The 72,089-nt window shown below is 33.5% G+C and overlaps 5 protein-coding genes and 1 long non-coding RNA gene across 6 annotated transcripts; 2 read left to right on the top strand and 4 right to left on the bottom strand.

Moving 5' to 3' along the window:
- The first annotated feature begins 5,048 nt into the window (after window positions 1-5,048).
- LOC118045923 (cell division cycle protein 48 homolog) lies at window positions 5,049-9,968 on the top strand. The gene is made up of 9 exons (XM_035054674.2): window positions 5,049-5,208; window positions 5,328-5,493; window positions 6,097-6,325; window positions 7,253-8,019; window positions 8,103-8,324; window positions 8,399-8,470; window positions 8,560-8,841; window positions 9,023-9,382; window positions 9,475-9,968. The coding sequence occupies exons 1-9, from the start codon at window positions 5,180-5,182 to the stop codon at window positions 9,754-9,756; spliced, it is 2,409 nt and encodes an 802-aa protein (XP_034910565.1). The 5' UTR covers window positions 5,049-5,179; the 3' UTR covers window positions 9,757-9,968.
- Window positions 9,969-34,783: 24,815 nt separating this feature from the next.
- On the top strand, window positions 34,784-35,152 carry LOC118045946 (indole-3-acetic acid-induced protein ARG7). The gene has a single exon (XM_035054702.1). It carries the CDS (start codon window positions 34,784-34,786, stop codon window positions 35,150-35,152), a length of 369 nt encoding a protein of 122 aa, XP_034910593.1.
- Window positions 35,153-39,803: 4,651 nt separating this feature from the next.
- LOC118045922 (uncharacterized) lies at window positions 39,804-41,534 on the bottom strand. The gene has a single exon (XM_035054673.2). The coding sequence runs from the start codon at window positions 41,481-41,483 to the stop codon at window positions 40,113-40,115; it is 1,371 nt and encodes a 456-aa protein (XP_034910564.1). The 5' UTR covers window positions 41,484-41,534; the 3' UTR covers window positions 39,804-40,112.
- Window positions 41,535-43,693: 2,159 nt separating this feature from the next.
- Window positions 43,694-45,612, bottom strand: LOC118045921 (uncharacterized). Its single transcript, XR_004687064.2, has 4 exons — window positions 45,434-45,612; window positions 45,310-45,334; window positions 44,167-44,228; window positions 43,694-43,880 (listed from the first exon to the last, which is right to left on the bottom strand). It is a non-coding gene; the product is annotated as an uncharacterized lncRNA (long non-coding RNA).
- A 2,132-nt stretch (window positions 45,613-47,744) lies between these two features.
- Window positions 47,745-50,280, bottom strand: LOC118045920 (isocitrate dehydrogenase [NAD] catalytic subunit 5, mitochondrial). Its single transcript, XM_035054671.2, has 7 exons — window positions 50,038-50,280; window positions 49,289-49,609; window positions 49,036-49,197; window positions 48,873-48,947; window positions 48,538-48,647; window positions 48,393-48,465; window positions 47,745-48,192 (listed from the first exon to the last, which is right to left on the bottom strand). The coding sequence occupies exons 1-7, from the start codon at window positions 50,194-50,196 to the stop codon at window positions 48,001-48,003; spliced, it is 1,092 nt and encodes a 363-aa protein (XP_034910562.1). The 5' UTR covers window positions 50,197-50,280; the 3' UTR covers window positions 47,745-48,000.
- Window positions 50,281-55,061: 4,781 nt separating this feature from the next.
- LOC118045919 (phenylalanine ammonia-lyase) lies at window positions 55,062-58,269 on the bottom strand. Its single transcript, XM_035054670.2, has 2 exons — window positions 57,741-58,269; window positions 55,062-56,981 (listed from the first exon to the last, which is right to left on the bottom strand). The coding sequence occupies exons 1-2, from the start codon at window positions 58,136-58,138 to the stop codon at window positions 55,232-55,234; spliced, it is 2,148 nt and encodes a 715-aa protein (XP_034910561.1). The 5' UTR covers window positions 58,139-58,269; the 3' UTR covers window positions 55,062-55,231.
- Window positions 58,270-72,089: the final 13,820 nt, after the last annotated feature.

Raw genomic sequence — 72,089 nt, 5'->3', positions numbered from 1 at the left:
TATTAAAAAAAAATATAGTATAAACTCTTTTTATTACTCAACTGGAAACCACACACAAAGAAGGTTCCAATTGGATGATTTATCCTTAGTAGTTCATTATAAATTTTTAACATATCATAATAATTATCTTATTTTAGTAACATCATACTTTTAAATATTGTCAGGAATTTATGATACTAACTTATGTTAACAACAAATCAATTTCTTCTCATGATAACGATGTCGACCGAAGACTATGAAGGATTAAACATTTATTGTATCAAGTGTTATACAACACTAATCTAAATTAATCATTTAAAAAATAAGATATTAAGAATTAGTAAGATAAAAAGATAAGATATTTTAATAACAAACTTTCTTAGATATAAACATTAAATTCATGTTGAATTTATATTATACATATTCTAACACCATTAGTGAAACCTTTTTACCTTGACAAATTAAACTTAGCTACAAAAGATATTTCTTATTAATAATAGTAGTGACAATGATTTTAATCATTATTTTTTGAATTTTTATGTTTTAAAAGTTCTTTGTATGATTATAATTTTTTTATTCAATTTTATCCTTTAATATTTAATTTTTTAAGAACTGGACTTCATGATTTTTTTAAATTGGATGTTTCAAGTTTAATAACTTAAGTCATAAATTTAAAAAATCAACACGTTTTAAAAGGCTTTATATATTTTTTAATCTAGTTATTTCAATCATATAATTTAAACCACATATTTGACGAAATATTCTATGTTGACTTCGCACTATTTAGTGTTTCTATATATTTTTTATAAACAGTTATTTATATTTTTTTTATTGATTTTTAGTACTTAAATATTATTTTTGTTTAAAAAAATAATTTAGTCCCATGGTGAAACGCGTACACGGTATATATATAAAAGCAGAGTGTAATAAAATTGTTCGGAGCTAGCCAAATAAAAGGTTGGTGAGTTTCCCTTTAGATACAAAGATAAAAAAATAAAAAAAATAAATAAAAAATAAATAAATTTATTGTATCTTTTTAGTTAGTATCCTAAATCTTTAGTCTAGAGTTATTAAATTTTTTCTCATCTCATTTTTTTTCAAGTTTATTTTATTTAGGTTCTGTTTATTTAAAAGTTGTTTTTGGAATACAAATTATATGGAAAAAATTTCTAGAGACATGGAATAGGTATTTATCATAATTTATTGTGTCATAAAAATAAATATAATGTTTAATTGTAATATAAAAAATAATCTGAAAAACATTAATGTTTCATTCACTAGTTCTCTTAAATTTTCCAAAGGATTGCATAGTTTGGAAAATATTTTTCTACAAACAAAACAGAATATTAATAGCGTATATATATAAAAATGGGACAAGTAAAAAGAAAAGGTGACGCATAGACATGAGTCACATGAAAATCTTTTCGACGACTCATTAGTTTTCTACGGATAATCAGGTTAATATTTGAACGGTCGGTAAAGCACGTGGAACATTCTAGATTATCAAGACCACCCCACATTCTAAGCTTGCACGTACCTCCCGTCAAAAGTATTGGTCCCCCTCTTTATAATCAGTAATTTTTCGCCTATTTTTGCTACTATAATTGAAGAGTTTTAAATTGTAAATTACGTTGTCGCTCAAAAAATTGAGTAACTATAAATAAATTATAATACATAAATACACGCGCACTTGAATTTCAGATTTTTCTGTAAGATATTTATTTGATATTATAATAACTTTTATGGTTTTAAAAAATAAATTTTAAAAAAATATTTTTAATTATAGTTTTTAAAAATATATATTTAGTTAAAATTGTGAAATGAATTTTTGCACGTAAAATAAATAAAAAACAAGCCTTTCATTAATAATAATAATAATAATAAATTATTTTAGTATCTATAAAACCAAAATTTGTAACATAATTACGGGTGGGGGCTATTGCAAAAAAAAAAAAAAAAAGCTATTTAGCTTACCTAGCTATTTTTTTACGTGGTTGAGTAGAAATCAGAAGTTACAAGAATACCAAATGGTTTTTTTTAAGTATGTGTGTATGTATAACATATAATAAAAGATTAATTTATTAATAAATAAAAAAATATTTACAAATTTTTAATTGAAGATAACTTAATATATTAAAACGTAAGGGTGTTTTGAACAGTGTCAAACATTGTCCAAGTACTCTGAACTAGAGTAGTGCTATTTTTATTTTTATTTTTACTTTGATCTGTTAACTTTTTTTATTGTGTCCTTTAATTACAAAATTAGCACCTAATTGCATCAATTTTATTAGCTAGGGATAAAATTGAAAGACAGATGACCAACTTAGAAAAGGCACAGAAAATGGGTAATGTGTTTAAAGTTGACAAAAAAAATATTTTAATCCTCTAATTTATAAAATTAGACCTTTTCGATCCCTTATGTTTTTTTTTTTAATTCAATTTTGACACACAACTTCATTTCTGTTGTTTTTAAGTCTTTGTTTTTTAAGAAAAGATAAATTTTCACCGGATTCTAGTTTAAAGATTTAGTCATCGTTTTCACATATTTCAAGCACTAAATTGATTGATATTGATGTCCACAAGTTCCGTTTGATGAAAGGAGTTGAATAATGATTGTTTCAATCCTTGATATTATCTAAAAAAGTAGATCAAGATCAAGAAAGAAAAATCTAACCCGGTTTGATTTCATGTTTTGAGGTTGTTTTTTGAAGTTTTATAGATTGATAAATTGATTTATAAGTGTTGTGAGGGTGTTTATAAGGTTTTTTTTGGTAAACATTGGTTGAAAAAAAAAGATTTTGGGCTAAAATATCTTTGTTCTGATTTTTCGGTCACCACATTGGTGATTGGATTATAGGCAAACGAGCATCAGGTCGTCTGCTACAATATATGACATGTCACCTTATTTATTTATTTATTTAATAAAGAACTCTTTAAAAAATTAAAAAAAAATATAAGGCACAGACGCGTGGGCTTGGGCTTTTTTTTTTTTTCATATGCCTAGACATTCTATGCTCTTAGGCTCCCACACCTGAGATTTTTTATGGGTGTTTTTTGCAATTATTTTTAGTCTTTATTTAGATGCAAAATAAATTTATTTAAAAAATTATCGGACCTATTTAAGCCCTTTCGGACACAACATGCAGGGTTGTTTTTTAATGCATTTCCTCTTGAATTTCAAAAAGAAAAAAAAATAATTTAGCCCTTTGTTATCATTGACATTTTTTTTAACTTAAAATAAAAAAAAAACAATTTCATCATTTTTTATCACCTAGCTTAAAAGAATTATGCCAAATTGAGATTATATTTTGACCTAGTTCTAAATTTTGTTTGTTAATCAAAGTTGACTAAGATCAATATGTTATGATATAATTTTAAAGTTCAACTTAAATTCTATCATAACTCTTTTATTTTCTTCTAGATTTAATCTGATTTATGGTTAATTAAGACCCAATGAATGTTCGATTGGGAAAAGAATGAAGGAAAAAAATAAAAATAAATTATCTAGTTGAGTTAACTTATTATAATCGTGTTCATTATGCAAATTATAAATTTCACGTGTTAACTCTGACTATTACAATTTATTTTTGTTTTCTCATTTCACCCTCTCAATTTTGTTTTTGGTTTAATGCTTTGGCAATTCTTTATATTTACTTTTAAGTTCGAGTTGCACAAGACTAAAATGACATAAGCTCTTTTAAAAAAAAAAAAAAAAAAACTATATCATCATTTGAGCTAGGTAGTCAATTTTTGTTATTTGTCCGTAGTCACACCAATTTGTTTTTCATTTATTAACACTTATAGTGGTCAATTAATTTATTCTAATATACTAGTTGAGTTTTTAATTATTGTTTCAAATATTTCATCGCATGCAGGCAAAAACAACACCATTTATATTTTTTTAATGTGGTTATATACTTTTTATATGATACGCATTGAAGCAGGAGCTCAAGACTAGTTTGTTTCTATAAATTGATTTCAAAATTTATATTTCTTGATTTAGAAAAAAAATTAAAATTATAATTATTTTGTGTGATTCAAGGGCCAACACTATTAAAAAAAACTTTGGATTACCAAATCATCCAAGATAATCTAGGTAATAAATTTTAAAAAATGGTTAATTTGAAAATTTTTGGATAATTTGATTAAAATAAAAAAAATCAAGTTACTTAAGTTATCCCAATTAATTTAATTTGGTATAGTAAAGCCTAATTTTATCTAGTTATTGAAATTTATTGAGGAATTTTAAAATAGATTAAAGGGGCAGTGAGTAAAATTTTTGGGTAATCCAGGTGAATTACCTAAAATATGATTTGAAGAATAAAATAATTACTCTAAATTCAAATATATGGAAAAGATTTTGAATAATTCAAGAAAATTATAAAAATGATAAATTTTTACTCAAATATACGATTAATAGCCCCTTGCAAAAACGAGCCTCTCAAAGTTAGAGATTTGTGGTTTATTTTAAAAAAACTCTAAAAATAAAACTTAAATCTAAAATGGAATATGTATTTACTGGTTCACGCATTTTTTTTAATCAATTTAGAAAGTAACAAATATGTTCAAGAAAATTTCTTGGTTGCCATACAAAAATTTTTTATTTTTTAATTCTTCAAAGTATAGTATACCAGGCTAATGTGGAAAGTATGCTTTTAAAATTATATCAGGAAAGTGTTTAATATCAATTAACATACAAACTGATTTAAATATATGCCTTATTATAAAATAAAAAAAAAATATTTTTTCTTTTTATACTACCAATCATCCCATTTTCTTATAATATCATTTTTTATCATTTTTTGATGGCTTTGTTTGAAAAAATAATATCACATAAGTTTCACTCGAATACTTAGTAATTTTATTAATTGAGAATTTCAATTGATAAATTAAGAATATAATTGGAAAAGAAAACACAGCAGACCTAGTTAAAATGACCGCAGTAAACTGGGACTATTTTTTTTTTTTTTTTTGCCTAATATCCAAATCCAAATTAGAAAAGTAAAATAGATTTTTGGAGTGGAGTAAAAGGTAAAATAGAATATAAACTTTTCTTTCTAAACAAGAAACGAAGTTAACCCCTCTATAAAAGACCAAACACCCAGCCCTGTAGAATTAGATCCCATTATTAATATTAATTTTCGAAAAGGAAAACAGATATTTTCTATCCCTCTGAGTTCTGCCTCTCTGTCTCTCGACCATGTCTAACCAAGCTGAATCCTCTGACTCGTAAGTACATCATTACTTGCACAGATCTACACTTCTTATCTTTTGTATCTTTCGATTTCGATTGTATTGTTAAAATCTTTAATTTATCTCCTTTTTCTTTCTTAATTTGTGTTTTGCAGTAAAGGAACAAAGAGGGATTTCAGTACCGCGATTTTGGAGAGAAAGAAGGCTCCGAATCGGCTTGTTGTTGATGAGGCTATTAATGATGATAACTCTGTCGTTTCCCTTCATCCTGAGACTATGGAGAAGCTCCAGCTCTTTCGGGGTGACACCATCTTAATCAAGGTTCGATTTTTCGATCCAGGATTAATCTTTGAGGGTTCTTTCTTGTTGGGGTTGGGTATTTTCTTGTTTATGTTTCTGATCTGTTTGGGATTGATTGAGGTTGAAATATGTTTTTCACTTGTATTTTTATACGGGTTTATGATGTTTTATGTTGGGTTTTAGGATCTGTGAATTGGGTGTCTTTGGCGTCGCTTATATCGATATTTTGTTAGGGTTGTTGCAGATGAAACTGTGTTTTAGTGAGTTGGGGGTTTATTAGTTTTCTAATAAGCGAATACTTTGTCAAATTTCGTTATTTTGGTTTGTTTTATTACTAAATCAGGGAGATTGAATGGAGGATGTATATGTATGTTGAATATGGAATTAGCTTTCTTTGGGGATTGCATATTGTTATGATTTCTTGTTCTTATTATTTTGAAGATTTCAAATTTAGTTTATAAGATGTATTAGGAGCACATTCACTTCTCTTTTCCTTGAGGAATGCTTGGGTATATTACTCTTGTTCTCTCTCTACTTGTATTTGTTATGTAATAACTTGATTTTGCTTGAATTTTTTATGACATTGTGGTAATGGTGTTCTTTGTTGCACGAGGGGGTGTTCAGGGAAAGAAAAGGAAAGATACTATTTGCATTGCCCTTGCTGATGACTCGTGTGATGAACCAAAGATCAGGATGAACAAGGTTGTGAGGTCAAACCTGAGGGTTAGGCTTGGAGACGTGGTATCTGTACACCAGTGTCCTGATGTCAAGTATGGAAAACGCGTGCACATCTTGCCCATTGATGACACAATTGAAGGGGTCACTGGAAATCTCTTTGATGCATACTTGAAGCGTAAGTTTATTCTTAAGCCTTTTATTTTCAGCCAATATCAGTAGTTAAACTGTGATACTACAACTAGTCCTTAATGATGGATTCTACTTGAAGGCTTATAAGTTCAACATTTGGAATTCATTAGGGAAAGTTTCCTCATGTTCACAAAACAATTTTTTTATCTTCTCAAGTTTGAGTTTGTCCTGAAAGTTGCTATCCTTTTGAACGTCTCCTATGATTACTTTAATTTGTCCTTGTTTAATTATAATCTTTTTTTGTCATCTGAACTTGATATGTTTTTGTGTTACTTGCACTCGCTCAAACCACTTTTCTTGTTGTAAAGGTTTTAATTTCTATGTGGGGTCCTGGTTTTGCACATGTTTTAAATTTGTGGTCTGCTCTTTCTACTAAAAATTGTCTTATTGACGACCTGTCTCTGGTTAATTTTTGCAATCCCCCTAACCATCCATGCTCAAAATCTCTTTTTGTGTGCCTGTGTGTAGATAGCTTTGTTATTTTGTTTTGCATGTATGAGATGATAGTTGTGATTTGTGAAAGAAATCGAGGGTACCTTCTTCATTCATTTTTTAATGAGAATTTTGCTGCTATCAGCAGTTTGTGAAGGAGTACTACTTAATATATGCATGTGGAAAACCCAATGGCTAATGATTTCTGTGGCTATCTCTTGCTGCACTTGATTGTTAATGTAAAACTTTTTTGAGATTGTTCAATCTATTAAATATTATTGCCCATTTTTCTTGTTAATACTTTATCCTCATAACATAATGTTTTCATTTTTTTTGGTATTTAAATTGTGATAAGAAAAGTTTACACTGCTAGTTCTTTTGTGGAAAAACATGGTTCTTGGTATTAGTCATTCTTTTGTTTTATAGTTATGATATCCTACATACAATTACGTGTTAAATTCTTTTTGTGCAAATGATGCAGCTTATTTCTTGGAGGCATATCGCCCAGTGAGGAAGGGTGACCTCTTCCTTGTAAGAGGGGGAATGAGAAGTGTGGAATTCAAAGTTATTGAAACTGACCCTCCGGAGTACTGTGTGGTTGCTCCAGACACTGAGATCTTCTGTGAGGGAGAGCCCGTGAGAAGAGAGGATGAGAATAGATTGGATGAAGTTGGTTATGATGATGTTGGTGGTGTTAGAAAGCAAATGGCTCAGATTCGGGAGTTAGTGGAGCTTCCTTTGAGACACCCACAGCTATTCAAATCAATTGGTGTTAAACCACCAAAAGGAATTCTTCTATATGGACCTCCTGGTTCTGGGAAGACTCTGATTGCCCGAGCTGTTGCAAATGAAACTGGTGCTTTTTTCTTCTGTATTAATGGACCTGAAATTATGTCAAAGTTGGCTGGAGAGAGTGAAAGCAATCTCAGAAAAGCATTTGAGGAAGCAGAGAAAAATGCACCTTCGATTATATTTATTGATGAAATAGATTCAATTGCCCCCAAGCGAGAGAAAACAAATGGAGAGGTTGAGAGGAGAATTGTTTCCCAACTTTTGACACTCATGGATGGACTAAAATCCCGTGCACATGTTATTGTCATGGGGGCTACAAATCGACCCAATAGCATTGACCCTGCTCTGAGAAGGTTTGGGAGATTTGATAGGGAAATTGATATTGGTGTTCCAGATGAAGTTGGGCGCCTTGAGGTTCTTCGTATTCATACTAAGAACATGAAGCTTGCTGAGGATGTAAGCAACAAACAAAATAACCTTCCATGCATTCCTTTTCTGTTTTTCTTTTTTTTTCACCGAAATTCTGGGTTTTTATGCAGGTTGATTTGGAAAGAATAGCCAAGGATACCCATGGTTATGTTGGTGCTGACTTAGCAGCTCTTTGCACCGAGGCTGCACTTCAATGCATCAGAGAAAAAATGGACGTGATTGACTTGGAAGATGAGACAATAGATGCTGAAATACTCAACTCCATGGCAGTGACTGACGAACACTTCAAGACTGCTCTTGGAACAAGCAACCCATCTGCATTGCGTGAAACAGTAAGTATTGACCTTGAATTGGTTGGTGTGGGTACTGATTGTTTTCTTGTCTCTGACTAAGAACTTTTGATCAGGTTGTTGAAGTTCCTAATGTTAGTTGGGAAGATATTGGTGGTCTTGAAAATGTTAAGAGGGAGCTCCAGGAGGTAATTGCTGTATTTCAACAGTGTGGAATTGTTATTGTTTTTGTTATAACTTTTATAACTAAATGTAACTATTGTGCTGTGTGATTTAGACTGTTCAATATCCAGTGGAGCACCCTGAGAAATTTGAGAAGTTTGGAATGTCACCATCAAAGGGAGTTCTGTTCTATGGCCCTCCAGGATGTGGGAAAACCCTTCTTGCTAAAGCTATTGCCAATGAATGCCAGGCAAACTTCATTAGTGTCAAGGGTCCTGAATTGCTTACAATGTGGTTTGGTGAGAGTGAGGCCAATGTACGAGAAATTTTTGACAAAGCTCGCCAATCTGCTCCTTGTGTCTTGTTCTTTGATGAACTTGACTCAATTGCAACTCAGGTATATTAATTTATCTAGAGTGCAGTCGAATGTGTTACCCTTTTCAAGATCATGGCGATCAACTGGCATTTGATAAGATTGTTATTCATTAAGCATGCATGTATGATTCTAGGGCTAATCTAGCAAGTCATGGAGATGTATTTCATTTTGCTTCTTTCTCACGCTGTTCCATACCACGCAGAGAGGAAGCAGTGTAGGAGATGCCGGGGGTGCTGCTGATAGAGTTTTGAACCAGCTTCTGACGGAGATGGATGGCATGACTGCAAAGAAAACTGTTTTCATAATTGGGGCCACAAACAGACCCGACATCATAGACCCTGCCCTATTGCGTCCTGGGCGTCTTGATCAGTTGATCTATATCCCCCTTCCTGATGAGGAGTCACGCTTTCAAATATTCAAATCTTGCTTGAGGAAATCACCAGTCTCCAAGGATGTTGACCTCAGAGCACTTGCCAAGTACACACAGGGTTTCAGTGGTGCTGATATTACAGAAATATGCCAGCGTGCTTGCAAATATGCCATAAGAGAGAACATTGAGAAAGTATGCTTCAGATTTGTTTAATGCTGCCATCTTTTAATGTTTTCCCTAGTTAGCTGTCTTGTTACACAGATACTTATTTTGGATCTGTATAGGATATTGAGAAGGAGAGGAGGCAAAAAGAGAACCCTGAGGCTATGGAGGAAGATGTTGAGGATGAGGTGGCAGAGATCAAGGCGGCACATTTTGAGGAATCCATGAAATATGCCCGTCGGAGTGTCAGTGATGCTGACATCCGGAAGTATCAGGCATTTGCTCAAACACTGCAACAGTCAAGAGGGTTTGGAACTGAATTCAGGTTTGCTGAAGCTAGTGCTGGGTCCGATCCTTTTGCGGCTTCTGCTGGCGGAGCTGATGAAGATGACCTTTACAGTTAAGTTATCGTAAAATGTCTAGGCTTATAGATTTGGGCCCTAATATGTGTATTTGGTTAAATCCATGCATGTTCACTGAAAGTTCCTTGGGATTTTATTATTGTGACCAAATTGGCCTTGCGTTTTTCAAAATTGAACGCTTCCTTTGACTCCTTTCAAGTCAAAATTGAACATGTTATCTTATTTTGAAAGATTATTACTGATACTATCTGAAACTAAGGTTCCTTCTAAATTGCCAATGACTTGCGAATTAATTACCATCAAAATAATCATGTGATTAGCTACATGGAAGTTGATAGAAACAGAACCGTTTTATGGACTCGTCATGCATTAAATTGCATGTTTCAGTCCTCTAATGGAGAAAATCGTCGATTGTACACTGCAAATCTCACTTTCCTGATCAAAATATCATGTAATTTCTTGGGTGAAGAATGGGATATGGACACAGAAAATCGAAAGGCGCCCTGATTGAATGAAGTGGCTGCTTGGTACACGCAACCACACTACCAGGTGTTTGGTTAGAGAAAGAAAAAATGTGGTTGCTGGTAGGGCCCATTAATTTTGATGGTTGGACCGCAGGTTGTGAGAATGCTGCTTCTCATGCTGACAAATTATTGTCAACAGTGGAGCGCACTGTTCACGTTTCCAGTTTTTTTTTTTTTTTGAAAAACCATGAAAATGAGTTTAATTTTTTTTTTTAAATTATAATGACGTAGTATTTGTGAAATTTGATCGCAATTCCAATTATGTTATTGCCGGGTCCGGCCCAGTTAAAAAAAATTCAGTTTTTATTTTTATTTTAATTGTGTTCTATTCAAAAAATTAAAAGAAAATCACTTGATGATGTAATAAAAGATTCAGTTTTTGTTGTTGCGCACTTAAAAAACCATGAAAAATATAGTCCTTGTTGGATAGATTTCGTATGTGATGACATTGCACATAGTGTAATATAATAATAAAAAATATTTGATATCAATATTATTTATTTCATGATGTAATAACAGTAGTTAAATTTACAATATTTAAATTAAAATCATTAATATTAATATATATATTTTTTAATTATTTTATAACCTCAATTTGAAAAGCATTTTTTTTTAACCAAACACATTAAACTACTTTTTCTTCGACCTCAATTTCAACCACAGTTTTAACCAAACACCTATTTTTTCAAACCAACCTCAACTAAAAGTATTTTTTATAAAACAATTTTTTTCAAACCACAACTATAAAAGCTACCGCAATACCAAACACACCCGAAATATCATGTGCTTATTTGGTCCTTGACGGTGTTGTGTCGTGTTTGAAGCCCCAATGAAGGGCTGATTGAATGATTTGTTGCCAAAATGGAGAAATTTTGTCTATCGATGTTTTGAATTCGCAACATGCAAATGTACGTATAGATCTATGTTTTACTTTAGAATGGATTGATTAACAACGGGGACAGTCAGAATCTGAAGAAGAAACTAAGACGCAAGAAGTCCTTCGATAAACTCAAGATATCCTGGTTTTCTATTATTTGAGATCTAAGCATCCGTCACTTCCACACAACTAAAAATCCTCGAAATGTTAATTAGCAGGTTTTAGAACCTGTTTGGTAACTAGGCTGACTGCATGATTGTTCAAATTTAATTTTTTATTTATTTTTAAATTGTTTTAATATGTTAATTTAAAAATTTATATCCAATAATATTTATTGCGCAGAAAATAGAATCTTATAAACTACATAATAAAATAATGGAATAAAACTTGTGTCAGCTCGGCTAGGAGAGTACAATTATTCAAAAAAATTTAGTCCTGTGTTTTAAAAAATATTTTTGAAAAAAATTAAAATTTTTTTATTTTTTTTGCTCTAAATTAATAATTTTTTAGTGTTTTTAAATAATTTAGATGCGCTGATATCAAAATGATTTTTTTAAAAAAAATATTATTTTGATATTTTTTTGAATGAAAAACATTTTGAAAAACAACCACAACCATGCTCCCATACAGACCTGTCTCATAACTCTCATGCGACTGTTGCTGATTTTTTCTTTTTTCTTTTTTTTTTTTTCGTTTCCTAACACACTTGGCCAAAGACTCTTAATTTTGGCAGCATAGAAAAGAAAAAATTAGAAAAAACGGTTGTGTGGAATAGACAGTAGCACAAATCTCATTTGTGTCTTTGATTAAAACATGTGAATCCAAAAAAAATTCAAGCTTAAATTTATCTCCAATATAAATTCTAAACTATCTTACCCTAAAATAACCTCAAATACAAATCTTAAATTTATAATTCCTAACCATTAACATTAACCATAATCTCAAAACTCTAAAATCTTAAATCCAAATTCTAAACCCATAATAATCCTTCTAAACTCTTAAATCCGAACCCATAATTCCTAATCAAAAACTCCAAACTTTTAAATCCATACCCCAAACCTATAACCCGTTACCATAACCTCAAACTTTTAAATCCAAATTCTAGACTTTTAATCCCTAACCTTAAACTCTAAACTCTTAAAATCCATATCCCAAACCATAAACCCCACTCTTAAATCCAAACCTCAAATTCTAAACACAAATCTTTAATCCCTAAATATTATTAACAATAAATTCAAACCCAAAAAATGCACCCTAAACCCAAAAACATATAACAAAAATAGGTGGATATTATTGGTAAGATATTATTAGGTTTAAAAAACACAAAAAATGAGATTAATTTTTTTTCTACATTGATGTAACATTTTAAAGTTTTTGTTTGGTTAATATAACTTTAGTTGATCTTTGCAATAATGCAACATAACAATGTAAATAGTCATTCACTTGTAAATGTCACTGTATTTATTAACTTGAAAATGCCTGCTTCGCAATTATAAATAATTTATTGTCATTAATCGCATGTTCACTTGTAAATTTATGACTTTAAATCCTACCTAGTTCTCCAAAATAAATTTGGATATTCATAATATAAAAGACAATATTAAAATCTCAACTTGACAATCCCAAAACATTTATAAAAGGATAATAAAATATACAAATTAAAAAATACAAATATATAACTAAAAATATAGCACAACATAATTCTACTATCTACATGTATCCTAGTCTATCTATGTCTACGATGATGAGTCAATGAGCTAGCTTCATCAATATCACATGTTTCTAATGTCTGAGTTGTCTCATCCTCCGCAACATCATCATCCAAACATAATGTCTCTCTAAACATTTCAAGTATAAAGCGACATGAGTTGAACCAATGAGATGCATAATAATGAGAAAGTGTATTATTTTTGATGTCACAAAGATCAACAACTTTTCAACCATCTCGTAATAAATTGTTAACTTAACTTTTAGCAAATACATTTATTAATCTATAAATAAAACGCATTTAACATCACATATTAACTACAAAATGTATGAAATATTACAACATTTTGAATTTGTTGTGCATATGGTTATAATCCATGTTTTCACATGGAAAAACTTGTGTTGGGTTTAGAGTAATTATATGTCATGTTATTTCCCTAATACCACTCCATGTATTCATCCTCTGAAATAATAGTTTATACATCTGTAAAGATCTCATCTCTTTATGCATCACAATGCGCTATGAAATGAAGATGTTGGTTCATCCAATTATGATAATCATGCCTACCCCTTTAACTAATGGGATGTAACAAGTCATTTGTATCTATATCAATCGGGATGTGCTACTGCCGGTCGAACTGTTGCATCACATGATCCAGACAATGCAACTTAAGAAGTATAAAAAAAATATGAATGAGACCTTTATTGTCCATAAGTCCATGTCTGGTTTGCTTATAGAAGGAGTAACTATAAAGTCATCTTTCAAATAATAATTCCACACAACCTATAACACCATCCATAATGCAATTAACTATACACATATTATACATTAAAACTAATTAAACCAATAATTTTATTTATGAATTATAGATGGACACACTTGATAAAGTTGTTTATCCGACTCGTTAAGATAAAAAGACAAAATACATGTTGGATTATTTTGATAGTTTCTAATCCCAAAACATCTGACATTTAAAATCAATAAACTAATTAAATATGTTAAATAAAATTATTTTAATTTAAATATATGACTACTAAAATGTTACCTATTTCCTAATAGAAGTTGTAGGTCTACTCACAAATATGAACAAACATATCAGGTTTTGGGTTAATATGAGGACGTCCTAAGTAAAGATGCTCTCATGATCATAGTTGTATGACAAAACAAAAAAATGCAAGCAATTAGTAACCAACTCAAAACCAACTACAAATGTTACATAAGAAAATAAAATATATAGAGTGGAACTTGTAACAATAGCAAACATCCCCTAACTTGTTTTGACCCTTTCATGCTTGCAATACACAAGTGCTTGTATAAATATGTGAGAATGCCTGAACCCAAATTATACCGTGGAATGGACTCGAAGTTCTTCAAAAGTTGAATATAAAACAATGGGACATGCGTTCTGCTAAGATATGTGAATAGTTTGTCGCCAAATGTATGAAATAAGTATGCTTTAACATACTTGTGCATAATGAGATTTTAAGATTCATAATTATGAATGCAATGCAATATATATAAATTATTCAATAATACAATTGATATACCATTAAAGGACCACGTCGTCATACTCATAAAGTAATACAAAGAAATTTTGCTAAAGCCATTCTTTCTTCAATAAGTTCCCCTCCATCCAGATGCACACTCATATAAAGCAACCTTATCATAAATCCTCGAGGCAGTAAGTGCTCGACCATCTATGAGCAAGTCAAGCAAAACTATAACATCCTCTCACCTAATAGAAGATGGAAGGTGCGAGTATTTCATCTTCATAGCTCAATAAGCACACCGAGTAAGCCATAATCAAGTTGAATATGTTGCAGACGGGTAATGTAATAAAAACATGTCTACATGATGAGCAAAATCATAGGATTTGGTAGCTTCATCAACTTACACACTTGACAATACATCTTACCATCATTATGCAAAAAAAAAAAAAAAAAGTAAAAAGATTATAACTTTTCAATATGGATTATATGCTGAGTGATTTTGAACTTATAATTTGCAATTTAATATAATATAAAAAAACTTACAATCCCATTCTATATGTCATCTAATTGGTGCATATCCTACAATAATAATACATAAAAGTCAATAAAACTAGGATATATGTACTGCAAAGCTCCATCAACATGTGTATGCACACCTTATGAACTAGATGCATCACTACCACGATTATATGGATGGCCTCTATATGCATATAAGCAGATCCCCTTGTACGTGGCATCTTACTCAATTATATGTATAACATGTGTTATATCAAATCAACATAATATAATATGAAATCTAACTTGAAACATAACAGCTTTATATGCAATAATAAATAACATATAATATGTTAACAATATGTAAGAATGTGTGAACAAGGCCGATAAAAACTTTTCCATTGACCTCATGTGCATATTCCTTTAGCTAATTTAATTGTTTGTTGATTTTTTTCTTGGACACCTGAAATTTGAGGGGTGAGTGATTAGTACTTAAAATTGCATGTTTATCAAGGTTTTATATCATCATTTTGCACTTGAAGTATCAATAACTCAACTAAAGCATGTTTTATAATAACATACCTAATAATATATGATACCTTTAATTTATGGTAAATGTTCATCTTAAATTAAGGCCTATCACATAAATGAAAGGATTGATTGACGAGTTTAAGTATTGAAATTGAAAGGATAAAGAGAGGGTCAAACTTAGAAAAGAGATGTTGGTGCAGTCCAAACTGGAACACTGTTCGGTAATTGGGTCATATCTCGAGTTCTAGATATCCAAATGATCTCAAATTTTTACACAGATTAGGTAAGATATAGGCCTATAAATTTTATGTGGAGGCCAAGATCTAAGAAGGCCATTTTAAGTCCAAATTATAGCAACACCGGAGAAGTCCGAATCTGTCCTGCAGCCCAGACACTGTTCAGTGTTCAGCCCATATCTCGAGTTCTAGAAGTCCAAATGACCTCAATTTTTTTTTCCTAGAAAGCTAAGAAAATTTCCTATAACTTTCATAAGTATAGGTAGATCCAGTTCTGATGCTAGCAATGACGTTTTATTCAGACAAGAAGATAAGGATTTTCACCAAGTCAACAGTTGGTCACCCACTCAACAATTAGTCATCAAATCAGTAGTTTCAAATTTTGGCCTATAAAAGGAGGCATTTGCCATGCATTTAGGCATCTTGGTTGTTCAGATCAAGATCATGCTCTTTATTTCTTTCTTTCTTTATTTTTTTTGTAATTCTTAAGTTTTGCTTTCATTAATATCTTGTTTATGCTTTTCATTTCCTTTCCTTTACTTAGTTAACTTGTATCTTATTTATGTTTTTGTTTTGTTTATTTATGTTTCTCTTTTTTATTATGTTTAGCTAAGTTTATTATGTCAAGGTGAAAAGGTTACACTAATGGTGTAAGAATAAGTATGGTGTAAACTCAACATGGACCTTAATGTTTAATATTAACATGTCTTATCTTTTTATCTTACTAATTCTTAATACCTTGCTTGTTAAATGGTTAATCTAGATTTGTGTTGTATAACACTTGGTACAACAAATGCTTGACACTCTCATAGCCCAACCGTATGGTATTACCTACACCTGTGCTATGAAAGGAACTTGATTTGTTATTAACATAAGTTAGCATCATGAATTCCTGACAATATTTAAAAGTTTGGTGTTACGTAAATAAGATAATTAATATGATCATGTTAACAAATTATAATGAGCTATTAATGACAAATCATCCGATTGGAACCTCCTTTGTGTGTGGTTTCTAGTTGAGTAATAAGAGTTTATATTATACTTGTTTGAAATACCATTAGTGGATCCTCTAACCTTGACATTTATTTTTATCATTGTTTAATCCTTACATTAATTAAACCCAAACAAACCTTGGACTATAGTTGAAATAATAAAAATAAAACCCATAATTTAATCCTCTATGCTACCTTGGGAAGAGAAAAAGAAAAGAAAACAATACAAATCTCATATACGACTTATATATATAGCCTACAATGTTGCTCAATGATCATAGAAACTAATCTGTCATTAAATATTATTAGCTCTTATTTTCTTGTGTAGTTAGGATGAATAAAAAATCCTTGTAAGAAAAGGATTTTGGAACATTAATGAATCCTTGCTACACTTGGAAATTATGTTGCAGCCCATTAAAGATCCTTATAGAATTAGAAAATTCTCAAAATGAGTTGTTATATCTTTGTAGGAAAATTATCCTTATCAAATAGGAAGTCCACAAGTCAAAAGGAAGTAAATAACAAAATTTGTATAGCTTGTTCCGACTTATATTGCAAGTTTTTCTCAAACTCTGATTCATCTGAATTTTTACTTTAACATAGAAAAATATATTTGAAATCTTCTGGTAAAGTTTTAGCTTGATCCAATGGTTTGATTTTGAATTATGCTCAGTAGCATAAAATTAAACGGTAAAATTTTTTACATTAAAATCCGAATTTGACCTTGCTTTGATCGTGTCGTAATGACACAAGAAAGACATATTTTTTGATGTAACTTAGTGATCAGATTTGCAATTGGATGAATTTATCAAGATGCCTGGCTATCCTTTTGACCTTGTTGGGAATCTTTGAGGAGCGTGTTGTTGAGGGCTGTCCGGGACAAGAATTTCTATTCTCTCTGGTCAGTTTATGGTAGGCCAAGAGACATTGTAGAATGACAGTTACCCATGAAATTTGAAAAGAACTGCTAGCAGGGCTTTTAAATATTCGAGAAACTCTTATTTAGTACTAGCCCAGCAGACCTTAATGAAAGGGAGGAAGTAAAGCTCGAAGAAACTATAAAATTTAACATGCTAGAAAACTATAATGTGTGTGACTAGAACTGAAGTGATAGGTATGACTGGCAGGTATATCTGTACTATGTAACTCTTAATTGTCAAATGAGTGATGAGCTCCTCTCATTTCAGAAAATCTAGCTTGGAAGATACTGATTTCTGGAAAATGGAAACGATTTCATACCTGATAAGAGCTAGTTGTATTGAACGTGCACTTACTTACATAGTCTCCCTTGCACCTTATTGAGACTTTTTACAATATATTGGTTGTTTTAGTTCTTTAAATTATATTATTGAGATGTAATTTTTGTGCAGATTGTGATACAAGTCATTCGCTCTTTTTTTTTTTTTTTTTTAATTTGCCAGAAGATAAGTAATTTCTATCGTTTTCCCTTCCAGTTCTTATGCTAGGGACTGAAGAAAGCAGTAGTACATCTTTGGAAATGAGAATTCAAACCTAGAATGGATGAGATTGATCAAGTAGCACATTTTCCAAAGAAGTTTACTAATGTGAAATGTCAAAGGGTGAGAAAAATACGGTTTAGCATTTCCTTCTACTGTCATAATAATGTTCACTGAAATGCTTGGAATCATGCTATGCATGAGGAATGTTTCCCCATCCTGTTTTGCTGGTTGCCATGTTGAAGGGAATGATTTACTTGATAATATGAACTAATTACAAAGACAGAGGAGGTTGGTTGCATGTCAGTCAAACCTACTGGATTTAGGTGGGGAAAAATGGTTAGCACTTTGGAGAAATTAAACATTTGTTAGGTTATTGTTTTTAATATTTCTTCAAAATTGGTGATGCAGGCATTTAGCTCTGCCATAAAATACGCTGATGTCTAAATCACATGATATGAAGTGTTTGTGGTTGGGAAAATCTATGTTCCTTTCTTTGCTGATCGTTTTGGATTTAGCGATTGTTGGACAAAGATTTTATATGTTATATGGGAGAAGTGATTTTTGTTGAGGCATTGTGTTATATTGTTTGTGTATTTGACCCCGATGGTTGATATTGCTTGTGTAAAGGTAATGCCTTAACGTTATGATGTGAGGAAATCTTTATTTATAGAATCTGTACAATCATAGAAATGAAAAGCACATATACAGAATATGAAAAGCAAATATACAGAGTAAATGAATAGCTATAATTATGGAGTATCACTTATATCTTGGTCATAATTAGAGGAATCGGATTTGTCTCTAAAATCCCCCCTCAATGTTGTCGTGGTGGAAAAAGGAAAAACACACAACTTGCCACAATCCAAGAAGAACTGTAATTTGGCCACCCCCTTTGTGAAGACATCAGCTAGCTGAAGATGTGAGGGGACAAAACAGAGACTAAGAGTTTTTCCTGCAACAAGTTCCCGAACAAAATGATAGTCAATATTAATATGTTTGGAGCGAGATTTGGTGACAGGATTGGAAGCAATGAAAATGGCATTGGTTTTGTCACATAGCAATCTTGGCAAAGAAGGGAGTGTGATATGTAGCTCACGAAGGAGTTGAAGCATCCAGGAAATTTCAGCAGCGACTGGCTAAAGCATGGTATTCTGCTTCAGCACTTGAGCGAGCAACAGTGGTTTGCTTCTTAGAACACCATGAGATGAGACTTTGGCCAAAGTAAACAACATAGCTTATGGTAAAGCGTCTGGTAACAGGACAACCAGCCCAGTCTGCATCGGAATAGCCAATCAAAGTGGAAGAAGAATGCTTTGAAAGCTGTAAGCCATAATGATATGTGCCTTTTACATAGCACAAAATACGCTTTAAAGCACGAAAGTGATCTGTTGTAGGAGCATGCATATATTGGCATATAGAATTAACGCTGTAGGACAAATCAGGCCGAGTAAGAGTGAAGTATTGCAAAGCTCCTGTAAGCGACCAAAATTCAGTAGCATCACAGTGAGGAGTGCTAAATTCTGTGAGATGAGACCCAACCACAAAAAGAGTGGAAATTGATTTGCAATCCACCATGTCAGCACGAGTCAAGAGATCAAGAGCATATTTTGCTTGACTCAGAAAAATTCCTTTGTCATTTCGAATGACCTCGATACCTAAAAAATAGTGTAAGTCACCAAGATCCTTCATGGAAAAATCTTGGGCTAGACGATTGATGAGTGTACGAAGCATAAGTTGATTACTACCGGTGATGATCATATCGTCTACATATAAGAGAAGATAAAGAACACCATGAGGACCATGATAAACAAATAATGAGGAATCAGCACGACTTGCAAGGAAACCAAGGCCCAGCAAAAAATGACTGAAACGCTGGAACCATGCTCGAGGAGCCTGTTTCAGACCATAAAGAGCCCGTTGTAAGCGACAAACATGAGAGGGAAACTCAGGATCAATATATCTAGGAGGTTGTTCTATGTAGACTTCCTCCTGAAGGAAACCATGCAAGAAAGCATTTTTAACATCAAGTTGATGAAGAGCCCAATTATGCATGGCACAAGTGTTAAGATAATTCTAACAGTGGCAGGACGAACAACAGGGCTGAATGTTACGTCAAAATCAATGCCATGTTTTTGGGAGAAACCCTGGGCCACAAGACGAGCTTTGTGACGTTCTACAGAACCATCTGCCTGAAGCTTCATCTTGAAAATCCATCAACAACCAACAACATTATGATTATGTGGACGAGGAACTAAACGTCATGTGTTATTCTGCCTGAGAGCAGCAATTTCATCATCCATAGCAGAAAGCCATTCAGGTTGCTTGATGGCTAACTTAAAGCCACGAGATTCCTTAATTGCAAGATGTGCCTGAAACCAAGATGGAGAAGACAAAGCAGATAACGAATGAATAGTGCGAGGCTTAACAATACCGTTCTTAGCACGAGTAACCATAGGGTGATTAATGGTTGGTGATGGAAGAGATGAAGAAGAAGCAAAGGGTATGATGTCTAAGGCTATCACCGAAGATGAGGGCGGTAAGAAATCTTCTGAAGGTGGTGAGGGAATGTGTAAATCAGCACAAGGCACACATGAGGTGGAGGCCAAGCGATGAGCTGGAATTACATTGGAAGTTGAAGTATCACTAGACAAAGATGGGTCAGAAGAATCATCAAAAGTAATATAATTAGTGCCACCTAAACAAGGAAGAGGGGAAGAAGCGGAAGCATAAGGAAAATAGTCTTCAAAAAATTGAACATTACAAGAAATGTATACCCGATTAGTTTTCTTATCCAAGCAACAAAAACCTTTGTGAAGGTGACTATAGCCTATGAAAACACAAGGTAGTGACCTAGGAGATAATTTATGAGGCATGTAATCACGAAGAAAAGGAAAACAGAGGCAACCAAAGGTACGAAGCATGGAATAAGAAGGAGGGTGAGAATATAAAGTTTCATAAGGAGACTTACCATCAAGAACTGGTGATGGGAGGCGATTGATGAGATAACAAGCTGTGGAAAATGAGTCAACCCATAAATGTAAAGGCATATTAGAATGAAACATAAGGGTAAGACCAGTTTCAGTAGTATGGCGATGCTTTCTTTCAGCAATGCCATTCTGATTCGGTGTATAAGGATAAGCAATTCATTGTATGATACCATTTGTATGAAGAAATGAGGTAAAACGATGATTTGTAAATTCAGTACCACCATCACATTGAAAAGATTTGATTTGAATGTCAAATTGAGTTTGGACATACTTATGAAAATGAACAAATATGTCATAGAAATCAGACTTAAGTTTTAATGGATAAAACCAACTAAAACGTGAAAATTCATCAATTAAGACACAGTAATACTTATGGCCAGATGGAGAAGTGATCGGGGATGGACCCCATAAATCACAATGTATCCGTTCAAATAAAAAATTACATCGTTGATCTAAGTTAGAGAATGGTAAACGATGACTTTTGCCTAGTTGACAACCAAAACAAGGTTTCGAATCAATGGATTGATTATCAGAAACTGAAATAGCACCATGTTTATTTAAAGAGGAAACAACACGAAAAGAGGGATTAGTCGTGCATGCCAAATAATGGATGAAGCATGAAGATTACATGTAGAAAGACTAGATAAAAAAGTTGCATGGCCACGATCAAGAGCATAAAGCCCGTTCTTACATCAACCTACTCCCATCACCTTTCTTGTTGTTAGGTCCTGTATGAAAAAACCAGAAGAAGAAAAAATGACTAAGCAATTTTTCTCACGAGTAAATTTGCTGATTGACAAAATATTTTTATTAATGCTAGGCACAAGGAGAACATCAGGTAAAGGTAAAGGATGAGAAGCAACAATCGAATTGATTTTGCCAATGCGAGAAATAGACATGGAATTACCATTACCACCATACACCCTTTGATTACCAGTATAAGGAACAAAATTGTCAAGTGCATTAACATCATTTGTCATATGCGAAGTAACGCCAGTATCAGTATACCATTCAGAAGTAATAGATGGATCAATGGAAGTAGCAGCAAAAGCCTCAATTAAGCCGTCTCCTTTGGCCTTTTTTAATAACCTGTTAAGTTTGTGACACTTCTTAGCAGTATGCCTCTCTTTATTACACCACTGACAGGTAACAATCGAAGATCTAGAAAAATTTCCAAAAACAGATGAAGAGATGGCAGATTTTGGGCGACCAGAAGCAGCACTAAAAGAAGAACCTCGGTGTACAACAAAAGCTGACGGAGAAGATAAATCACCATGAAGAGACCGAGAGAAAAGCTCATGGCTGAGAGCTTGTGGTATCAAGTTAGCAAAGGAAGGCATCGGCAACTGTGACAATATTGAAGTTGAAAAGATTTTGTAATCTGAACCAAGACCACAAAGAAACCAGTGTACCTTATCGGTGTCATCAACAGGTTAGCCAATAGCACTAAGTTGATCACAAAGAGAGCGAAATGAACGAGCATATTCAGTGACAATATGAGAACCTCGTTGCATCAGCTGGAGTTCATCTTTCAATTGAATTTCTCGGGTCTTAGAACTGTGTGAAAAAAAAGCTTCAAGAGCTAGCCAAGCATCACGAGAGGAAGAGCAATCCACTACTTCAGCCATACATTCCTCAGTGAGAGAGGCATAAAGAAGGCTGAGTATAAGCCGATCTTGTGTGTGCCATTTTTTGTAAGAAGGATTTGGTACCAGCTCAGTACCCTGACAAATCTAAGCTGAAGGTACTGGGAAAGACCCATCCAGATAACCCAGTAAATCTTGACTTTCAAGTAAGGGTATAAATTGGCGACGCCACAAGAGGTAATTTGTGGAGGTGAGTTTAATGATCACCATATGAACCATAGTATTGAGTGGAAGCTGGTTGGTAGAGAATTCAGCCATGACAAGAAAACAAATTTGCAAGAATTTCAAGTACAAATGGCATGTGTTTGCTTGCATCTATGACTTGCATTTGGCAGTTCACAAGTGTGCTTGTTAGTAGCACTTGAATTGAATGTGCATGTCATTCATGGACTTCTAATTTCTATTGCTTGTGTCTTCACTCCTGGCCTTGTATCCCAACTCAAGTCAGCTTTGCTAAGCTTGAGTCCTCACTATATTTCACCCAATATTTGGTTATTAAAAATCTCTATTTATCATGGAGTCTTTTTTCCCTTTTGACCATGAAGTTCACTGAGAAATGCTTTCTATTGATTAGAGTTTTGAATTTTTGTATTATTCTTTGCCTTTCCTGAACAGTTTCTTGAATCTGAAGATGACTGTGTTAAGAAAAGATGCAAGAAGAGCACTGACAGAAGGAAGCATCAAAGAATGTGGACTGCTCCTGAGGTGTTGAAGTTGATTGATGGTATTGCTCAATATGGAACTGGGAGGTGGACTGATATAACGAAGCTCATGTTCTCATCAACAGCTTACCGAACGCCTATAGATCTGAGGGTACCTCTAATCACTTTTTCCAATTAAAGAAGTCCACTTCGTTTCACGTTTCCAACTGTCTACTAACAGTTAACTTTGCAGGATAAATGCGAAATCTTTTAAGAGCTAGCAGGGCGCAGAAACGAAAATCGAACAAGAAAGAGGTTAGCTTTATTGTTTTCTTTCTGCTGCAGATGCTGTCTTTGAGTGGAGCTTCTGCTCTCCATTGATTAAAACTATTCTCCATTCATAAAATTCACATAATTTAAGAACACAATATATATTATCTTGCCAGACCGACACTTGTTCTATTTCTACATTATACATTTCCTCAATTACTTATTAACTAACACACTGTCCTAGTAATCGTAGGGACTAGTTTCCCTAATTTCTCATTAATCAAGGAATTGTCCCTGTTATCAGGGAACCAAAATCTTCATCTACAAGACACTAATCTTATTAATCAAATAATCAATATCTTCATCTACTCATTAATCAGTCCATTAACCAAGAAATCAATATCTTTATATGCATATTTATTATGGCACTAGTCTCATTAACAAGAGTAACTAGTTTCTTCAACAATTTATCGTTTATCAAATAAGATTACTATATATTTAAAGAAGAATTACAAACACAGTTAAGTAATGCTTAAATTTTAAGGTTTTAAGCACATACCTGATATTTAGGCGCGTGAATTAATATTTTCATATGTCCATTTACTAGAACACTAGTCTTATTAACCAAGGTAACTAGTTTCTTCAACAATTTATTATTTATCAAATAAGATTATTATACATTTAAATAACAAACACAATTAAGTAATACTTAAATTTTAAGGTGTCAAACACCTACTTGACGTTTAGGTGCGTAATAATCCCCTACTACTGAGTAAATCTTGTGGCCTCTCCTATAACAATAGAGAGGATGTCATTTAATCCTCGACTTATTTCAAAAGTTGACTCCTGGTGCGAATTTATTGATCACATGGTTAAGCAACCCACATGCAAATACATTAATTCCTAGAAAGCCAAGTAAGTTAGATTTGATAGGAATGTGATACAAAGATAACTCGTATCTAGAAACCAGCACTTTTAGAATCGATCTCCCACCTAACGAATATTGATTTGCATATGAGAAGTATAAAAAATGACACCACAAAGTCGGTTGTTTTTTGATAAGTCATTTTTAGTCCTTTAGAGAACTAAGAAAGAGAGAATATCTCACCAACACACAAAACAAAGTTTGCGGTGAAAATAAGTTTTTTTATTCCAAAATCTACCTCATACACGTCTGATAAGAAAGCTATAAATACTGAGACTTAAGCTTCTAAACATTAATGGACCCAAGTTGTGGATTTGTATAAGGCTCGCTTATAATCAAACCCAAACCCTTAATTAAACAAGCCTAAACATGAAAAATAAAATTAAAATAAAGGTTTAGAGATGTTGCCACAATTAAGAAAGAAAAATAATTGATAATATGTTTGATTTCCCTAGTTTATAAAGTGTTGTAGCCGATTAAGCCGTCCTTGCATGCTGAGGAAGAGTTGTCGACTTTAGAAATTCCAAATAAACTAGGAAAATTAATTCTAACTTGGAAATCTTTGTTAATGCCTCTAGATTTTCCTTGTAGAACTTGATTTCCTTGTTTTACCTGGACAAAAATAAGGATTATTTCCTCCTTAATTACTAAGTTAATTAGTTTGAGAATCATTAAATGATCCTCCCTAGCTTAAGAAACAACATTCTCCACCTATTAGTTTCCTTGGTGGACTAGGAAACTTCTTCTTTTGAATGATAAGGATCCTCTTCCATTAAAGATCAGATCTGGTTGAATTACCTTGCACAAATAAGAGAAGAATTGTTAACCTTTAGACCTTGTAACATTAAGACAAAAAAAAAAAAAAAGCTCAAAACAAGGTTGACTTTTAAGCCGAACACATTAGCCCCTATTATGACTTGGATTGGGTTGTCCTTGGTTTTGACTAAGATAAATTAGAGATTGTCCTACATGCTCCTTTGGCACCCCAAGCTCTTTTAAATCCATCTTGATCCATATATTATGAACAGGCTCATTCAATGTCTCTTTAAGTTTATTTGTCTTGGCTCTTGTAATTGACCTACTTGGCACCTTCAATAAGTCTTTGGCCTGATTAATATTGGTGTTAGACTGGTCCTTATAAACCCTATAGATAATCATTGTACTCATGACTTAAAATGACTTACTATGAGTCCATATCACTTAAGATGATCATCATTAGCTATTTAACCTGTATTAGCCATTTTATTCTTATAATTTCCATCATTTTAAATCTTACATTATGAGCAATTCTAAACATATTTTTTAAAGTTAGCTACTTCTAGCCAACTTAACCTCACTTACTTTCTCAAAACATCGATAAATATTTTAATCATATCTAAAGTTATAAAATTTGATTTCATGCATCATTTATTTCTTTTGAAAGATTAGATACTGGGCTACAACTTTATTGTAAGGGAAGAAAACTTAATTTATCATTTACACATCCTAATTAATCGTTAATGCAACAACTAAAAGATGTCAAGCAAAAATTTAATCTGACTTTCCCTCTGTTTCTAACTCGTATCTAGAATTTTAGAGCTTCGATTCTAGCGAGGTCATTTTCGTTGGAAATCTAACATCCTTAAATCCAACTTTTATAAAGAGGTTTATTCCAATTTTTCTCATTCTAAGGCCCTAAACCCAACTTAAAGTTGAGTGATGGAATTGTCTGGTTTTCTAATCTTTGTTTTTAATATACAACAAAGTATTTTCATTCATTTTTCCATCATTCAAAGTAGTTATTTCCCCTCCACATATTTTCATAACATTCCTTAATCAATAGTACTACAAGATTACATATGATTTCGTAATTCCTCATAACTCAAATGTTCATAATTCAAGCTTAACCAAGTCTTTCCATTACAATTAAACATAAGATTCTTATTTCTTTTCAACTCATTCTTCATATTTCAACACATGCTACAATAATTATGACTAGATAATATTCATGCATTGCTTTAAGACTTTTTTCATTTTTCTATCGTTATGGCTAGCACTAATTTCTTCACAACACTAGGATTTTTTCTTCAATTACACATTATTCTAAGTTGCTTTTATTCTTTTCCATCACAATTTCATCAAACAAGGCAAAATTCTAATTTCCCATATTTGTTCTCATAAACCCTAACCTAGAATTTACAATTTAGGCATCAATTTTGAATCGAATTTTATATAACTTACGTAATCGAGTTTAAAACCCCTTACATGGTGATAAAGTAAACTTCGATCCTTAACCAGTCAAAATTTTTCAGAACCCCTTCTTTTCCCCTCTTGGTCGGTTCTAACCCTTTTCAGTAAGGCTTTTCTTTGAAAGAAAGGGAAGGGAAGCTCTATTCATGTGAAAGACATGGTGGCTTTAGTGCATTGTACTTTTGGTTATAGTCATAAATTTTCTACCCTCAATGTTGTTTCTCTCACTACCTAAACTAATCTCACTCATACACCTCTTTTATTTTTATAGGATTTTCTCTTAAATTTTGTAATTAGACTAGAAAACTTCCTCTCCTCTTTTTTTTTTTTTTCACTATTGTTGTTAGTTTGGAGAGGAAGAACTTGAGTATTTATAGTCAAATATTTTAACATTTACATCAACCCCATTTACAATTCTTCTTTTCCAACAATAATGCCATACTTTTTTTTTATTTCTCTTAATTGCATCTTTGTTATTTAATTCTATATCCTCAATTTAATTTAACTCATTCTATCTCAGGATTAAAATTTAATATTTTAAAGAAAAAAATAACCAGAATTTTATAGATATGTCCACACACCTGGCCTAAAAGGAAAGAGCCGAGATGCACATTTTTTTTAAAAAAAAGAAAAAAGAATAAATGACATATTTTTTAAAAAATAAAATGGATGATGCATTATCCATCTGACAAAAGATATGTTATCTACTGAAAAATCAAGGTTTTGTTGTAAAACTTTCAAAACCCGAATCTCAACTTGTTTTTAACTAAAAACAGCATAGAAACCTTAATAGCCTCATTTCTAACTCCATAATATCCTTCAATAAATCTAAAAACTAAGAATCAAACCAAATAAGAAAAATTTATGGCCTTCGGTCTATTTTTTTCAGCAAGGTTATAGGAGAAAACCATATTTATTAAACTCTCTTTTCTAAGTCAAATCCATTAACACCAAGATCTTCCTTCTACTTTTTTTTTTTTGTTGAAATGTGAACTATCAAGATCTTTCTCTCTCCTCTCCTAACATCAATTGACTAGAATGTGAGGAAAATGAATTTTTAGAATCAAAATATAAACACTTAGAATTATTGGGACATAAAATATAAAAATATAAAACTTTAGGGATCAAAATGAACTTTTGTAAAAGATTTGAGGACCAAATTGGAATTTTTCAATGTACAGGGACTAAAATATAAGAAAATATAAAGTGTTAGAACCAAAGCATGAACACCTAAAATAACAGGATTCAAAAAATAAAAAAAAATAAAAAACTTTAAAGATTAAATTAATTTTTTTAACAAAAAAAAAAAAAAGACTTCAAAAACCAAACTAAGTTTTTATAGATTACAGTGTATAGTAACAACGCAATTCACCGTTGATTGTGTGTTAGTGTACAGTAACGAAACGACAGCAAAATAACAGGATATTTTTAGTTTTTATAGTATATAACAATACAGTGTGTGTGTGTGTGTGTGTTTCGGTTGCATTTTTTATGTGAAATGTGAGTTTATCTCACAGCTATAATTCTATTACAACATATATAGCATTATTCTACGAGGATTATCTGAGAGGACAATTGTTCCTCTTATTACTTATTATTCACGTAAGGTCATATGAGTTTCCAAGGCGAGTCAATTTGCTACACGCGTCTTTCCACTACTTTTTGGCCCCTCTTTCTCAAAGCACCAATCTCTGTCCGAGAAATCTTTTTTTTTTTTTTGTTCTTCAAGCTTTAATATCTACCATGATTCAATGGTGAGCTTCCACCTTGATCAGACCTGATTAATAGTCTAAAGTCGAATAATGTTAGAAATTCATTTGAAGCATGAGGGAGTAGCATGCTAGCTGTGCTGCTGTCTTTGGTCTAGCTAATGTCATCTCGGAATTAATCAAACAGAAATAAATTAATGGAAATGAAGAATCCGAGGCCATGGCTTCCTCCTGGGAGGCATGGGACTGAGAGAGCTCTTTCCCCTCCGATCACTTGCCTTGTCTATAAGTCTCCTTGACAACAGCTTCCTAAAGAGATTTAAAATACTTAGAACTTCACAGTGTAATTCTCAACATAATTGTATTGATACTCAGCCTATAATTATATATTGCAGTTACATATTCTTGTAAAGGAAAGATTGCAGTAATCAAAATATTTATGGACAGAATATTTATATTAATTCACAAGCATGATTTCAAGCTTGGATACTGCTGTAGATCATTGACAGATTTCCTCCACGCTATTATTGAAATTACTTGCAGATTTCATGCATCTGCAGGTTTGGTAGCATCTTCCTTAATATGCCCCGCAAAATTGAACTTCCATCGGCAAGTCAAATTTTGGCTCGTAAAAATTCAGTTCGTGTCCGAGACAGTGGCTTGGTTAATAAATTTGCAAGCTGGTCTTGAGTGTGAACATGGCGCACATGAAGAGTACCCTTCTGAACATGATCACACACAAAATGAAGATCAATTTGGATATGCTTCATTCTTGAGTGGTGAACCGGATTGAAAGGAAGGTGAGTTGCGCCAAGATTATCACATAGCAAAGAAGGTGGCACTGGTAATGGAAATCCAAGTTCATGAAGAAGTGCAAGAAGCCATAAAGTTTCTAAAGCGTTATTGGCAAGTGCACGATATTCAGCTTCCGTAGACGATCGAGCAACAACCCTCTATTTTTTCGAACTCCAAGAGATAGGATTACAGCCAAGAAACGTAATGTAAGCCATTGTGGACATGCAATCATCAATGTTGTCAGCCCAGTCAGCATCACTGTAAGTTGTTAAACATGGTGCAACAGCTTTTTTGATGTGAATACCATGAAAAATTGTTTGCTTGAGATAGCGAAGGAGCCTCTTGGTGGCAGCCCAATGAGTGACCGTGGGCTTGTGCATAAATTGAGAAAGCTTATTGACTGCAAAACAAATGTCCGGACGAGTTAGGGAAAGGTATTGCAGGCTACCAATGATGCGCCTATACTTGGTGCTATCCACTGATGTTGTTCCATCCAGCAGATGAAGAGATTGAGTGGTGGATAGAGGGGTGGAAATATCCTTGGCACTAGCCATGTTTTGAGTCTCCAAGATGTCCCGGATGTGCTGGTGTTGGGAGAGAAATAAACCGGCATGAGTGGGGATGACTTCAAGGAGAAGTGAAGTAAGCCCATATCCTTCAAGGAGAATCGAGTACCAAGAGTAGTAACAACATGACCTACAAACTGAGTATCACTACCTGTAATCACCAAATCATCAACATAAACAAGCACATAGCAGATAAGGGAGTCATGACGATAAATAAACAATGAGGAATCAGCCGTAGAATTCTGGAACCCAATTTGCAAAAGGGAAGATCGCAAAGCTGAATACCACGCCCTAGGAGCCTGTTTGAGACCATAGATAGCTTTCCTTAATTTGCATACATAATCATGTTTGGACAAATCTTTGAAACCCGAAGGCTACTGCATATACACAGTTTCGGACAACATGCCATGTAAGAAAGCATTATTGACATCCATTTGTCTCAAGGACCACCCATTCATAACAGCAATGTTCAACACAGTTCTAATGGTTGCAGGTTTAACAACGGGGCTAAAGGATTCTTTATAATCAATCCCAAGACGCTGATTATAACCCTTTGCAACAAGTCTAGCTTTGAATTTATCAACCGATCCATCTGCCTTTTATTTGATTCGAAAAACCCACTTACACCCTACGGGTTTGCAGTCTTTAGGAGGAGGGATTAAATCCCATGTACCATGGCTCAAAAGGGTAGTTAATTCACTAGACATGGTTGCACGCCATTCAGGGTGAGACACGGCTTGGCTCGCACAGGTTGGTTCCAGGGAGGGTGGAAGGAAATGCTTGGATACAGTGTTTAATTGCTTAGGTTTGAAGATATTATTCATCGATCGGGTGGTCATAGAGTGATTACGAGTTGGAATAGTGGCAATTTGTGCTGGGCATGGCAAAGGGGAAGGAGATGCAGAGGCAGTAGATGTAGGGAAAGCATGTGAATGTGAATGGAGATGCTCAAGATGTAGATTATCAATTGACTCAGAAATAGAAGGAGAGAGAGATGGGTTAATACCTGGAGATGACGCGGATGAGGCAGCAACAGTGTCCAAACTCGTTAATAGCTCCAATGGTGGGGTGGAAATCGATGAAGATGTCGTAGGAACGAGAGGAGCAAGGGAAGGAATTTTAGGACATGAAACGGGTTTTAGAAACAGATGGGTATATTCGGGTGGGCAGGTGTTTGATGGATGGCCGGGTGGGTTGATTTTTGAACCTAGACTTTGAGTTTCATCAAACAATATATGTTTAGACAAATAAATTCGAGCAGTTAAGGGTTCAATGCATTTGTAGGCATTTTGAGTTTGTGAATATCCTATAAAGACACAGGGAGTGGACTTAGGCTGCAACTTATGGGTGTTATACGGTTTAGTGAAAGGGTAGCATAAACATCCAAATTTCTGTAATTTAAGGTAATTTGGTTGTTGACGAAAAAGCACTTCAAATGGGGATTTATTTTGAAGGAGAGGGGTGGGTTGGCAATTTATGAGATAAGCAGCAGTTTGAAATGCATGAGGCCAATAAGAAAGAGATAATAAGGCATCATGAAGCAAGGTAAGACCTGTTTCGACAAGATGACGATGGTGTCTTTCAGCAACACCATTTTGTTGGGGAGTGTGGGGAGCAGTAGTGTAATGACTTATACCATGATTTGACAAGTAAGTTTTCAAACTTAGAAATTCGCCACCATTATCGGAGTACAAGGCTTTGATGGTGGACTGAAATCGTTTTTCCACCAATATTTTGAATTGGGGAAAGATGCTGAATACCTGAGATTTTACAAACATTGGATAAAACCACATATATTTGGTATAATGGTCCACAAAAAAAAGATAATATCATGCACCACAAATCCCAGTAATGTGAGCGGGACCCCAAACATTAGTGTATACAATGTCAAGTGGAGAGGGACTTTGAAAACTTGTAGAGCCAAAAGGTTGTTTATGCGCTTTATTTGTGGAACAAGAAGTACATAAAGATGAAATTTTTTTTGTGGAAACAGGAAGGGATAATTGATTGACAAGATGTTGAACAAGTTTGATTGAAGGGTGTCCAAGATGTTTGTGCCACCCATCAAGTAAAGTTTGTTCATGCACATAAGCAACATTTTTTAGAGTGGGAGAAGCCATCAAGGTGTTTGGAAACATGTACACCCATTCTCACATGCACCTCTTAGAAGTATTGCCCCCGTGGTTTTGTCCTTCACAAGAAAAAAAAAAATGGATGAAGTTCAAGAAAAACATTATTATGTTTGGTGAAGTGATGAACTGAAATGAGATTCTTGTGAATATGAGGAGCACATAAAGTATCATGTAAATGAAAAGTTTTTGTAGGTGTGGGTAAAGCTAAGGAACCAATATGTGTAACTGCCAAACCTGTACCATCACCAAGAAGGACCTCATCAGTGTCGTCATATTCAGAGTGAATAGATAAGTTTTGAAGATCACCCGTGATGTTATGAGAGGCTGCAGAATCAATTAACCATTTATTATCTTGAGTATCTGAGGATCCAACACAATTAACAGTCATTGGAGAGGATTGAAGTTTCGGGCAGATCTTGGCTATATGACCCAATTGATCATAATATTAGCATTTTGGCTGGAAGCGTCAGTTTGGATTAGAGCAACCCGAATTATTATTGTTACGCTGGCGGTCTCTGAATGAACCATTTAAGGGACGGTTTTGTCCTGGTTGGCGAAAGAAACCATTTCCTTTGTTGCCTCCTCTGTTTTGCTAAGATACAGAGGAGACGGTCTCCTTGTTGGCAAAGCGGTGGCTGGTAAAGTTTGCAGCAACCACGAGCTGTTGTGTAGCAGTCTCTATCCTGCTCAAGTAACTCTCATGCCCAACAAGCATATCATGAAGTTCTTCGAAGGCAAGGGATTTTTCTTGTGCTCGAATAGGAGCAGCAATCTCACAAAATTCTGGACCTAACCCATGGAGGGCATAGAGGGTTAGTCATCATCAGAGATAGGGTGATCAATAAGTGTAATTTCATTAGCCAAGCTTTTGACCGTACGAAGATACTTTGAAATCGGTCGATTTCCACGCTAAATCAAGGTAAGTTCTTCCTTGAGTTGCATTGCCCTTGTACGCGATTTGCTTGCATACAGTGTTGATGATTTTTTCCATGCCTCGTGTGAGGTTTTGGTTGTGGCAATAAGAGGTGTGATGGAGGGTGAAGTAGATGCAAGAATGGCGCTAAGAATCAATTTGTCTTGCCTTACCCATCGATTTTTTTTGCTGTAGACTGTGGAGTGCCATTTGAGAGAGGGCATTGAGATTCTCCATTAACATAGTCCAGGAGATCATAGCCGATTAGAAGAGCCTCAAACTGTGCTCGCCATTGAGGGAAGGATGAGGGTGTGAGTTTCTAATTGATTTGAATGGTGATGTTGAAAACAACAAGGGAAAGTTCAGGGGAGGAGATAGGCTGATTTGTGAAAGACATGGGGATCAAATTCTCGTTAGAGAGGAAATGCTCTGATACCATAAAGAGATTTGAAATACTTAGAACTTTACAGTGTAATTCTCAACATAATTGTATTGATGCTCAGCCTATAATTATATACTACGGTTACATATTCTTGTAAAGGAAAGATTGCAGTAATCAAAATATTTATGGACAGAATATTTGTATTAATTCACAAGCATGATTTCAGGCTTGGTTACTGCTGTAGATCATTGACAGATTTCCTCCACGTTATTACTGAAATTACTTGCAGATTTCATGCATCTACAGGTTTGGTAGCATCTTCCTTAATACTTCCCAAGCCAGAGACATCAAACCAGTTCTTCTCTTGTCTGCTTCACTTAAAAGACAGACACAAATATTCAACCTCAAAATGTTTGAATTAAGCCATAGATAGACATCCAATGTGGTGGCTTTCAATCGTCTCTCGCCGAACTACTACCTTCAACAACCACTCCAAAACTAGATACCACGCCCCCTTCCTCACTGCAATAAGAGCGATTTATTTTTATCAACCACATTAATTTCTAGTATCTCTATTTTTCAGTATGCATGGAGAGAATCCTTGGAGGCTTAGCTCGAATGTTGATTGAATGGATTCACTCTTCAATCTCCGCGTTATCATCTAGGGATTTGAGTCCTGGGATGGGATGGTGTGTATATATTGATCATAGATAAAATTCAGTGAAGTATGTCAAAAAAAAAAAAAAAACTTTAAGTTATCGAATGAAGCTGATTATGTAACTCAACTAAGAGAACCATCATGCTTGCTTAATGGAACTTGATTAATTATTTAAACCCCATTTTCTTGCAATAAAACCATTTATAGAGTAGTGATCTCTCACTCATTTGAACAAGTTTTGTATTCAGTTCTCTTAACATTTACATAACTGAGCTCGAAAAGTTATCTCTCTCTCTCTCATCATCAGAATTCAGAGCAAACTGATGTATATATCTTACTATATTCATTAGAACATTTATGTATTACAAAAAAATAAAGAAGTGGAATCGCACTTTGCCCAGGAAACCTATCCCATCCCTTTTTTCATATCTTATCTTTTCCGCTCTCTCAATTTATGGGGTCGTAACTTATCTTTGCTCTCTCTCTCTCTCTAATTTAATATATATGGACAATAATTTAATCGCTTTAAATCATAAGATGCATGTTCGTACACCTTCGTATCAAGATCCATTACTTTCTGAAAAACCAAAGAGGTACAGCACGGCAAAGTGCACCAGCAACTACAGTATATTATATGTATTTTTGTACCCAATACTAAGTAGTGTATAACTAAGTATATATACGCTTAAAATATTTCATTACTCATCCTCTTAGCTGCCCATCATGTCAACCGTTTAATGCTCCAAAAGAGTGGCTTCCTCTTCCCGATTCTACATTTATATATAAGCCTCTCTTTCACTGTCATACCTCCACCCCCACCTCTTCTGCTCTCTTTCATGTATACTTCAACAACACTTTCTCTCTCTTTTTCTTTCTCCATCTTTGTCGCGTCTAACAATTAATATGAAGAATACTAAGAGGAACTTTCTTGTGGCATCCCTTAACAAATGGAGAAAGACGGGAAGCATGCCTTGCTGTGAGTACCAATATTGGGGTTTGTGGCCTTCCATGCATGAAGGGAAGTCGATTCCAAGAGATGTCCCAAAGGGTCATTTAGTGGTCTATGTAGGCGACAACAATAAGCGGTTTGTCATCAAGATTACCTTACTCAAGCATCCACTCTTCAAGACACTGCTGGATCAAGCTCAGGATGAATATGATTTCACTGCTGGCTCCAAACTATGCATTCCTTGCGATGAGAACAGTTTCCTTGATGTTGTTCGCTGTGCTGGCTCCCCACGGGATCGAAAGATGTGCTTGTTGTGTCTTTAATAATTCATCTGTAGAGTTTTGAAAGAAAAAAAATTGATTGAGTCATGAGGGTTACACTAATGCTAATATGTAGACATGATATGCTGTACACTTTGTAGGATTGTAACATAAAGATTGTCTAGCTCATAATTGCAATTCAATTCAAATTAGGGTAATTCTGTTCTGGATTACCATCCTGCTTCCTAGGGAAAAAGGCTTAAGCAAGCTGAGTGAATATGGAACCTGCTACACCTACTAGATGAGATGAGGGTCAAGAGCTCTGTAGAGTACTAAAGTTACTAGCTGCATTATGACAGCTTTCAAGTGACGACAAATTTGGAGTTTGATAAGCAAAGAGCTTTCACAAGTCAGCAATTTGACCTCCAAAGCAAATTGGCCTAGTATGTTGTGCATAATAACTTGCAATCTTGCATAGCTAAACAGAACATGTACAAACAGAATATGTATCTCTTTTCGGTCTAAACTTGCTCCTTGCAAGTTGATGGCCAGGCTACGCAATAAAATTGAAAGAAATTAAGGTCAATGGATGCACTTCTTACAAGAAGAGGCATCATAAAGAATTTGAAGGCATCACCATGCATGGTGATTGGTGAAGCCAGAACTTTTAATATGATGGACAGATTATTAGACTTCATTTTATTGGATTTGAAACAAGTGTCTCCAGGTCAGCAAGGAAACAGTTGCATGGGATCATGTTCATCACCTGAGAATCGAAGAGAATTAGCTCCCACTCACCTTTCCACCGGAAGTTCAAAATGCGTTATAGCTCCAATTGAAACCTCTAGCAGAAGCATATGAAGACTTGGTGATGCAAAGAGAAATGATACAACAGGGAAAAGGGAATAAAGATAGGGAATTCTACCCTCCCCTGCCTCCAACCCCTTGAATTAACTCCTTTCTTACTCTATTTTCATATACAGCTGACTCTGCTCTGATGTCCAAATAAAACCATTTTGGAACAGAAAACATGCTGCCAAGCAAAGAATTCAGCAAAATGAAGACAACTGATACATTTGGCGAGTTGATACATCATATACTCCAGGAAAAAAAAAAAAAATCAAATGGAAACGTTTATTACCTTCTGGGATGTCTCATAGACTCTAGATTTATATGATTCAAGACTATCTTACACTTTGTCAAGCCATTCATTCTGTAAATTAATAATTGCATCTGGTAAGAGGAGAATTAAAGTTATTTTGCTGGACCATGCATGGTTGATAGGTCACTACAGGTATGGGTCCATACCAATAGGGGTGATCAAAACAACCAACTCACCGATTAAACCAAAGAAACAGAAAAAAAATTAACCAAAAAAACGGAACCAGGAGAAACAACCGAAGAAACCAATTTAAAAACCAGAAAAATCACTCGGTTCAGTTTGGTTTTTGTTTTAGAAAACTAAAACCGATTGAATCAAATTTAAATTGACTAATACAAAACAGGTATAAATAGAAAATTAAAAACATTTTGACCCTAAAGATTTTGTTTCAGCAGCCCCTCCCCCCTCTCGTTCTCTCCTGTGACTCGTTTTTCTGGTCTCTCTTTCCCTTTGTTCTGTTCATTCTCTTGCAAAGTTAAATACTGTACTTCTACATTACAGAGTCAAAAAAGATAGGTTTAATGATTTACCCTTTTTGTTTTAGTAACAAAACAAGTTAGAGCACGTCTTGAATCACCACCAAAAAAACGAGGCTGAATGATTTATATTTTAAGAACATGTATCTCCATTTTAAAATTTCAAAGTAAAAAACTATTTGATTGGTTTGTTGTTTTGTTCTTTTTCCTTTGAAAAAGTGATTTTGTTTCTAATGAATTAGTCTTGCTTGTGATTATTTAATATTTATTGTTGATTTTAAGAGTACATGGTTTGAGTTTTTGCTACTGTCAATAACAAGAACTTTAGTTAATCCAAAGTCTGATGTTAGTGTTTGTTCAATCTACTCTAGTTATTTGTAATTTTTCTTTTATTGTTAGCATCTTCTCCCTCTACATAGTTATCTTTTTCTTATACTGGTATAACTTTATGGGAGCTATCTGTTTTTCTGGTTTTCAAAAAAACAAAAAACCGAACCGAACCAGTTCAGTTTGAACCGGTTTTTGGTTAGGTCCAGGTCAAATTTTTCAGAAATCACAACTCCTAGTTCGGTTGAATTTTTTAACTCAAACCGAACCGAACAATGAACACCCCTACATACCAATGTCCAAGGAGTTTAGGGATGTCCAAGGAGTTTAGGAAAGTAACAAGCACAGGACATCAGGCTTCAGGAAAGTAAAACGTCAAATTTACCCTAAAATTGCCTCCTCGATCAAAGGAGAAACCAAAAATTGCCAAACTCGATCTAAATGATAAAAACTTGGCAATACATGTCTTTCAGTTTTCTCCTCCGGACTTCAATGCCTGAAATACTGCACACCCAATACACCAGCCTTCTCTAAATCTAAGGCACGAATTACAGCACTGATGACCCTGTTCTATACTTATTCCAACACCTTCATAACTCTTCCTAAAATTCTCAATGTTCTGAGATGAAATCAGAAAGAAACTGAGAATTTCTCAATTAGTATTCAAACTTCTCAACTTTCAACAAAAGTAAGCATCTCTTAAGAATAATAGCTAAAATTGAAAATCTTTGACAAATGAAATTGACAATATACTAGCTAGCACCCACTTCCCCCTATTTATGCACATAATAAATGATAGAGAAAGCAGAAGGTAAAATAACAAAAACAAGTAATCTCACCTTAATCTTCCCTTCATCATAGCTCTTTCACGGATGTCCTTGATTAGATCAAATCTTTTAGTTTTCCCTCTCAGAAGTCAACAGTAAGGAACGGCTGCTTTGCACCATCTTTTGGAATGCTAAACTCTCTTTTTTAAAATGTTAAACAAACCAATTAACAAGGGATTGATACAGTGACTCAGCATCAGCAAGCACTTGCTAGATAATTGAAGAGGATAATTTGTTTCTCATTCAGATAATTGATCCACTGTAAGAGGGACATAACCAAGATTGCTGATCGAAATAAAAAGCAAGGTTCATCAAAGGAAAGTACACATTACATGCAAAACTAAACTCAATTCTTTTGAAATGTCTAAGAGATTGGGTGAGAAAGAAGTTTATATAATCATAAAGTTAAAAAGGAGAGTGTACATTGGATTTCTTATTCACATCCAGGGGAATTGGAGAAAGCATATGGAATAGAAGCAAACAACATGACACAGTGCCTAAAAGTCAGTGTCATTTCGAGTCCAATAAAATTATAAAAAAAATTCAAGTATTTGAGGTCTATTGAAATATGCTGCAGGTAGCCCATTACCTGTTCAATGCAAATATTGAAAACAGATCTCCATGATTGAGTTTCTCAGTTGTCAAAGGAAAACTACAAAGAAATTTATCCCACCCCTGCAGGCAAAAAGGGGGTAGACTTGGAAATAACCATCAAAAGTGTTTTTTCTCACCAGAAGCTATATTCCTCAAAAGCTTTACACCTCATGCACCTTCTAATATCCTCACCATGTTAAGGTAATCTAAGAATCCATCACTGAACTTATTAAATTCTCTTATATTTTGCGAGCATCTCTTCAACATATTTGCTAAAATATAATAAAGAATACGTACTACTACCTCTTCAAACACATGAGCTCCAGGTCACTATCTGTGTATGCCACTCAAAACAGAGAAAGCATCTGAAGAACTGAAACAAGTAACCTCATTTATAGATCTCAAATGTCTAAATATTTGCACACCAACTACGCCAGCCTTTCTCAAACCAAAATCATTGTTCATAACAGTAATGCCACTATTCTAATAGACTTCATCAAACACTCAAGATAGATAACTCTTCCTAAGATCTCACAATTCTTCGGATGAAGTCACAAAGTAACAAGGAAACTAAGAGAATATCTCAATCAGTTCTCTTATCCCAGCATGGGCAATGAAGAATCCTTCACCACTAACTTCTTGACTTATAAACACACTTGACAAGGAGCATCTATGCAAAATAATTATGAGAACTGAAAATTTAAGACAGATGAAATCAAGTACACACTAACACCTCTTCTATCATATGTACTAACAATACATCGCCATCTATGTGTACTGGTAAAAAAAAAAGACTCGAACAAAGTGATCTCACTATAGCTTTTTGACAAAAGTTGTGGATAAATTTTATATATTTTAGATGAAATCTATTTACGTTTATGTTCTCTGTATTATTTCAACAACACAGGAATATGTAGATTTAAAGGTAGAGTTTGGATTGTGTCCGAGACAGAAGTTAAATGGGACAGCATCTGAATGCTACCAAGGGGTGACAACCTTTTGAAATACCTAAAGTTGTTCTTATGTCTACCAAAATTTAACAAGGAGATTAGTCAGCATCACAACAAACCCTTGTCACATCAGCCCTAACTGTTAGTGATAAAAGTTTCTATCAATTTGTTTCGGATTAAGATACTTAATTTATTGCAAGAATAACACAGCCAAGATTCTTTCTTTTAACAAGCAGCAAGGAGAATCAAGAAAAAGCCCACATGAAATGCACAACAGAACCAAACCCCGCTGTCTTGCTTAGATGAAAAAACAGAGAGCACAAGACAAAAAATCACAAACTTCTGAAGTTAAATTCACATAAGAAATACTCAGGGTGATGTAAGTAAATACCTTCATCCAAATCATGATCAACAGCAGCAACAGTATTGAAAGGCATTTAGAACAATGATTGCAACAAATATACACATGAAGCACTTGTGAGTTTATACACAAGTAGTATATTGCCTCGCAATAAAAATACATACAACATTTTTGGTGGCTACAGCAGCCAGTGGCAGTGCGGACTCACTGGGAATTCAAAAACAGCACACCTATAGCATACTGACAGATTACTGCACTCACTATTTAAGCATCGTTGTTGAATCAGCCAGCAAATGAAAGAGCAGAAATCTCATCATCAATGGTTATCATCTTAGGCCATCAATCAACCCCTCTAATTCTCTCCTCCCAAACCTCCTTCCATCAGAATCAGCTTCCTTACACCTCGCCACGAAGTAAAAAATGAGCCAAGCCACCATAAAGTAAACCTCAAATGTTGACTGCAAAAGGGTGGCCAAAAACTTCCCAAATACCCGAGAAAAAACCCATCTCGCAGCTGACCCACAAAGTATTTCCTCGTAACATTTAATCTGTACTGCCTGATTAAACATAGAGGATATCAAATAACAGCCTTCTCTCAAAATTTCTCTCCCAGTTCTCCTTGTATCCACAACAGTAACCCAAGCATCCACAGCAAATATAAACCCCACGACCAAATCCAACAACATCCAAATAACCAAAAACCTCGAAATCTCCTTCTCAAACCCATTAATCCATGGTAACATAATCGAAAACGGCATCAACTTCAACCTGATGAAAAGCTTAAAAAATGAATACTGATCCTCAATTTCACCAAAAAACCACAAGCCCACCAACTGAGTCAAAGCATCCCTCACTGCCCACCTCATCAAAATAAACCCAGCTAATCTCTTACTCCCTAATCTAGACCCATCCCAAACAACCCCAATAAACGAACCATACCTCCCTAACAAATCATTAACAACAACAACAAAAACAATACCTAAAACCCAAGAATATATTGCAGTAAATCCTAAAATGACCCAACCATAAGCAGCAGATAGAAAACTTACTAGAAAAAACAAGGCAGCCGCGTCGCGTCTCCCCAATTCCAACCCCTTCACTAGAAACTGCAAATCCACTATCTTCTCCTCTCCACTCTCTTTACTATTAAAATCTTCACGGCTTCTTTCACTATCCTCATCGTTATCATGATTTGTATTATCAACATACGAATGAATTTCTTCCGCAGCCTTGAACTGAATACCGGACCGGACAATTTCCGGGACTTTAATCCCGTTATCGATGACGACATCGGAAAATCCAAATTTGGGATCGAAGTTGTGGAGAATCACGAAACTCCTATTGGGAGGGAACTTTGGGAAGAGGGGGGAATCAGATTCGTCATCAGCAGAAAAGAAATCATCATCTAGGGTACCGACACGAGTGAGGTGGAGGAAGGGACGGCGATGGTGAATGCGATGGTGGTGGCGGCCAGCAAGGTCGAGACGGGAGAGGAGTGATTTGAGAGAAGGGTCGCGGTCGATGAACGAAGAGAAGACGTGGGCCCCATTTTCGAAGAATATACGGAAAGAGAAAAGCAACAAAGAGAGGACGAGTAAGGTGAAGAGATTGGAGGAGAAGGTCGAGGCAGCCTGTTTGATTAGCTTCGAGGTTGTCCGAAGATTGGTGATGCTTAGACGGGACGACTGATCGGTCATTTTTTTTCTTTTTTCTTTTTTCTTTTTTTTTTTTGGGTGATGACAAGGAGGGGTTTAGTTGGGGGGGGGGGGGGGGGCGGGGTTAGTTTCTTCACGCGATGGAAATGGAAGTGGTGACTAAACGCTTCTTCATTTTCAGTTAATTTACATCTCATAAGAAGCAGCAGCAGCAGCAGCATGAAGTGAAAAGTACATGTTTTAATGTTTTAAAAGTTTTTTTTTTAAGTTTAAAATTTATTTTTTATTTTAAATTAATATTTTTTAGTATTTTTAAATATTGATTTCAAAAATAATTTTAAAAAAATAAAAAAAATATTATATTAATATATTTTTAAATGAAAAATACTTTAAAAAATAACTGTAATTATATTTTTAAATAAGTTTTTTATCAATAATAAATTTTAACTTGTTAAAAATAAAAATCCGAATCTAAAAATTTAATCCTGATATTTTCATAAGCAAATTATTTTTGAATTATATATATATATATATATATATTTTTTGGTGTGTGAGATTTTTAGGTAAATTTCTTAAGATTATTTTGGTATAAGATTAAAGATTTAGAGAGAGAATGGTTTGGGTAATAAGATTTAAAGAGTATAGTTTTAATAATGTTTGTGATGATCATGACATGTAGCCAAATAATGTCCTTGGGGGGTTTTGGCATAGGAAGTAAATCCATCTTCTCTTCCTTTTTTTCCTTTTTTTTTTTTATATAATGAAGTGAATCCATCCTTAATATTAAAGGGACTAACTTATATTTGTAATATAAAGTTGATGTATATGCTTAATTAAATAAATTATAAATATAAATATAAATAAATATTAGAAAGAGATGTTAATGTGAATTAAAAATTATATTGAAAATTTAAGAGGTAAATGTAATTTAAGATATTTATTTTTATGTTGTGGGGAGTTATTCAGTTTTTTTATTTAATTATATGTCAATGATTTTTTATAAGAAAAGGAATAATTTAAATTTTATTGAAATAAAATAATTTATTAATATAGTCATTTTTACTATGAATTTATTTTCTCAGGCCAAAAAATAGAGTTTTTCTTTAGCAATGTACTTTATTAATAAAACTAGAAGACAATTGGAATAAATATTCAAAAGACCCGGAATAATTCAAAATAAGAGTAAAAAAGATATCATTTTAATTATAAAAAAAAAACTATTTACCCTATTAATATGATTCCTTTTTGGCAACTTTTTTTATTCAATATTTATTTATTGAAGAAACAAAATTATAAAAGAAAATTTTAAAAAATATTTATTATTATGATGTGAATGTTTTAAAAAATTATAAGAATAATATAATTGTAATTTTATATGAAATCATATTAAAAATAGATTAAAAATTAAAAAAAATTGAATATTCAAGAGACTTTTTTTTCTTCATATTAGGCACATAATAATTGCAAACAAATATTAACATTCGAATAAAAGTTTATAATATTATTTGGGAGTAATAGATAAATTGGATAATAAATGAAATATAATGTTAATTTATTTTAATATATTTTAAAAATAATGCTTAAAAAATAATCAAGTAGGCATTTAACTAATTGAAAAAAGATTAGATGCCCTTGGATCTCCGAGGGCCAAGCATTTAGCCTTCACCTCTTTTTTTAAGGGACAAACATGAAATGATCTTGATAGGTAAAAACTCCAGGACTCACAATTAAAATTAAACATAACCCTGAGAAAGCAAAATCAAGTTAAAAAAAACACAATCCAATAATTACTTAAACCATATAACCATTATTTTTGGATGAAAACACCTAGGCCTGTTCACGGTTCGGTTCGGTTCGGTTTGAACCATAAAAACCAACCGGACCTGTTAACTCAAATTTTTAAAAATTCAAACCGAACCGAACCGAATTCCGATTCAAACCGAACCGGTTCGGTTCGGTTCGGTTAAATTCGGTTTTTTTGACTTTAAAACCGGAAAACCTAATCATCAAATTAATGGGCTTTTTTGAATTTTTTTTAAATGAACTTAAACTAAATTGGGCTTTTAAATTTTCTGGTTGGGCAAAATTTATATGTTTTTTAATCAAAACTCTTTAAAATTTTCTAATTTGGTTTAGTTTGTTATAAGCTTTTTAATCAAATTAGAAAATTGATATTTTTTTTGAAATGCTTATAGTAACAATAAATTTGAAATGCTTCACATCTTGCTATCTTTAATATGCAAAGAAATAGGTTATGAAAATTCAAATCAATGCAATATGCATGATCAAACACTAAAAAAATTTACATTAGCACAAAGATACAGCCAATAATAAATTATATAAACATCCAACATAATTGGAAGAAAAAAATCCAGCACCAACAGTTGCATCCAAAACTTCCAGCAACAGCAAACGCCAAAAGTTCCATCAAGGATAATGCTATAAAAAAAACACTAGCAAATTAGCAACATATAAGAGTTCAACTATTAAAAAAAGTAACAATGCAAAATTTTTAAAGGAATCAACAAGGTAAAGTAAATTAATTACCCAAAACAATTATATTTCAGGATTACACTAACATCATCAATACAACTTACAAACAATCAATTGAAATTTTTAAACTTTCACCAAATTCTTCAAAAACATAAATTAAAATGTTAGATTAAACATATGTAAATAAATAATATTATAAAATAACAACATTTAAATTTGTAAAAGAAATTACCTGACTCAATCATCTCAGAATTTTCAATATAATCCATGAAGGTTTTGATGTTGATTATCCATCTGAAATTACAAAATAATAGCATGAATTTTAAAGTTAAAGTTAAGTAGCTAACACATTGAATTGTAAAGAGGATTTAAGGACCAACAATTATTTCCAATTCCAAAAGCAAGAAAAAAAGCCCGCTATTCTGTCCAATTGTCCGCTATTCTGCCAGACTTGCCAGTTAATGCAAAAGTAAGAAAAAAACATTCAAGTGAATCAAGCAGAAGTTGAGCATCATATTAGGTTCATATAATTACACTGTAATGGACCAATGGTTTATAGCAGATCATAATGGACCAATGGTTCATATAATTACACTGTAATTGACCAATTGATCGGTTTTACTTGATTTATTCAACATCAAATATTTTCATGGAAAAGGTTTTGCAAAAACACACAATAATTTTAACTGAACAGAGCAATCAATATCTAAAAATTTAGCAAATCATGAAGCTAACAAAATAAACAGTGAGCTTGAACTTATTATAAATCTAACATGGTACCCGACAACCATGTTTTCACATTGCAACCAACTTTGTAACCTATCCATTGTCCCACTACATCAGTCATCAACCATACTGCCAGAATTGATAGTTGAACAAGCTTCTACCAACTTGATGAATTTATTAAAACAGCAACAAAATCTTGCCCATAAAATAGCCTATCAATTCAAGGCAAATAAAAGGAACTGACAATCATGATAAAACATATTAATAAGATGTTATTCGGAGTATATGTAGCCATGCCAAAACAACTTCTACAAGGAAAAGAAAACAAATTTAACCCTAGAACCGTAAGTTAAAGAGAATAATGTTTGCCCAGATTTAAAATAAAAATGCAGATCTTGATCACCATATAAGACAAGCTAGAAGGAATGCAATCATATATGGGTCCACAAGCATCTATCTTAGGAGAAAAACAATAGCCAACTACCGCAACTCAAATTAAGTAAAGCATGGAGAGAGAAGGAAAAAAGAGACGAGATCTGACAGCAATCTAGGGAGAATGCACATCCAAAATGATCAGATCAACAGTAAACAAAAATCGACAAAGGCATGACTAAAACAAGAGAAAGGAGAGAAGGCGAGGGGGTCAAACCTGAAGAAAGATGCAAAAACTCTAGCTGCAAGAGGATAGAAAAGGAGAAGCAGAGGTTCAGAGCGAGGAAGTAATGATAGAAAGGCCAAAGAAGCATAAAAGTTTGAAACAGATGTTACTTTACCTTGCCGTCTTTTCACTAATGGAGGAGCCTTCTCCTTCTGTTGCGAGTATGGGTTTTTGTTCGGGTGGAGAAGAGATAGATGCAGGGGGCTGAGACGCAGATTGGATGAAAATTGAAAGGGAAAGGAAGAAAGCGAAAACTAGTCTCTGCTAGGCGGCGGCTTTTCGGTGTAATGTTATTACTAGGGTTAGGTTAACTGTAAAGTGTAGACTGTAGTATTTATAGTTGTTTTATTTTATGGTTAGTCGGTTCGGTTCACCGGTTTTTGTTGCCAAACCGAAACCGAACCGAACCGGCAAGAATTTATGGTTTTAAAAATCAGTTTAATCGGTTTTCCATCTCGGTTCGGTTTTCTCGATTAATTTTTCATCGGTTTTTTCGGTTTTCTCGGTTAATCGGTTTTTTTGAACACCCCTAAAAACATCATCTCAGTGATTATAAAAAATCATGAATTAAAAGTATAAGGATGAAAGCCACAAAAAAAAAAAAAAAAAGTAATCTTTGATAAATTCCAAAAAGTTCAATGAAAAACCAAAAATATAAGCAAACTTGAACACACAATATTATTTTTAAATCAAATTAGATAAAACCGTAATACAAGTTAAATAAATTTATTTATACTAGGCAATAATTCCTAAAAAAGTTGGAAAATAACAACATAGTTCTAAGAAAATAGAAAAACAGTCATAAATTAATTAGAAAATAATGTAAATCTTGAACAATAAATTATGAGCTTTATCACAAAGCATTTCCATGTCTTATCACTATGAAATATCAACCCTTTAGAAAACAATACCTTTATAATTAAAATTTATACTTGATTTAACAATTAGGTTAAAAATTCTGCCTATTAATATAAAATTACACATTAGAAAAATAAGTTCAATTCGTACATACATAGGTTAAAAAGTTAAATCCGTAAATATTATAAAAAATAGGCCTAAATATCTCAAATTATCCCATTGAATGACCCTTTAGTTATCCTAGTTTTTAACCTTGTAATGGGCCAATTGACATATATAATGGATCATGTGGTGTTACTTAATAATTCTTATTATTTTTCTTGTCTCTTTAAAATAATTCAAACTTAAACCATCATTATAATTAGATAATAACTCGTATTTAAAAGACATATTTAAAAATTGTAAAAGATGTTAGTAATAAATATCACATTTCATTACTTGTTTGCACTCAAATATATATCACTTTTCTTGTATTTCACTCTTAACTTAATATTTTTCCACTGTATATATTTTTTGCTTTTCAACACTCTTAACTCTTCTTTTTAGTTATTTATTGAACTAAACAAAAATCCATTAAAAATTTTAAACTTATAAAATTCAATGTAAAAAAACAAGATAATCAAGAAAACAAAAATAAATTTCAAAATAGCTCAATAAAACTCAAATTTAATATGAAATTTGTACCAACAAAACAAAACCAAATCTTTTAAAATATCAATTTCACACCCCACAATCTGAGATTTCAACAAACCCAAATCAATCAAATAAATTTTTAGGATATCTCAAGCTTTAGGATTAACATTTCAACAGTGAAATTTGTTCCAATTTTTATTAAATCAAGTCAAAACAACCTATATTGTGATTGATTAACAGTATTTAACAAAAACAAAACACACTCGCAACACATTTCGATATCTCGATTTGAAAAACAACTGTAACATACCTGTTACAAAACGCATTGAGTTTCAAACGAGAAGAGAGCAAGCTTCTAACAACGCAAGAGACAAATTGTTTCTTCTTCAACAGCAAACATTGCAGGAAGGGAGAAATCAATTAAAAGGCCTAGATTGACTTCGCTTCCATGTAGCAGCTAAGATTGTTTCTTCTTCAACAACATCGCAATGTAGCAGCTAAGGTTCTATGTTGGTTCATGGTCTGGGAAGAGGCGGTGCTGCTCTCTGCATCAGATGGAAATGCAGATGTGAGAAACACCAGCACATGTCATTTTGAGACTTCGTAAGTTGTGATCTGCCAAATTCTTGGATGAAAGAAATCATACTGATGATGATGTGGAATGGCATTCTGCGAACTAAGGAAAACATCCCATGTCATTGTCTTGCTGATCAAGAGGCCAAAAACTCATAAAATATATTATTTTGAGCGTAACCGTGTTGTTTTTTAAAGAAACCATGCTGATGATGTGGAATGGAATTCTGCCTGTACTTTGGGTGCAAGAATAATTTGAACAAGAATATGAGAGCGATTTAAATAGTTGAATAATTAATTGTGAATAAATTAGTCAACAAAGTGCTTTGTCAACTTCAATTATAACAAAAACAAAAAAGACAAAATAAAAAGGGCCACATCGTTCTGTTATTACAACGAGAATAATAACATGACAATTAAATCAAAACTATTTGCAGCACTAAAATAATTAATTGCCCTTTTGACAAATCCCAATAATTCTTTTAGTCCATTTGGAGATATTGCAGTCTTATTCTTCGTTTTAAAACACTGGAAACAAAAACTATGTCCCCAAAAGGAACATCATAAAAAAACTGTCTTTGGGATCCCAAATCAAACTAAAATCCGCCATCAGTATTTTCAAAGATGACCACAGATTGCCTTTGTAAAATCAGTTGTCGATGAAGAACCACCAAGGTCTGCAGTCCGATACTTTCCCTCGGCAATTGTGTTAAGAATGGCATCCTGGATCCTCTCCGCTTTGTCATAGAGCTCTAAATGGCGTAACATTGTGACAGCACTTAACAGTAGAGCAGTGGGATTTGCCAAATTCTATGCACATTCAACCACATAACAGGTTAATATAGACGGATGAAAAAAAACCATTAGAGAGACATTTAGGAAGACCAGCTATTCAAGTTGAAAGCAGGACAACATAAATATGAATAGGCATCCATGCACATTGCATGGTTGCATATTGAGAAACTCTGGATAGAACAAAGAAAACACGTAAATTAGCCGTGAATGCTAACCTTGCCAGCAATATCAGGTGCAGAACCATGCACAGCTTCAGCAAGGGCAATTCCTGCTTCACCAATATTGCAGCTGCAGAAGAATTCAAATGCTGTCAGAAAAACTGAATTGTACTATTGTGCACGAATGAAGATCTTTAAATACCTTGGTGTTAAGCCCAAACCACCAACCAACCCCGCACAAAGGTCACTGATAATGTCACCATAGAGGTTAGGCATCACCAGTACATCAAAAAGAGCTGGATTCTTCACAAGCTGAGCATGAGAAACAAAAATCAGAAATGACACTTCCATCTTCTCCAACAGAAGATTATCCTTGACAACAGTGATAGTGTAAGAAAAGAGACCCCCATGTTAACAGCTCGGGGCATCACGTGGGTGAGTGAAACAGAAAATTTCATAGTTTAAACACCCCCAAACTCCCACTTATTCATTCACAGTAATTAATTTATAAAACTTAACGAAAGAAGTTTACGATACCATCATACAGCAGTTGTCAATAACAACTTCTTCATATGTGATTTCAGGGTACTTCTCTGCAACCTCACGACAGCACTACAGGAAATTAAATTAACTTAATACGGAGATATTTGGTAAATAATAAAGTAATATCTGATGTGAGAAGCAGCTAAAACAAGATTACCTTGAGGAAAAGACCATCAGTTTTCTGCATAATATTAGCTTTGTGTATAGCTGATACTCTCTCTCGTCCGTGGGTCTTTGCATAGTGAAAAGCGTATTCAGCAACTCTCAAACTTGCCTGACGAGTAATGATTTTGAGACTTTCAACTACACCTCTCACCACCTAGCACCAACATTAAATGAACCAATCCATTAACTTTATACACCTTGTATACTCGTTAATGCACATCTGAAAACTCTTGAAAGAAACTTACTTGGTGTTCAAGTCCACTGTATTCTCCTTCCGTATTCTCACGAATAGTGATAAGATTAACATTATCATACCGAGTTTTATAACCAGGGAGGCTGTAGCAAGGCCTAACGTTGGCATACAAATTAAGCTCTTTCCTAAGAGTAAGGTTCAAGGAACGATGGCCTTTTCCAACCGGTGTGGCCATTGGCCCTTTTAAGCCAACCCTGTTTCTTCGTACAGATTCCAGACTTTCCCATGTCAGAAAACTCTGGGTTCTTGGATCTATTTGATCCCCAACATAGTGCTCTTCCCACTCAATTGGCACCTCAGCTGCTTGAAACACCTGTGATGGTGAAAATGAAGATAAATAGCCATGGCTATACAATAAATAAACAGAACAATTATACGCAGAAACATGAACATTTATCTTGAATTTTATATCTGAACCCTTATTTATTATCTACTAAAAATATCGAAGAAGAAACTAAAGATTTGGTCATTAACCCTTTATTCAGATCAATACAAAACCCTTTCTTTTCTCTATAAACACCAGCAAGACTAAGACACCGAATTCCGAAAACGGTGATGAAAATAATACATTAAAACATTTTGCGCAAAAGAGGTGACTGCAGTCTGCTACTACAGCGAATTATTTAACAGATAATTCGGGTGCCATCATCGTTAACAAAACACATAACATGCAAACATTACTTGGGCAAAACAAGAGTACTATGAGATAGAGAGAGGGAGATGAATAGTGTTCAATCGGACCTGTTTGACGGACTCGGCGATCTCGGGGCCGATACCGTCACCGGGAAAGAGAGTGGCTATGATGGGAGCCGGAGCAGAAGAGAAAGCCCTAGCCGTTGAGGAGATCTGGGTGGAGCCGCTTGCACCGAGAACGCGCCTCAACACCTGCACAAGAGCCATTGATTGGTTGATTGATTGATTGATTCTGTAAGCGTTGCTCCTACTTTCTTTCTTTTGTTATTACTAACAAAAATATAAAATAAAATGAAAGGCCAAAAGGAATATTATTATAATATAACGCCGCAGACTTTTCATTTACTGTTAAAGTCGAGGCTGTGACTTTGATTTGTTGTTCAGTTGTTGTTGTTATTACCGCAGCTGTGGATTTATAGACCCTTTTTTAAAAAATATATATAATTTTTTTAGTTTAAAAAATAAAATAAAAAAATATTATTTAGATATATTTTTAAATAAAAAATATTTTAAAAAATAATTATCATATTATCCCTTTACTATATTTTGCCATAATTATCAATTAGTTGTTGTTTTCTATGTAAAATATTTCATGTGAAACCAATTTACCATGTTTAGTAATTAATAATATAATAAAATATGATAGAATTAAATTAATAATGATATATTATGATTAGACAACTACAAAAATAATGAACCAGGAGGGATTTGGGTGTGTAATTTTTTTTTATTTTAAATTAATATTTTTTTGTGTTTTTTAAATTATTTTAATGTGCTTATATCATAAATTATTTTTAAAAAATAATATATGTATATATATAGATTTATTTTTGAGTAAAAAATACTTTCAAAAATAATTATAACCATATTTTCAAATAAAGTGATACGCTGTGGAGTTGAGATGACGACGAGAGGGTTAGCTGTAGTTTACAAAAATAGTTAAAAAATCTTGTTAATTGATTATTATTTGCGAAGTAATTCTATAAGTCAAAAATAATAATTAATAAACCAAAACTAAGTCTTTAAGTTGATCAAAATATATATTACGTTATCCAGATTCTAAAAAATTAGAAAAATATTTTCTTATATAATAATTTACACAAGGTCTCCGAATATCCCTCATGCATGTTGTATTAATAAAGCATAATTTCAATCATTTTTGCTGGAGTAATTTATAGATTAACTTAATATATTTATATTTGATGCATATTATTGATACTCATAATTTCCATATTTAAAAATAATAAAATAAGTGAGATTAAATATATATAAAAATATATGTTAATAATTTATCCATGATTTGTTATTTTGTCTAACCTTCTAGGTGTGGTATATAATTATTATTTTTGCGTTGGGCTTGATACACTAGGCCATGGCATGCGAAGCCCTACAGTGATGGAGACCAAACCTCAAGCCTACAAGTGATTATAATTTGATTTGATCTCTGCGCATTTTTGAAAATATTTATCTCCCTTATTCTATTTTAAATAGATAAATATTATATATTTTTATTTTTTTTCTTAAAACACATAATGAAATTAAATGTTTTTTTTCAAAAATATTTAATTATTTTTAATTTTATTTTCACGTATACTTAAAGTTACATAAAAATTTTTATAACATTTTCAAAATTATTATAATATATAAACATTTAATTTACCATTTCTTATTTCTCACTTCATCCCTTAATTTAAAATATTATATTATTTATTTCAATACATTTTTTAATATTAAAGTTTTTTTTTATCTTAGTTATGAAAAATAATCTCATATGAGTCATATAATATTTATAATTCACAATTAAACTTATAATTTTATTTTAAAAAATATCCAATTAATTCAAAATGTCTTGAATCAAATGCATGAATAATTAAAGTTTAGGTCATGCTTGGATTAAAATGAAAACATATAGAGGATGCAAACTCAAAAAGAATACTTGGTAATTTATTGAGTATAAATATCTCTGCCTCCATAAAACTATCATTTTACTATTTAATACTTATTAATAAAATGTGTTTTTTTTATATACTTTATATTAAGACAATTTAAATTTAAGAATGCTTTTACTAACCTTGTTCTTGGTTGAATTCCTTTTAGTTTTGTCACCTTGACTAACGAGGAGAGGCAATTCATAGAGGTTGTTGATGGTGAAATGCCAGGTCTCAAAGAGAATGATTTTAAAGTGGTGAGATTGTTGGAGAGATTCTTACCATTCCATCACATACTTTAATGATATTTGATGAGAGTTATAACTGTCATTTGACAATAACTAAACAAACAACCTTTAATGTAAGAAACTTTCTCTTTTTTTTTTTTGTTTTTTTTTTAAATTATCATTTTAACATTTATTTTTATTTCATGGTGTATACCTATTCCAAGAGACTGATTGCCACATATGTAATTAAAAAAAAAAAAAAAAAAAATTGTGCGAAGCCTACAACAAAATGTGCATCAATGTCCTAATATATTATCCTTTGTTTGCTGCGAACACATGGATTGCTTAGCATGGTTGCCATATTGAGTTTAGCAAAAAACATAAATACAAAACAAACAATAATTTTAATGTTTTTAAAGCTCAATAAATCCCTTTACATAATATAAAGTTATAGGGTTTGAATGAAAATTATCTAACTATTAATTCTATTTTTGTTTTTAAAGTTTAATCAAACAAAAAATCATTTAATTTCAAACCTCTAATGATAATCCACATGAATCGCCAAATAAAAATCTCTTAAATTTTTTTTATTAAAGAGGATTGAGAGTTATGTCTTGAGGGCTAGCTCTTTTAATTATTTTATTATATGCATTCTATGTTGTAGAGAAAAATATGAGGCATAATTTAGAGGGAAAATCTAATAATCCTATTAATTGTAAAATATCAATTTGTTACCTAAAGAATATCACATATTTTATCTCAAAGCAATTATTAAAACTTCATGCAATCAAGTCTATGCTTGATTTTTCTAAGTCTAGATTGTAATCTCATGTATTAATTACATTTTAGTCTTTAATTTCTAAAATTTATTTACAATTAACTTATACTTGATTAATCCTCATATTTTAATTTCTTACCAATGATTCTTAATGCATATGACCCACTAAATTTTTAATATGTTGTTGTAAATATAAATCATAATCATAATCAAAAATATAATTAAATAAATTGAATAATTTAATTTATTATTCAAATCAATAAATTGATTTATTTATATTTAAAGACCAAGTACATTGTTTAGCAATGTATCATGATTCCCCAAAATATTAGAAAAAATCATATGGAACTTGACTTAAACTTTCAATTACCATATTCTCAATGTAACCATTATCTTTTTATCAAGAATTGACTGATTTAAACATTTAAGCATTAATAATGTTTATTTTATTAAATCATGTTTCTTCTCAATACCATAATCATTAATTATTTGAATAAAATTTGAAACTCTTTTTAAATCTCATTTCACATTACGCAAGAATTGATCAATTAATACTATTTAAAAACATATAAAATAATATTTATAATTCATCTAGGATAATAAATCATCTCTTGATTGCTCAGATATCTTTATTTAGTTTATGTTATGCCAAATATTTTACCAAATTGTTACCTCTGATATGCTATATCAAATATCTATTCATTTGTTACCTTTGATCAAAGTGACATGTAATCAGAATCAAAATATAACATTTCTTATATAAAATAACTTGATGATTTCAAGTCTAAGGATCATCTACATAACTACTTTGTGAGTATTTCATAGGCATGAACGATCTCTTCATATATAATTCTTATTTGGGTTAGTTCATTTTACTTGTCATTTAATAAGCAATTACATATTAGTTTTGGATACTCCTTATACCTCAACTTATAAGAACAATTGTTTTATTTAATTAAAAAAAGAGAAGAGCATAATATGTTTTAGTCTCAACAATTATAATTAATATTTAGTATTAAAAAAGCGCATTAACCATGAATATTTATGAATAATACTTTGATGTCATAAAAATCTTCATAATTATAATCACTTTTATAATATTCTTTGCAAAATATTTTTATCCAAATAACTTTATCTTTACTCAAGATCATAGTTATCAAACCTGGGTCAACAGGTCAACCCGGGACCCGAGGCCTTAACCGAGTCTATTTCATTCAAAACCAGGGCCAGCAATTAGCTTGTAGAAAACCATTTGACCTACTAGGTGAACTCGGAACCCGAGTTCGGGTTGACACGGAAAACCTGGTAGAGACCCCTTTTATACTCTATATTTACAAGAAAAAAAGTTATGTTTTTTTCAATGTAGAATAAAAACCTTTTTGAAATAATTTTTTAAACTTCATTATTTACCGCATGTATAGCATATATTCACATGAATTATTCTTAATTTTTTCATATAAAATATTAAAAATTTAAAAAAAAATTTTTTTTTAAAATTTTTTTAGGTGGACTCGTGTAACCCGGAACCCAATCTCTTAGCCAGGTTAATCCTCAGGTCAGGTTTGATAACTATGTTGAAAAATCATTAATCAAATTTAAATGAAAATTAAAATAAAACCATATCTTTATATATATATAAATATATATTTTACAGGAATAAATCTAGTTTCCAGGACAACCACAAGTCTGCCATACAAGATATACAATAACAGTCACCTCCCAATTAGTTGACTTAAATGACAGTATTTGTGGACATCATTAAAGTGCATCCATGACCTCTGGTATTGCCAGATAATCAGAGATTGCAATGCTGATCTGCAACCACTCACAACTGTAGGAAAGATTTTGTTAATGGAATATTTATCTGCCAAGTATTTATAGTTTTCGTAATAAAACTATTTATTCATATCCCAAGAGAGAATCAATTGTGAATTCTCATTTGAGATGATGCTTTTTCCGGTAAAATTGCTTCGACAACTAACAGAGGCATGCTATTTATACTCATTCCACACGTACATTATACAAAAAATAACTAAAAACTAAATTATATATAAAAAAAAACTAATTAAAATTTAAAAAAAAAAAACAACTAATTCGGTTTGATTGACCAACCACCTTGATCCCCCTTTCAAAACCAAATTAAAATATTAAGAGACAAAAGATTTATTGAAATAGAAATATTCGGAACTGATTTTTCCTTTCATGACATATTATATATATTTATTACATAGCCAAGAAACTGTAAGGACAGAAAAGCCGTCGAAAGAAATGTCAAAAAATACAACAAATTTATTGGTAAAAGAAAACACTTAACAGATAGGAAGAGGGGAACCATTCCATTCCCCAAGGCACTCCAGCATTGGGTCAATGATCTTCCCCTGGCACATAGCTGTAAACACCTTGTCGAACTCCTCGCCGGGCGATTGGACCTTTTCGCCGGTGAGCAATACAGTTCCCAACTCCTCCCTCACAAACTTGTACAGTGGATACGACCTACATTCCTTGATCTTGTTGTCAATTGCTGAATTCCCACTATCATATGCTGCTCTTGCGCTCTCAACTTCTTTTGGCAAAAGAGCCTTCAATTCTTCCTCGAAAACTTCAATCTTTTGGAAGACTGAAGTGCTAAAATTCTTCTCATTCTCTCCATTTTCCAACGCATGGTCAACAAAAACTTGCCTTAGTTTCTGCATCAATGGATAGGTAGCACTGCAGGGGTCATCCACATAGGCAAAGACATATTCACGATCAACCACCTTGAGCAACTCCTTCTCACAGAACCTTGATGGGTGAAGTTCTCCATTGGCACCCGTAGTTAAAACCCTCTTGGATACTTGACTAACCGTGTTCTTGACTGCGCTCTTCAAGTTCTCTTCCAAGTGCCTCAAGTCGATAGCTTGGCAAAGAGCCACTAAGAAGGTTGTGGACATGAGCTTCAAGATATCGACAGCTTCTGCTGTCTTTCTTGAAGAGATAAGCCCCAACGAGTTTACATCTTGATTGTGCTGCTCGGCACTTTGCACATGGGTGGTGACTGGATTGGCGAGATACTGAAGCTCAGAACAGTAGGAGGCCATTGCTATTTCAGCTCCCTTGAAGCCATAATCCAAACTTGGATTCCTGCTAGCAGTGAGATTCGATGGCAATCCATTGTTGTAGAAATCATTTACGAGCTCACTGAACTGAGCAAATAGCAGCTTGCCTATTGATGCAATAGCCAAACGTACATTATCCATTGAGACTCCAATTGGAGTTCCCTGGAAGTTACCACCATGTAAAGCCTTGTTCCTTGAAACATCAATTAGAGGGTTGTCGTTCACTGAATTAATCTCTCTTTCAATTGACTTGGTCGAGAATCGGATTACTTCAATCTGGGGACCAAGCCATTGGGGTGAAGTCCTTAGAGCATAGCGATCCTGCTTTGGTTTCTGCAAGGGGTCCGTTTCATGCAACTTCTTAGCTGCCTTCATGTATGCGCTGCCATCTAAGATGTGCTCCATTATAGCTGCAGCCTCAATTTGACCTGGATGGTGCTTCAATTTGTGTGTCAAATGGTCAGTGAATTCAGGTTTACCATTCATAACCTCAGCAAAAATTGCTGACAAGAGTTCCGATAAGACAGCAAGAACGTTGGTCTCGAAAAGAACCATAGAAGCCAGGCCAGAACCAACTGCAGTTCCATTAACTAGAGCAAGGCCTTCTTTAGGCTGCAACTCAAAGAATCCAGATTCAATGCCAGCTGCTTTAAAGGCTTCAACAGCATCTAGCACTTCTCCGGTGGGACCAGTGGCCTTGGAATTGGGCCTGCCAGTCAGTAATCCAGCAATGTAGGATAGTGGAACTAAATCACCTGAAGCAGTGATTGTGCCTCGTAGTGGCAAGCATGGAGTGACGTTGTTATTGAGGAGCTTGGTAATAGCTTCCAAGATTTCAAATCTGATGCCAGAGTAACCTTGGAGGAGAGTGTTGATTCTGACAAGCATTGCTGCTCTAGTTGCTGAGTGAGGCAGTGTGTGGCATGTTTCCGTTCCATTGCCAAAGATCCCAGCATTCAAGAATCTGAAGAGGGAAAGAAGAAAACACCATAAACAAATCAATTACGTTTTTATGTTAATGCTTCAAAAGCACAAACTCACAAGAAGGAAACTTGTGCGTATCAATCTGTCAGATAATAAAAAAACATTAAACAATGAGTTCCACACGAAGCTAAGCAGTCAAATCATGCATTGACCATTTTACCTGGTAGCTAGAGAAGATTAACCAAAAAGATGTAAACAGATATTGGAACGGAAATCTCAATGCAGTTCTGGTGACCAATTTCGCCTAAACTTTCCAATTGAATATTCCTATTTATGAAGGTGTTTGATGGCATGTGAGAAAATAAAAATTGAAGTTCCTAGCTCTTATTTAAAGTTAGATTGCTTGTATTAAAAATCCATAATACTCCTCACCAAAACAAAATCATTCTTGATCAATTTTAACTACCAATCTTATAATAAGTAAGGAACTCCGGTCCGTAAATATTTTCCCCCACTTTCATGGAACTTGATGATGAAGTTGTCAGATGGGGTCATAGAAAGTCTTTAAATGGGAACATCGATGTCTCTCTACTAGACAACTCATTGAATGGACGGCCATAGCCCACCACCACTCGATGCCCACCTACCTCTTCTTCAAAATATCATGGATTTTTGAACAGGTCTCTACCCTCACACCAACCACGTTAGTGAAAAAGGAAAAAAAAGGTAGAGGAAAAGGAAAACCGTACTTGAAGTAACAAACATTTACTTAGGTTTGGAGGTTTTTAAATCTGCTCACCTAATAAGTTCCCTCTGAAGAGCGCCGCCTTGTTTGGTTCTTCTGTGAGAAGTGGCACCAAAACCAGTAGTAACGCCATAACTATCAGTTCCCTTGTCCATGCTGTCCATGACCCAGTCACTGCTAGCCTTGACACCAGGCCTTGCAGACTCAGAAAGCTCCACCTTGACATCACCAGTATCATGACCAGCAATGGATGCAACCTGAGCAATGGTCAAGGTCTCACCTCCAAGCTTGACAACAGGCTTCCTATAATCAGCCACCATACGTTTGACTTCATCTAAGTGGCTTCCTTTCATTGCCTCGGCAGCAACTCCCCAGCTGAGTGGATCAAGTTGGTTGATGCACAAACTCTCCGAAGAACCATTTTGGTAGCCATTCTTGGTGACTGTCTCCATTTCTTATTGATATATATGTCAGACCAAAGAAAAGCTTAAATGAGAGAGAAGGAGTCTTGAAGAATGGGGGAGGAGGAGTAGCTGCAGAGGAAATCTTGAGTTCTGGAGTACGGGATTTCCTGAGAGAGATAGAGGGGAGGTGTAGGGGGTTTAAATAGAGGGTTGGGAGTGTTGAATATCATGCACAGGAGATGGTAGGTAAGCATGAGGGCTGGCAAGAGGTGACAAAGTGGGTTTGTTGAGACTGAGTTGTGGCCGTTGATTTGGAACAATCTAAGGGTACAAATCATGGAGCGTGGAGTCTTTGTGGATCAATATTGGCGATTGGCTTGGAAGGGTAAATTGGACTCGTGGGAGAGGTGCATGGTGGTGAGGTTGTGGTTGGTGAGAATGGGGAAACTTCGTATTGCCATGTAAAATGAATAATAATATTGTAGCAAGTCCATAAAGTATATAGTCTTCGGGGGCTGTAAAGCAAATACCATATGGATCCACCTAATAATCATGCATTTTTCTTCACCAAATGGCATGTATCCTTGACTTGTGCTCCCATGTCATCATCATCCGTAATTCTCACGAGTGCAATTCTCTTACACCCCAACAAATAATGAGGTAGTTATCCATCTCTTGGGTATTTCAAGTCATAGAATCAGTCAGCAACCTAAAATAAACGTGCGACTAATTCCCAGCTAATGAAATATTGCTAATTAAGAAAAAACAAAGCAATATATATATATAGGGGTTGGAGAGGGAACTACTGATGATGCGTGTTCATCAACAATATGGCTAGTATTTAATTAGTGCCGGATTCAAGCCAAGGAAAATTAAGGGAATCTCATAATTAAAAAGGAGGTGTAATTGATCGTTTCCACCAACATTATTACATATTATTCTAAACAGGCTACTTAGGCAAAGCAATGTTTAAGAATGGTTATATATTACCCATATAACTTAATTTGTTAGATTCTAAATTTATTTTTAAAAAATTATTAGTTTAAGTTTAATAAATATTAGAGCTATTAAAAATTTATATAAACATTAATTTTAAAGCTCGTGAAATTAATCGATATACACATAAATTAATTTGGATATTTATATTAATAATAAAAAAAAAATGGTTGTATACTCGTGTCTTCATGTGAAAACGCTCTTCTTTTGCGAAAATACGTACCTACCACCAAGATGCCCTTTAATTAGTGGGCTTGGTTGTTGTAGCAGTTAGGGGTGTTCACGGTTCGGTTCGGTTCGGTTTAGACTTAAAAAACCAACCGAACCGAGTTACATTAATTTTGTAAAATATTAACCGAACCGGACCGAAAACCGATTCAAACCGGACCAGACCGGTTCGGTTAAATCCGGTTTTTTTGGTAAAAAACCAGGAAACCTAATCCATCATCCAGATTTTTCATATGGCAAGGAGTTTGCATGAAAGGCACAGAAATTCAAGACAGAAACTTTCTTGATGGAGCTAGATGAAGAAAAATTATCTTTAATATCCAAAATAATTCCTCCATGATTTCCATTGCCATTAGTCCCATCGATCTCAACCATTACCACAAATACTTACCACAATAAAGACAACTAAGAATGAAAAGGAAGGAAAGATAAAAACAAGAAAAAGATACAAGAAGTGACAAAGATCATTGGATATCAATTTTTGTATGTGAAGTTGAAAAATATAACCTTTGCATTGAAAGCTCATTCAACAAACCCACTGGAAATGAAGATTGGGAAACGGGAAAGGAAGAATAAAAATTAATTAAGAGGGGAGAGGAAGACTAGAAATTAATTAAGAGGAAGATTGGGAAGCTGGAAAATTAATTGAGAGGAAACGGGAAATGAAGTTTAGAAATTAATTGAGAGGGGGGGGGCGGCTGCTTTTGTGAGAGACAGGAAGGTTACATTAATTATTAGGGTTAGGTTACAATTTAACTATTTATACCTCAGATATGGGTAACTTTTGGTTTTTAATGGGTCCGGTTCGGTTTGTTCCGGTTTTTGGTTCAAAACCGAAACCGAACCGGACCTGTTAAAAATTATGGTTTTGACAATCGGTTTAATCGGTTTTTCATTTCGGTTCGGTTTTTTCGGTTAATTTTTCTTCGGTTTTCTCGGTTTTCTCGGTTAATCGGTTATTTTGAACACCCCTAGTAGCAGTCATGTGATTAATTACTAGTTTGTTTTTCCTCTCATTCTCTACTCTTCAACCCATCCTAATATACAAAATCACGACGGCCACAACGACGACGAATTAATTGCATCATTATCTCAATACTTGTTCAAATAATTACAGTTTAGGCATGCAGTTTTGATCTTGCGTCGAAACAATCCCACTCGCCTCCAAGAGTATAATCGCATATATAGTGATTATATTATAAAAAAAATGGACTCAGTCTGTAATAAAGCGTGGGTCAACTTGATAGTTAGTCAACACGATTTTTACTGTATCTATTTGACCCACGCTTTATTACAGACTGAGTCCATTTTTTTATATAAAAAAAGTTAAATATTATTGAGTTTAATAAGTCTAGCCCATTTCAACAGGTTATCACGCGGGCTTGTAAGAATAGGCTATATTTTTTTTAAAGAAAAATCAGTTACTTTATTTAAAAAAAAAATTCTAGATAACATGTTGTTTGATTTTCCCTTATTTTAGAGGCAGAAAAATAGAATTTATATTTTTTTTATTAAAAAACACCTAAAAAAAATATATTGACAAACCTATAAATAACCTTAATAAATAAATAAATAAAAATATCTGAATTTCTGTTGGTCTATATCTTTACTTATACTCGTAATTTAGTTTTGTTAATGAAATTCTTATTTTTTTATAACAATAAGATTCTAGTAATAGGTTATCACGCGGGCTTGCACTACCAGAAATTCGCTAAATACCAACGGACTCACCGATGAAATTTTTTCTGTTGGTATTTTTCAGTCGAAATCACCGACGGACTATTTTCGTCGGTAATTCGGTCGATAATTACCGACCGAATCACCGACAGAAAATTCAGAATTAATGAAAAAAGGGCAGGTAGGTGGCGTGGCGGGTGATTTTTCCGACAGAATCACCGACGGAATGAAAACCAGGGAGCCGTACGCGTGATGAGACCTGTTCACCGTCAGTAATATTGACGGAATCACCGACGGATTTGAAATGTCAGATCCGTACCGGTGACGTGACCGGTGCACCTTTAAAAATACCGACATAATCACCGAGGGATTTGAATAGCAGATCCGTGCGGTGACGTGTCGATTGCCCGTCAGAATTACCGACGGTTTCGCCGACGTATTCACCGACAGAATAAAACCGTCGGTAAGTCCGTCGGCAAAAGTGAATATATGGCCACTCTGTCGACACTCTCCTCCCCCATTTCTCCTTCTTCTTCCTAATCCTAACCCTCCCCATCTGCAAATAACCAGCCCCCCCTCGCCCCAAAACAAAAATCTTCCTCATCTCAGCACAAGTTGTATTTCTTGAAGTTTTGTGGTCACAGCATCCGTGTTCTGATTTACCGACGGATTTTATCATTTTTTGTAAGTAATTCTATCTTTTAAAATTTTAACATTTAAATGTCAATTTTATTGTTTTTTTAGTATATGTATTTTTTTTTAGTAGATGTACATGTTTTATTGTTATTTCTCAAACAAACTTGTAGTATATGAATGTATAATTTTATACTTGTTATGGTTTGTTTTAGATTTTGTAAGATTGTATTTGTTTGTAAATTGTTAAAACTTAATTTGTAGAAATTACGAATTACATGTTATGTTTTGAAATAATTAAGAGCTTGCTTAATGGGTCTTTTTTATAGAGATTCGATAGAAGTCATGGATGATCGTTCATGAATGTATCTAGATTCACCCCAAGGATTGCGGAGGATGGATTATTGTAACGGGGTTCAGGGTTTTATTAATTTCGCAACATCTATTCCCAGAAATTTTACTGGAGGCGGTATTAGGTATCCATGCAAGAAGTGTCAAAATAAAAAGTATCTGCATCCAGATGTTGTAATGATGCATTTTCTACACAAAGGGTTTGTAGAGGATTACGAGTGTTGGTATGCACATGGAGAGGTATTTGTTAGTAATAGGAGAATGAGAGAAACGGTGGTTGGGTCAACTTCTAGTGCTAGCAACATGCATGAAGCGACAAATGACAACATTAATCCTTACAGAAACATGGTTATGGATGCAATGAGAATGAATCAAGATAATGTCAATCAATGTCCAATCGTAGAAGAAGAACCTAATGCAGAGGCAGCTAGGTTTTTTGATTTGTTGAAAGATTCTGACGAACCATTATGGGATGACTGCACAAACCACAGTAAATTATCGGCTGTGACACAAGTGTTCACCATCAAGTCAGATCACGGGTTGAGAGAGGCCGGGTATGACAAAATTATTGATTGGGCAAGAAGCATTTTACCTGAAGGGAACAGGCTCAAAGAGAACTTCTATGCTGCGAAGTCCATGATGAAACCCCTCGGTTTAGGATACCAGAAAATTGACATGTGCCCTAACTTCTGCATGTTATACTACCTTGAAAATGCTGAGATGACCGAGTGCATGACATGCAGGCATTCCCGTTACAAACCCAGAACTGGCAGGGGGAAGACTCTAGTGGCATATAAAAAACTTAGATATTTCCCGATCACACCTAGATTGCAGAGGTTATTTATGTCACGAAAGACTGCTGAGCACATGACATGGCACCAAACACATGATGTCGTTGATGGTGTGATGGTGCTCCTTCTAACAGCGAAGCGTGGAAACGCTTTAATAGTGTTCATCCTGACTTTTCTGTTGAATCAAGGAATGTCCGACTTGGGTTATGTACAGACGGGTTCAACCCATTTGGGTCATTTGCTGCTCCCTATTCTTGTTGGCCGGTCATTCTCACAGTTTATAACTTGCCACCGGGAATGTGTATGAGGCCGGAGTTCATGTTTCTATCTACTATCATACCCGGTCCAAGTAGCCCGAGGTGGAATATAGATGTTTGTCTTCGACCATTGATAGATGAGCTGGCGCAGTTGTGGTCCTCCAGATCGCTGACTTATGATATATCGAGGAAACAAAATTTCCTTATGACGGCGGCTTTGATGTGGACTATCAGTGATTTTCCAGCTTATGGAATGCTTTCTGGTTGGAGCATGCATGGAAAACTCGCATGTCCATATTGCATGGAAAACAACAAGGCATTCACGCTAGCAAACGGAGGTAAAGCTTCTTTTTTTTACTGTCACCGTCGCTTCTTGTCACTTAATAACAGGTTCAGAAAGAACATAAAAGATTTCTTTGTTGGCAGAGTTGAAAAAGATGTTGCATCCCCGTGTCTTTCTGGTGAAGAATTGCATCATGTTGTATCAGAGTACGGTGACATTGTGTTTGACCTTCAATCAGGTAAGCAAAAGTTTCCTGGTTTTGGTTTGACCCATAATTGGGTAAAGCGAAGTATCTTTTGGGAGCTTCCGTATTGGAAGACCAATCTTCTCGGCCATAACCTTGACGTCATGCACATCGAAAAGAACGTGTTTGAGAATATTTTCAACACCGTCATGGATGTGAAGGGGAAGACAAAGGACCACATGAAGGCTAGATTGCATATAGCTTTATACTGTAACCGTAAAAATATGGAGTTGGTTTATGAGGAGTCACGGGTTGCAAAACCAACGGCAAGCTTCATGTTAGAGAAAAACGCACAACTGTTAGTCTACAAATGGCTTAAGAGTCTGCGTTTTCCGGATGGATATGCGAACATATCAAGGCTTGTTAACATAGAGGACTGCAGATTGTATGGAATGAAGAGTCATGACTGCCACGTGTTTATACAAACACTCATCCCATTAGCTTTTCGTGATTTGTTGCCAAAGGGAATATGGGATGCACTGACGGAGATCAGTCATTTCTTCAGAGATATATGCTCCAGCAAGATGAATGTTGAGCACATTGAGAGGCTTCAAACGAATATCATCGAGACACTATGCAAACTTGAGATGATATTCCCTCCTTCATTTTTTGACTCAATGGAGCATCTCCCTATACATCTACCATTCGAGGCAAAAGCTGGAGGACCGGTCCAGTATAGATGGATGTACCCATTCGAACAGTGAGATATTACAGTTGCAATGAAATTCATATCTTAAAGTATTTTCTATGTTTTTCTTAATTGAAAATACTTGAATTGTACTTCAATGCAGGTACTTGTTTAATCTAAAAAAAAGGGTTAAGAACAAGGCGCATGTTGAGGCTTCGATATCTGAGGCCTATATTGTTGAAGAGATATCAACATTTATCTCGTACTATTTTGAACCTCATCTGAGAACAAGAATCAATCGCGTTCCACGGCATGACGATGGCGGTGAAGTGCCTTCTAGTGGGAACTTGTCAATATTCTCCAATACTGGACGATCCACACCTAAAAATGCCGTAAGAGGAAGATATTTGTTGGAAATAGAATTCAAACAAGCACACAACTATGTTCTATTTAACTGTGATGAGCTGAGACCATTTATTCAGTAAGTCTATATATGTGTAATACTAATTAAACTTTGTCAGTAATATACTGTTAATTATATATTGTAATATCATACACTCATTATCACTTGCAGGCAACATCAACAATATTTGCTCTCCAATAACTCGCAGCTGACCGAATCCCAGATCTTTCAATTACAAGATAAACAATTTGCCACATGGTTCAGAACACATGTAAGCACTATCACAAACTCATTCTAACGTATGCATGTCATTACGAGATTCTCGTTCATTTACCGTTTATTGATGTACATTTAATTACATATATTTACAAGGTTTATCAAATGGGAAGGAGTGCGCCTAAGAACGTTGTCTTCACTAAGCCTCGGCCCTGAAAGAAAAGTTAAGTGCTACAACGGGTATTTTGTCAATGGATATGTTTTCCATACTGAAGAATACGGGCAAGGAAGAAAGACATACAACTACGGTGTTTGTGTTAAGGGATCCACAAGTAGCCAGTTAGAAGTTGACTACTATGGTAGATTAGAAGAGGTCGTCGAACTGCAATATCATAGCGAGCAAAATAAAGTGTTTTTATTCAAATGCTATTGGTATGACACGACGGACAGAGGAATCAAAGTTGATCCGCACCATGGTCTGGTCGAAATCAACTCAAAAGCTAGACTCCGCAACATAAACGATGTCTTTGTTTTCGCAAAGCAATGTCAACAAGTTTATTACACATACACCCCTTCATTTAGAAAGGATCGATCAACAGTTGATTGGTTGTCTGTTTTAAAAACGAAACCACAGGGTCGTGTCGAGGTTGTTCAGAATGAGAACGAAGACACAAGTGTGCGAGATGAAGTCTTTCAAGTTCGTGAGTTGGTTGAACCATATCGAGTTGCTCCTTCGATTGAATTGGAAGAAAATTCAAATTTTCGAGTTCTTGATGATAGTCTTGTTGATATTGACGGAGAGGAGTTGAATGTTGTTCTCAGCTCTAGCGGACAAGCAAATGTCGATGAAGAAGATGATATCCATATTGAAGATTGCGATGAAGATGATGACAATTCAATTTATGAGGAAAAAGAAGAAAATTACGACTAATTATGAAAATGAAGCCCTATGTAAAAACATTTGTCTCATGTAATTTAGATTATGGATGATGTATTTTGTAAAACAAAATATTTACTGTTTAAGCAATGTGGTTATGTTTATGTTGATGGACAGTTTATCAGTTAAGTTTTTGCAGGAAGGTAAACAGGCAATACAAAGACAACCTTTCCTGCATAATGCAAACTTACTGACGTCCATACCGACGAATAACCATCTGTCAGTATCTCACAGAGAGTTCAAATTTAATTACGCAAAATGCCACCAACACCGACGGATTCACCAACACATACACCGACGGATTCTAGTCCGTCGGTATATCACAGAGAGTTCGAAAATAATTACAACAAAATGCCACCTTCATCGACGGGTATACCGACGGAATTAAATATGTCGGCATCTCACAGAGAGTTCGAAAACATTTACAACAAAATGCCACAATCATCGACGGGTATACCGATGGATTCTAGTCCGTCGGTATCTCACAGAGAGTTCGAAAATATTTACAATAAAATGCCACAATCGCCGACGGATTCACCGTCAGATTGTTCGACGCTAATACCGACGGAATATTTCTGTCGGTAATTTGTCGGTCACACATATTACCGACGGACCGCGCGATTTCCAAAGTGTGTGAATTAATGCGCCTCTGAACTTGTCATATTACCGACGGACGTTGAAAAATATGGAGGGCTTTTAAAAATTCGGTGCGAAATTCAAAAATTACCGACGGATTTTTGACCTGTTACCGACGGAATTTTTGACCTTTTACCGACGGATATTAAGTCCGTCGGTGATTTCATTGGTAAAACTACACTATAAGTTCCAGCCCCCGCCGCTTCGCCTTATTTTTTCTTCTTCTCCCCGCGCCGCTTCTCTTCTCTTCTCCTCCGTTTTGCACCTCAGGTTTTTGATTTTTTTGCCCTCAATCCTTCAAGAATTTCACCTTCAATCTTTAGCAAGATTTAGCGTTGTGAATCTTCCTCATATTAAAAGGTATGTGTTTTTTTCCAATTTATTTTATTTACTTTTTAATTTATTTTTAGTTGTTTTTATTTTTGTTATTTTTGTTGTTTTGGTGTTTTTTTTTGTAATGTAGATAAAGTTTTGAATTTGTCATATTATTAAGGTATGTATATTTCGTTCCTTTTCTTGATGTAGGTTTTTTTTTTTGAATTTTTTGAATATTTTTTTATTGTTTTGTTGTCATAATAACATATTAGTTAATTTGTTGAATATTTGTTGTAAAAGTTGAATTTAACTTAGAATTAGTAATTGAATATGTTAGAATAATTATTAATTTTACTCTATTATTGCATGATTTGTGTTTAATTATTTTCATTGATTTTAATTGTTAGTCTATATATTTTTTTTAATTTATTGAATATAATTTATTGTTGTATTGCCATATATAATTATTGATTAATTTGTTGAATTATAATTGTTAATGTTGAATTTACCTTAGAATTAATAATTGGATATGTTTGGAATAATTAGTATTTTTTTTATATTATTGCATGATTTGTGTTTAATTGTTTCCATTGATTTTAATTGTTAGGCTATAATTCTTTTTTGTTTTTATTGAATATATTTTATTGTTGTATTGCCAATAATTATTTAATAATTTGTTGAATTAATATTGTTAATGTTGAATTTATCTTAGATTTAATAATTGAATATGTTGGAAGAATTATTAATTTTACTCTAACTTGATGATTTGTGTTTAATTGTTTCTATTTATTTTGAATTTATAGTTTTGTTGTATTGACATAATTATTGAATAATTTGTGAATTGTAATTGTTAACGTTGAATTTATCTTAGGATTAATAGTTGAATATGTTGGAATAATTAGTATAGATTGGGTCAATTGATTGTGGCTATTGTTAATATTTGCAGGTTTGTGGATTTGGGTAGTATCCAGTATAGGGGAGGTGCTGCCGATTTTTTTTAACTTTTGAATTTTATTATACAATTATTTGTATAAAATTGTTTAGATGCATAGAATGAAAACCAGAGCTAGTCGTTCACGTCTAGTCGAATCAAGTTCGTCTAGCAGCGATGCTGATGTTTCCTTAGGTGCTTCTCAAGAAGAGGCACCTACACCACCTGCGCCGTCAACCGATGCTGCCTCTTCCAGCGATGTTTCACATCGCAGAAGCGGCGTGCCTTCGCAGCGGAATCAATTTACCCGCAAGTACGAGGCACAGTGGAAGGATGATCTTTCAATGTAAGTTTGTTAAGGTTTTAGTGTTTTTTATATATATATAAAAAACAAATTTAAAACCTAATTTATGAAGGAATCACTATTTCATTAATTTCATTTCTTTTCAGGTTCACAAACATTGAGGCCGCCCGAGTAATATCATTGGTGTTTAAAGCGTCGATGGAGATTCCATTGTTTCAATGGAGTCAGATATCCAGGCATCCTGAATGGATGCCTCAAATCAATGCATGGTTTCGTAGATTTGAGGTTCGTGTTAATATATAATTTTCAGCTTATTTCTAATAAATTCTAGTTATAATTGTTAAATAAATTATTAACATTTTTAAAAAAATTATTTTTTTATACACAACATCAATTCAACTGGGACGATGAGCATGATACTGTTGTGAGGAGGGTATGGGAAAATCACGCGGCAATTAGGTAACATCGAAAACAATACGACTTTTTTTTTTTTTACATAATTAATTTATGTTTCAAAATGTAAATTTTTTCGTGCGTGAATTAGGTTGCATGATTTTTTGTATGAAACCCAGAAAAAGGCAAAAAAAATAGGCGAGGATAAGGGGTTCCAAGGCTTGGAACGATGTTGCGGTTTGGAGGGATTTCAAATCGATATACATCCCGAAAGATATATGGCCGCACTATCTTCAGCACGTGACGTCTGAGCGGTTCACTCGACGCTCACAGTCCGGTGCTGGCAACCGGAATCGGCCAATTCATGGCTTGGTGACAACGCACACCGGCGGCTTCGTTCCGTTTGCTGCACATGCGAAACGGATGGTAAGATTAATTTAAATGAAATATATTGTTCAATTAATTTGTTGTTAATAAATTTTTTTCATTATAAGCTACGTCTCTTGGACGTGATTCGAGCCATATGGAGTTGTTTATGGAGACGCACGTGCATAGTCATGACCGCCAAAAGGGGACGCAACAGTTCGTTGACAACCGTGCTCAACAGTTTGTGGTATGTTTGTTCAACCATTTTATTTTGTAAGTTATTATTATGTTTATTGAATTGAATATGATGATTTTTTTTTTCAGGAGACCTATAATAATCGGTTGAGGGAGAGATACGGGGACGATCCTTCGACCCATCCGGAATTCGATCCGGATTTGTGGATGGAGGCTGGATCGTCAGGTGGACCCGATAAAAATCGGGTTTACGGGATCTCCAACACTACCGCCGCCAACTTGCAGTCGACCGGTACTGCTTCAATCGTTGGGAGCTCCCAATATGTATCGAGCTCCCAATCTAAGGAGTTCGTGGCCTTACAGCAAAGGTGCGACCACCTATTAGAGGCGTACACACAACTCAAAAAAGAGCAAAGATTGGCGAACGAACAACACAGAGCAGAGTCTGAACAACAAAGAGCGGCCTATGAAGAGCTTTGTCAATGGTCATGAACATGACACAAGGTGGAACATGTGCGCCTAATCCTTTTTTGCCGCCTAACCCCCAGCCTCCTCCTCCTCCTCCTCCACCTTTATATTAATTTTTTAATAAACATTATTTACATTTAAAATTTCGTTTAATGTTTTTTTGAAAAACACATTCATTTTGTAATGAATATTATTTAACTTTGAGTTTTTGTTTCTTAATATAAATTTTTATTTGTATAATTGGTTTGTATTACCATTATTTATATTATTTTTTCTAAATAATTAAAAAAAAAAAATTACACAGGGATTTACCGACAGAATAACTCCGTCGGCATTGGATAGTGTCTGCCACCATCACCGACGAATATTCAGACGGACATATTCGGTCGGTATTCCATCCCATCACCGACAAAAATAATCCGTCGGTATAAACTTACCGACGAATTTACAGACGGAAATATTCGGTTGGTATGAAATATCACCGACACTTTTACCGACGGATTTAGTCCGTCGGTATTTACATAACACCGACGGAAAATATTCCGTCGGTATATTCCAAGCGGGAAACTTTTTTTTTTTGCCGCGCACGTCCATCGGTGAAACCGTCGGTAATTGTTTTTTTTTGTATTTCCGACCGATATAGCGAGGAATGTGGAATCACAACAAAAGTATTCCGAACAGGCGTATTCCGTCGGTAATATAGTCAGTAAATAATTTACCGACAAACTTTCTGTCACACACCGACGGAATATTTCCATCAGTAAAACTGTGAAATCTGTAGTAGTGTTGTAAGAATAGGCTATATTTTTTTAAAAAGAAAATCAGTTACTTTATTTTAAAAAAAAATTCTAGATAACATGTTGTTTGATTTTCCTTATTTTAGAGGCAGAAAATAGAATTTATATTTTTTTTTATTAAAAAACACCTAAAAAAAATATATTGACAAACCTAACAAATAACCTTAATAAAATAAATAAAATAAAAATATCTGAATTTTTGTTGGTGTATATCTTTACTTATACTCGTAATTTTAGTCCTGTTAATGAAATTCTTATTTTTTTATAACAATAAGATTCTAGTAGGTCTCTGATTTTATTTATTTATTAACAAAAAAAAAAAATTAAAAGAGAAAGAAAACTTCTTTTTTCCATAACACTATTTACTTGAATACTATCTCTCTTTTTTTTTTTTTTTTGTTTATTATTATTCCTCCTTTGTTTTTTCTAACTTTGTTTTTCAATTTCAATTTTATTTCATATTATTTAAAATTTATTTTTTATAGTTTTTATAATTTATTTTTAATAAGATTATTCAATCTCAGTACCCAAACCATGAGTTTGACCGGTTAATTTAGTTGACTCAAGTTTTTATTTTTTTATTTTTTTATTTTTTAATTGATTTTTTTCTTTAATTTCATCCTTCAAACATTGAGTTGATTGAGAATTTAAGTTTCGTGATTTGTTTTGTTTATTTTCTATAAGGTTATTCTCATCTCATGACTTAGGTCATGGTTTGACAGGTTAATCTGAACTAATTCAAGTTGTTTTTTTTTTATCCTTTTTTTAATCATTTTTTTTTAATTTTAATTGCATCATTCAACATTATATTTATATATTGGAGGTTGGATTTCATAATTTTTTTTATTTTTTTTTATTGGGTTATCCTGATTTGATGATTCGGGTCACGGGTTTGTCAAGTTAACCCAGGTCATTGGTTTTACAGGTTAACTTAAGTTGACTCGAGTTATTTTTTGTTTTTAATTAATTTTTTTTTTAATTTCATATTTCAACATGGTGCTTATTTTATTGAAAATTGAATCTCATAATTTGTTTTTGATTTATTTTTTATTATATTATTGTCTTGAGTCAAACTGTATATTTATCTCATGTTTGAGTTATTTTTAAAACATATCAAATTAACCGAATTACATTAAAAAAAATATTAACAATACCTAAATATTTTTTATATCTTAAAAAATAATATTTCAACCCGCATGAGTAATGATGTTGTTAATTTAAGAAGGGAACCAGTGGTACCGGAGTAAAACTCTTAGGAATGCGGGTGCTAATAACACAGAATATTGGTGCTTTCAAATTAAAAAAAACCAATGATAATTGTTGGATTATAAGTAATTTTTGGAGGTGAAAAAAGTATATTTTTTATGAAATAAGCCTATGTAATCCCTTATGTAAAGGGAAAATGTCAAATATTATAATGTTTTCTCCAAAAATAATGAAAGACAAATAAAGTAAAATGTACTTGTTAATGATTTTGAATAAAAGAACTAAACAAATTTTTTTTTTCTTTACTAAGTATTGGATTCAGCAAGGATCCCACTTCTCTTTTTTTTTTTTTCCTATTAAAATCAACTAGGAAATTTCATTTATGATTAGAGTGAAAAAAAAAAAAAGAAAAAGAAGAGAGATGCTTTTCCATGATAGAGTCTATTTTAAGTAACTATTTTTTTTTTTATGTTTTAAAAATATTAAGATTAAAACTCAATCTTAAACAATTAAAATGTCCTCCTCGGGACACAACATAAACTCTCCACCTAATTTAACCTTTGTGAGTTTCAATAACTTGGAATTTAAACCCATATGAAACAATATTTTTAGTTATCAAAATATTTTCATTATTTATAAATTTTAAAGTATAAAGTATGAACTACTAACCTACAACTTTTATGTGTTAGCTTGATTATAAAATATGTCAAGATAATAATAATAATAATCTGTAAATTGTTTGCT

The sequence above is a fragment of the Populus alba genome, chromosome 16 (genome assembly GCF_005239225.2).
Source record: "Populus alba chromosome 16, ASM523922v2, whole genome shotgun sequence".
NCBI classification, from domain to species: domain Eukaryota; kingdom Viridiplantae; phylum Streptophyta; class Magnoliopsida; order Malpighiales; family Salicaceae; genus Populus; species Populus alba.
This window is presented reverse-complemented; position numbering and strand designations above follow the sequence as displayed.

What these genes read in the sequence shown, in the direction of transcription:
- LOC118045923 (XM_035054674.2), top strand. Translation starts at nt 5,180, where the DNA reads ATGTCTAACCAAGCTGAATCCTCTGACTC. An exon ending in CTTTGATGCATACTTGAAGC is followed by an intron (nt 6,326 to 7,252) that starts GTAAGTTTATTC and finishes CAAATGATGCAG; the next exon opens with CTTATTTCTTGGAGGCATAT. An exon ending in TAAGAGAGAACATTGAGAAA is followed by an intron (nt 9,383 to 9,474) that starts GTATGCTTCAGA and finishes GGATCTGTATAG; the next exon opens with GATATTGAGAAGGAGAGGAG.
- LOC118045920 (XM_035054671.2), bottom strand. Translation starts at nt 50,196, where the DNA reads ATGGCTCTTGTGCAGGTGTTGAGGCGCGTTCTCGGTGCAAGCGGCTCC. An exon ending in GGTTTGGGCTTAACACCAAG is followed by an intron (nt 48,466 to 48,537) that starts GTATTTAAAGAT and finishes ATTCTTCTGCAG; the next exon opens with CTGCAATATTGGTGAAGCAG. An exon ending in CACCTGATATTGCTGGCAAG is followed by an intron (nt 48,193 to 48,392) that starts GTTAGCATTCAC and finishes GAATGTGCATAG; the next exon opens with AATTTGGCAAATCCCACTGC.
- LOC118045919 (XM_035054670.2), bottom strand. Translation starts at nt 58,138, where the DNA reads ATGGAGACAGTCACCAAGAATGGCTACCAAAATGGTTCTTCGGAGAGT. An exon ending in CTTCAGAGGGAACTTATTAG is followed by an intron (nt 56,982 to 57,740) that starts GTGAGCAGATTT and finishes TTCCCTCTTCAG; the next exon opens with ATTCTTGAATGCTGGGATCT.
- LOC118045946 (XM_035054702.1), top strand. Translation starts at nt 34,784, where the DNA reads ATGAAGAATACTAAGAGGAACTTTCTTGTGGCATCCCTTAACAAATGG.
- LOC118045922 (XM_035054673.2), bottom strand. Translation starts at nt 41,483, where the DNA reads ATGACCGATCAGTCGTCCCGTCTAAGCATCACCAATCTTCGGACAACC.